This window comes from Archocentrus centrarchus, chromosome 16 (genome assembly GCF_007364275.1).
Source record: "Archocentrus centrarchus isolate MPI-CPG fArcCen1 chromosome 16, fArcCen1, whole genome shotgun sequence".
NCBI lineage: Eukaryota > Metazoa > Chordata > Actinopteri > Cichliformes > Cichlidae > Archocentrus > Archocentrus centrarchus.
This window is the reverse complement of record NC_044361.1, coordinates 24,469,688-24,539,262: the sequence shown is the minus strand read 5'-3', so window position 1 is coordinate 24,539,262 and position 69,575 is coordinate 24,469,688. Positions and strand designations below refer to the sequence as shown.

At 40.3% G+C, this 69,575-nt stretch overlaps 7 protein-coding genes across 9 annotated transcripts; 2 read left to right on the top strand and 5 right to left on the bottom strand.

The window, feature by feature from the left end:
• The first annotated feature begins 4,438 nt into the window (after positions 1-4,438).
• LOC115793913 (CHRNA7-FAM7A fusion protein-like) lies at positions 4,439-9,724 on the top strand. The gene is made up of 8 exons (XM_030749100.1): positions 4,439-4,493; positions 5,037-5,146; positions 5,227-5,306; positions 5,524-5,691; positions 7,497-7,691; positions 8,181-8,267; positions 8,386-8,495; positions 8,620-9,724. The coding sequence occupies exons 1-8, from the start codon at positions 4,491-4,493 to the stop codon at positions 9,481-9,483; spliced, it is 1,617 nt and encodes a 538-aa protein (XP_030604960.1). The 5' UTR covers positions 4,439-4,490; the 3' UTR covers positions 9,484-9,724.
• A 6,340-nt stretch (positions 9,725-16,064) lies between these two features.
• Positions 16,065-27,771, bottom strand: snx27b (sorting nexin 27b). Of its 2 annotated transcripts, none has more exons than XM_030749098.1 (13): positions 27,329-27,771; positions 22,683-22,914; positions 22,305-22,497; positions 21,784-21,848; positions 21,563-21,667; positions 21,394-21,472; positions 20,954-21,117; positions 20,771-20,860; positions 20,127-20,276; positions 19,886-20,014; positions 18,916-18,975; positions 18,757-18,819; positions 16,065-18,617 (listed from the first exon to the last, which is right to left on the bottom strand). In XM_030749098.1, exons 1-13 carry the CDS (start codon positions 27,658-27,660, stop codon positions 18,573-18,575), a joined length of 1,707 nt encoding a protein of 568 aa, XP_030604958.1. In that variant the 5' UTR covers positions 27,661-27,771; the 3' UTR covers positions 16,065-18,572. The 2 variants fall into 2 exon arrangements, with proteins under 2 accessions (XP_030604958.1, XP_030604957.1); XM_030749097.1 differs by having other exon boundaries at positions 18,771-18,819.
• Positions 27,772-33,396: 5,625 nt separating this feature from the next.
• s100w (S100 calcium binding protein W) lies at positions 33,397-34,758 on the bottom strand. The gene is made up of 3 exons (XM_030749160.1): positions 34,597-34,758; positions 34,065-34,216; positions 33,397-33,946 (listed from the first exon to the last, which is right to left on the bottom strand). The coding sequence occupies exons 2-3, from the start codon at positions 34,206-34,208 to the stop codon at positions 33,752-33,754; spliced, it is 339 nt and encodes a 112-aa protein (XP_030605020.1). The 5' UTR covers positions 34,209-34,216; positions 34,597-34,758; the 3' UTR covers positions 33,397-33,751.
• Positions 34,759-41,280: 6,522 nt separating this feature from the next.
• On the bottom strand, positions 41,281-42,607 carry s100a10b (S100 calcium binding protein A10b). The gene is made up of 3 exons (XM_030749161.1): positions 42,465-42,607; positions 41,671-41,825; positions 41,281-41,553 (listed from the first exon to the last, which is right to left on the bottom strand). The coding sequence occupies exons 2-3, from the start codon at positions 41,806-41,808 to the stop codon at positions 41,401-41,403; spliced, it is 291 nt and encodes a 96-aa protein (XP_030605021.1). The 5' UTR covers positions 41,809-41,825; positions 42,465-42,607; the 3' UTR covers positions 41,281-41,400.
• A 1,284-nt stretch (positions 42,608-43,891) lies between these two features.
• Positions 43,892-46,254, bottom strand: krtcap2 (keratinocyte associated protein 2). The gene is made up of 5 exons (XM_030749154.1): positions 46,126-46,254; positions 45,486-45,640; positions 45,140-45,203; positions 44,204-44,270; positions 43,892-44,088 (listed from the first exon to the last, which is right to left on the bottom strand). The coding sequence occupies exons 1-5, from the start codon at positions 46,127-46,129 to the stop codon at positions 43,944-43,946; spliced, it is 435 nt and encodes a 144-aa protein (XP_030605014.1). The 5' UTR covers positions 46,130-46,254; the 3' UTR covers positions 43,892-43,943.
• Positions 46,255-46,767: 513 nt separating this feature from the next.
• Positions 46,768-50,340, bottom strand: tmem107l (transmembrane protein 107 like). Of its 2 annotated transcripts, none has more exons than XM_030749156.1 (5): positions 49,956-50,340; positions 48,128-48,195; positions 47,947-48,047; positions 47,520-47,616; positions 46,768-47,255 (listed from the first exon to the last, which is right to left on the bottom strand). In XM_030749156.1, the coding sequence occupies exons 1-5, from the start codon at positions 50,040-50,042 to the stop codon at positions 47,186-47,188; spliced, it is 423 nt and encodes a 140-aa protein (XP_030605016.1). In that variant the 5' UTR covers positions 50,043-50,340; the 3' UTR covers positions 46,768-47,185. The 2 variants fall into 2 exon arrangements, with proteins under 2 accessions (XP_030605016.1, XP_030605017.1); XM_030749157.1 differs by lacking the exon at positions 47,520-47,616 and adding an exon at positions 47,363-47,459.
• Positions 50,341-50,792: 452 nt separating this feature from the next.
• On the top strand, positions 50,793-60,504 carry trim46a (tripartite motif containing 46a). Its single transcript, XM_030749084.1, has 12 exons — positions 50,793-51,162; positions 51,996-52,254; positions 52,813-52,960; positions 53,773-53,971; positions 54,050-54,196; positions 54,289-54,384; positions 54,877-55,130; positions 55,248-55,369; positions 55,465-55,794; positions 56,308-56,537; positions 56,679-56,746; positions 58,794-60,504. Exons 1-12 carry the CDS (start codon positions 51,103-51,105, stop codon positions 59,239-59,241), a joined length of 2,361 nt encoding a protein of 786 aa, XP_030604944.1. The 5' UTR covers positions 50,793-51,102; the 3' UTR covers positions 59,242-60,504.
• The last annotated feature ends 9,071 nt before the right edge of the window (positions 60,505-69,575 follow it).

The window sequence follows — 69,575 nt, the reverse complement described above, 5'->3', positions numbered from 1 at the left end:
TATAGAGCAACAAACTCTTTTTCCAGGCTAAATGAGCATCTTCTAATTTAGTGAGACGCCATTCCCTCTCCAGCTTTCAGGTTATCTGCTTTAAGCTGTGCGTTTGTGAATTATACCACGGAGTCAGGCACTTCTGATTTGAAGCTTTCCTTTTCAGAGGAGCCACAGTATCCAAAGTTATACGCAGTGAGGATGTAAAACTATTGACGAGATAATCAACCTCACTGGGAGCAGAGTTTAGGTAGCTGCTCTGCACTGTGTTGGCACATGGCACTGAAGAGCATAACAGAGCAGACGAACACAGTGATATTTGAGAAGTGAAATGAGGTTTATAGGATTTACAGAAAGTGTGCAATAATTATTTAAACAAAATTAGGCAGGTGCATAAGTTTGGGCACCCTTGTCATTTTATTGATTTGAATACCTTTAGCACTAGTTATTGGAACACAAAATTTGTTTTGTAAGCTCACTGACCCTTGACCTACATACACAGGTGAATCCAATTATGAGAAAGGGTTAAGGTGGCCACTTGCAAGTGTTTCTCCTCTTTGCATCTTCTCTGAAGAGTGGCAACATGGGAACCTCAAAACAACTCTCAAATGACCCGAAAACATCCAAAAAGCTATCTCAGAGATTTCAGCCGTCAGTTTCCACTGTGAGGAACATAGTGAGGAAATGGAAGACCACAGGCACAGTTCTAGTTAAGGCCCGAAGTGGCAGGGCAAGAAAAATCTCATATAGGCAGAGGCGAAGGATGGTGAGAACAGTCATTAAACTAAAATTGAGTTATTTGGACATAACAAGGGGCGGTATGCATGGCGGAAAGAAAACAGCATTCCAAGACAAACACTTGGTACCCACAGTAATTTGTTGGCGGTTCCATCATGCTGTGGGGCTGTGTGGCCAGTGCAGGTACTGGGAATCTTGTTAAAGTTGAGGGTCACATGGATTCCAGTCAATATCAGCAGATTCTTGAGAACAATGTTCAAGAATCAGTGACAAAGGGCTGGATACTTCAACAAGACAACAACCCTAAACACTGCTCAAAATCTACTAAGGCATTCATGCAGAGGAACAAGTACAACGTTCAGAATGGCCATCTCAGTCCCCAGACCTGAATATTATTGAAAATCTGTGGTGTGATTTAAAGCGGGCTGTCCATGCTTGGAAACCATCAAACCCGACTGAACTGGAGATGTTTTGTAAAGAAGAATGGTCCAAAATACCTTCAACCAGAATCCAGACTCTCATTGGAAGCTATAGGAAGCGTTGAGCCACCAGACTGTTATTTCTGCAAAAGGAGGATCTACTAAATATTGATGTCTTTTTTCTGCTGGAGTGCCCAAACTTATGCACCTGCCTAATTTTGTTAAAAGAATTATTGCACACTTTCTGTAAATCCTATAAACTCCATTTCACTTCTCAAATATCACTGTGTTCATCTGCTATATGATAGATTTAACTGAAATTGCTGATCCAAACAACCAATGATTTATAAAGGAAAATCATGAAATTTATCGGGGGTGCCCAAACTTTTGCATACCACTGTATATTGAACATTTGTAAAACTTTGTGAAGTTGGTTATAAAATCTACATCCCTCTGAATTTCTTGATTGAATTTTGATAAATAAATGTTATATTGTATGAGGTCTATTTAATTTTGTTTGCCTAGGGCATGCAGTTACTCAGATCATCACATCTCAAATTATGTCAAATTTTTTACTTCGTTTACAATGTCCTTAACAAAGAGTCCAAGAGCCATAGAAATGGGTTCGTTACCCTTTTCCAGGGGGTGACAAATATCCCAAAACCTAGAAAGTCAGGAAAGGGGAAAATACTTTTTCACAGCACTGTTCATGAAAAGAAACCTGCATTTTACTGACACAGCCATTGGGTGTCAGTATTACTCTAGTGTCAAATCTGACTAGTTCAAAAGCAAGATAGCTTTTAAATATTTCCTGGTGTAAATTACAAAGTGCAAAAATATATTTAACAAATGTTTCATGCGATTTCAGCTGATTTAGTAACTGTTAAAGTCAACTGGATTATAGCTACTAAAACCCCCATTACTCAGATGGCTGTCCATATTATAGCCCTTCAACATATAAAACTGTTCTCGGTGTACACCAACCCAGAAAAACTGTGAATGAGTCCATCATAAAGTGATTGAGGATGACTGACATGTAGTCACAGATAACTGCGTATCACAAAGTCTGCAGGAAATATTGAGCAGGGAGGTGTGGATGATGAGTTTGGGCACAGGCCAGGGTATACCCATCTCTCCGAACCTGACTGACTCTAACAAACAGCTTTCTCCCTCTTTAGAGGACTAGTCATTTCACTGCATTTCTCACCCACTCTGTCTCTCAGTCTCTCTCGTCCTCCCCCTTTCTCCTCGTTTCCCTGTTCTGCCGCTGCTGATATTAAGCTCTCTCCACTTCTTTTCTACAGCATCTCTTTCTCTTCAGATCCCCATTTTTCCTCACTTTACTTATTTCATCTTCTTTCTCTATTTCTCCTTCTGCCACTCTTTCTCTGCCGATACTGAGGAATGCAGAATGAGGCAAGCTGTGGCTCTGTGGCTGGTGATACTTGCGACTCTGCTCCAGGGTGAGTGACTTTCACTGCGCTTTGAGCGAGACTGTGCTCGAACAAGTGTGTGTTTGCTATTCTGTATGTGCTGTTGCATGTAAGGACATCAGTGCCGATCGTAATAACTGGGGACAAAGCAGCTGACTTAGACAAAGAGCGTGCCCACTTCTGTACAGCCATACAGAAAAATAGATTTATTTTTATGATGAGCCAGCAACACCACGATGTGTGATCATCTCCACTGCAGATCCAGGAGCTGAGGTTTACATTTTGTAGATGCTGACTGATAGATAATATGTATAAATGTGCAATGGACTCTAATGGACTATTAATCTGACTGATGGCATACGTTTGTGGAGTCACACTGATATTAATTATGGTCTAGTTAGTGAATATTAGTCACCGTGCAGTGAGTGCATTAATCTACACCATTTACTGAAGCACTTTTAATGTATGTGCTTTGAAAAGTTGGCCAGCAGACAAGGCAGTGTGAGACCATTGTAAGCATAAAGTAGCTGTTTATAACTTACTCGATGGACCTCCTGCAACCACCAATGATCCAAATCAAAGGCACTGGCCTGTGGAGAAGGAATCGAAGCCTTTGGCGGAGTTATAGGGTGAACAGACAAAGTTGCCTTCTCTCATCGCTGTGAGTGCTGTGTGTGTGTGTGTCTGTCCTGGGTGTCTCAGTGTTTAATGGCCTCAGTATTTTCCGCATGAAATAAAACTGACATTTTTACAACAGCAGAAAGACTCTGACAGTATGCTGGTGATCAATCAGCAACGTAAGTGATTAGGAAGAGAAGGGTTTTTCTCTCTGCTCTCCCACCCTTTTCTCTTTGTCTCCTATGTTATCTTCTTACATCCTCTCATATAGCTTTGTGCTCCATTTCACCTGCACTGGTGCTTGTCATCTGCCCCGCTGTTAGTGTGCCTCTTCTTCTTCACTTCTATCCGCCTATATAATTTCTATGGCACTCTTTGCCAAACTCTATCATTGTAATCGCACCGTTTTTCTAAAGTGCTTGCTCCCCGTCTTCTTTGACACAGCTTTAGTTTTTGTCTGTCACTTTTACCTCGTGCTCTTCTGTCTGAATTGGTTTTGCCCAGTTTTCTCTCTGCCCTTCTCCCCTCATTTAAACCTTCCTCCCCTCCCGTGTTCAGTATCAGTGCAGGGTCCTTACCAACGCTTTCTGCTCAAAGAGCTGCTGCGGGACTACAACCCCATGGAGAGACCGGTGGCCAACGACTCCCACACTCTCACTGTTCAGTTCTCTTTTACTCTAATGCAGGTCATGGATGTGGTATGTGTGGCACAAACGCGCCATAATCCCAATTATACATTACAATCAAACAAGAAATGCAGTCAGATTCAGGTTCAGATTTTCTTCAAGACTGTCTTTTAATGTGATTTTTTTTTTTTTTTTCATTTTCTCATCAAAAGTTCCATTTCTTTTGAGATTGGGGCACAAATCCTCAGCCTTTCATTTATGCAAATTTTATTTCACACATTTTTATTCTGTTTCTCCTTACAGCATGTTCTTGATTAACAGTAGTGTAGGGACAGTCACAGAAAGAGGAAACTTACAAATTACTTGGATAATATAAAATTTTCTACTTTGGTAGCTATCCACATGATTTCCTGTCCTGTATTAAATATCTTAAAAGTATATTTTTACCCTTAAAGGAGAGTGTGGATTTTTAGAACTGCATAAGAAACAGGGCACAATTGCAACAACTGGCAATTATTTAAATATAAAGTCAGTGTATTGTTTTCAGACATTTTTGAAACATGTGAACTTGTCCTTTAAATCACAAAATCATTTATTCTCTCGTTTGCTTTCTGCCATGCAAGGATGAAAAGAACCAGCTGCTCACCACAAACGCCTGGCTGCAGATGGTGAGTATAATGGACAACACTGATGTAGTATTGATCTGTGTCTGCCCAAGCCCATTGCAGATGCACAGTATCATCCCAGATGGGTTGGGTTTCAGTACATATGCACCTCAGCAGGGGAACAGGTTCTTCCTTCAGCCCCAAGCCCCAAGCATGACCTTATTATGAGTAGCTTGAGAATTGGGCGAATCTGGGCCAAACGACTAAGCTGTTTATCTCACGTCAGCTTTATTTTTTATAACCCAAATCACAATTTTGCCTCAGAGGACTTTACCATCTTCTGCTTAGATAAGGAATACCCCCCCCCCCCCCACACACACACACACACAAATCTTTTCCACAGGGATGAAATTTTCAGAAGTGTAACTGTAAAAGACGAGAGACATACAGTAAAGGATAAGTTGCTTGTTTATAGGAAAAACAAACCTCAGTAAAATTACAATATGGAAATCATAATGCCAATGTGTGTCTTCCTTATGTCTTTATGTATTTGTTTACAGTGTTTTTAGCATTCTCCGTTCATACATTTGTGATTGTGTCTCCCAGCAGTGGTATGACTACTACCTTCAGTGGAACCAATCAGAGTATCCTGGAGTTAAGAACCTTCGTTTTACCCCCGACCAGGTCTGGACACCTGACATACTGCTGTACAACAGGTGTGTGACATACAAATGCATGTGTGTGCAACCAGTGCTGCTGCTCATCTCTGACCTGCCACTGTTTTATTGCTCTTCAGCGCTCATGATAAGTTTGATGCGACCTTTAAGACCAATGTGAAGGTCAACTCCAGTGGCTTCTGTGAGTATTTGCCTCCAGGTACGTTTTATCACAGATTTTTCCTTTAAGCCAAACAGTTGTTAATCATTATGCATAAATGCACTATTACTCATGCTGCAGCGTTTTAATTCAGAAAATGTTTACTGCAATCAAATATTTTCATCTTCCCTTATTTCCACATGGCTACCCCACCAAGCAACATCCATTTTATTATCCAGCATTTACTTGCTTTTCCCTGTTATTTATGCATTTCAAGGAATATTTATCAGCACATGCAATGTCGATGTGAGATGGTTTCCATTTGACATCCAGCGCTGCGAGCTGAAGTTTGGCTCATGGACATTTGATGGCTGGCTGCTGGACATCCAGATGAAGGAGGCAGATGTATCAGGATACATGCCCAATGGAGAGTGGGACCTACTGGGTAGGATCAGCTGTCAAAAGCCTGGATGACAGACCGTGTTGCTTAGTAACTGTGCTTACATTAACACCATGCAGTACTGCAACTGTAAAGACTTAAATTACTAATGTATATCATATATATTGCTCTAAAAATCAAAGGCACACTTTATAATCAGAGTATAGGATCAAGTTAATTAAACTTCTAGGATATTGATCTGGCCAGTTAAGTAGTAGAGGGGGTTGTTTGGGATTCTTTGTTGTTGATGAAATTAACAACAGGTGCACTAGAGGGGCAACAATGTGGCAACAACCAAAACAGGAATGGTTTTACAGATGGAGGCCACTGACATTTTTCCCTCCTCATCCTATCTGACTGTTTTTTCACTAGTTTTGCATTTGGCTAGGATCAGTGTCACTGCTGGTGGCATGAAACAATACTTGGACCCTACAGAGGTTGCACAGGTGGTCCAACATCTCCAGGATGGACACATCAATACGAAGGTTTGCTGTGTCTCCCAGCAGTCTTAAGAGCATGGTGGAGATTCCAGGAGACAGGCAGTTACTCTAGGAGAGCTAGACAAGGTCGTAGAAGGTCCTCAACCCATAAGCAAGACCAGGATCTGCTGCTTTGTGTAAGGAGGAACAAGACGAGCACTGCCAGAGCTACAAAAAGCAGGCCACTGGTGTGAATGTCTCTGACTAAAAAAAATCAGAAACAGACTTCTTGAGGGTGACCTAAAGCCCTTTAATGGCCCTGTGCTCACTGCCTGGCACCGTAGAGCCTGACTGGCATTTGCCATAGACTCCCAGAATTGGCAGGTCCACCACTGGTGCGCTGTGCTCAGGTTCACCCTGAGCACACGTGACAGATGGGAAAGGGTCTGGGGCCATACATGCGCCATTTTGAGTTGCTCCAATTAAATTTCAGCAAAACGGACTAGCCTGCTGCATGATTATTTCATTTTGATTTTCGGGCTGTCTTTGAATTCAGCCCTCTGTTGGTTGATCATTTTCATCAATGTGGAATCCTTTTGTTCCTAACACATTATCCAGTCCATATCAGTATACTGTAGATATCCAGCATGACTCTTTCCCACATTTAGATTAGATGTGTTTTCAAAGTGTTCCTTTTTTTTTTTAGTACTATATATTTACATCTGGTTTGTTGCCATGGAATTGTAGCCATAGAATCTGAAGAGCACTAATGCTTTTTTGCTATGATGCTTTTCTGTTTTTATACATATACTGCATCGTATATATATTTTCCTAGAAAAAAAAATTTCTAGGAAAATGGAAAAAGGTTTTAGTGATTTATTGAAATTTGTGCAAACATATATAGGAATACAGTATACAAGGCAAAAACTGAACTGATGACTGATAGTGTTTCACTGTGCGTTTTTCTATCGAGGTATGCTTTTACTGCATTGGCAGTGTGTTTGGGATCATTGTCAAGCTGAAAAATTAAGTTGTTATCAGTCAGACGCTTTCCAGATGGTATTACATGGTGGATCAAAATCTGATGGTACTTTGTTAATGATAGACACAGCACTGGTTCATCCCTTGAGTTAGGTGCCTTTTTATGCTTGAATGATTCATTGGTCAGTATTGTGTGACTTAAACACGCAAAAAAGGCATTCCTCTGAAAATGGTCAGGTATAAGGACTGGACTGAAAATGCTTTTCCCACACACAGTCAAAAATATTCAGCGGATGCAACAAAATATATTTCATTAGCTGTATTGATTTTATGATATTCCTTATTTTTTGCTTCCCTGCTTTCTCACCACTCACATATTTTGTGTATCTCTCTGTTTCATCATTTTGTCAGAGGTCCCAGGAGATCGCAATGAGGTTTTCTATGACTGCTGTGCAGAGCCGTACCCCGACGTTACTTTTGTGGTGACTTTACGAAGAAGAACCCTGTTCTACGCTCTCAACCTCCTCATCCCCTGTGTGCTCCTCTCCTCCATGACCCTGCTGGTCTTCCTGCTGCCTGCCAACTCTGGGGAGAAAATCAGCCTGGGTGAGGAATAATCCAAGAGCATGGGAGCAGGGACAAGGCCTGGTGTGACAATATGCAAGAGAGATAATGAAAACAAATGGTGCATCTGCTTCAAAGATAAAATATATTCTCTAGCTGCATATTATTCCTCACCCTTCCTGAGAAAACAATGGCTTATTTCACACCAGTCTTTCTCCAACAATCTTTCTCTGTTAACATTATTGGAAAACTTTCAGTCAGACCCTTTGCACAGTGTCAGGAGGGATGACATAGAAGGAAGGAGAGACAAAGAAAGAAAAGGCGGGAGGGAAGATGAAAAAAGCTAAAATCGAATAAGTTTTCCTGGGAGTGTCAGTAAGACAGATGATTATGGCGAGAAGTCAAGTGCAGCATACCAAATATACTGTTCTACTACGTGTACTCATGTACTTTCTTCTCTTAAGGGTTCACTGTCTTTTTTGTTTTTTCTTTGCAACCCACGACTCCCTGGTGTCTTGTGTGTGCCTCCAGGCATCACAGTTCTGCTTTCTCTGACTGTCTTCATGCTGATGGTTGCAGAGATTATGCCTGCCACTTCAGACTCGGTACCACTGATAGGTCAGCTTTTTTTCTTTCGATTGCATGTGCATCTGTGTGTCAGTGTTGGTGGTTTTGGGGCTACTCCCACTGTTCATATAGCAAACAGATTGTTGGCACAGCCTCATGTGTGTTTCAGGTCAGTATTTTGCCAGCACCATGGTGATAGTTGGGATGTCAGTGGTAGCCACAGTCATTGTCCTCCAGTTCCATCACCATAACCCTGACAGTGGTCACATGCCACGCTGGGTAAGTTACAGCAGTGAGTGAGATATAATCATTTTACAATACATATCTGAAGTATGTTTATGTGTTAAAATGTGACTCCATGTCCTTTCATTCTCTGATTTGTATTTGTGTACTTGACTTTCAGGTGAATCTAGTTTTGCTGCAGTGGGTTCCCTGGTTTCTGCGGATGAAGCGACCAGGGGAGGGAGTGGAGCCTACTCTTTCCAACAGTCAGGCGGACTCTCAAAGCAAGACCCTGTCCTCTCCAACCACAACCACTACCACCACCACCATCCCCACTCCAGTGCCCTCCATCCTCCCACAAAGCCTGAACTCCCTGCAAGCCAGCCTGGCACAGCTCAACCTCCCTTTGCCACACCCACTGCCTCACCGGCCAAATTCTCAGGCTGTTATCCTCCCTAATCCCATAAACAGAGATCCCAACCCACAGCCCCAGCCTAATGGTCATTTGCCTTACATGGGCTTCCAGACCTTCCAGACCACAGCAGAGCTGGAACCAGTCCAGAGAAGCAGAACCACCAGTCATGGTAGGGGTAACAGTGGACTAGGAGAAGGAGAGGGAGCAGCAACAGTAGGGGGACCAGTTGGAAATGCCCCAATTCATCACAACCACCAATCTTCTAAGTTTGTGAACTCCCCACAAGAACTTCCAGCATGCCTGGACCCTGACCAATCAACAGCTTCCGGGGCCTGCGGTTTAGAGACCGGGTCTGGGAGATCAACTGTGATGCATGCCCACAGTGGGATGATTCGATCTGTGGCAGTGGACAACCAGCTGCAGGCTCTTCTGGCAGAGGTGCAGTTCTTAGTTGAACGTGTTCGTGAGCAGGACCGTCAGCTGAGCTTGGCAGAGCAGTGGCAGTTTGCTGCAGCTGTCATCGATCGGCTGTGCCTGGTTGGATTCAGTGTTTTCAACATCATCTGTACCATTGCTATCCTTATGGCTGCACCCAACTTTGGAATAGCACTGTCAAAAGACTTCCTCTGAGAGCCAAAAAAAAAAGGGATTTGAGAGAGTAAGGAGGTCTTGAGCGATGATACAGATACAGATGTGCTGGACGAACAATTGCTGTCGAAGACCGTTGGAAATAAACAGCAAGTATTTCATGTTTTGCAATCCAGAGTGGACTATGACATGTCATTTTTGTCCTTTGTCCTGTATACTGTAGACCTGATCATGCTCACAGCATTGTTACACTGCTTTGTTCCATTATTTTAACAATAGTTTGTGGACTAATTAATTAATACCTAGTCTAGAAATAAATGTTTTTTGTGGAAAAAGGCGCCTTAAAGAAAGTTGTCCTGCAGCCTGACTTTGCTAAATTAGTAAAATATGAATATTGTTGTCATGAAAAACAACCAGAATGTGCCCAGTCAAGAGAAACTTGACACAGAGGTTTTGGATATAAAGCAGAATTTATGTAAGCGTTTAAAAGTTCAGGGTTACATTAAGCCTTGCTTTATGTAATGAGTGTCAGTGAAAACTCTCTCTTAAAGTCTTTCTTAAAGCTGCAGCACACATATTTTGTTACCATTTTCTCTGTGGTGTATGGGCTTCAATTTAATTTATTTTCTTTCAAGGTTTTCTTTTAGTAGGATGTCTATAGCTGCAAAAAAAAAATAAATTGATGGATATGAGGCACTAAGGATGAACTTCTGCATTTCCTTAAAAATTGCACTTGCTTCAGATGTTACTGAAGTGCTAAAAAAATATCTAGCATACTGCCAAGGGAACATTTTCTGTCTGTTGTTTATTATTATTGTTAAACTACACACTGCATTGATGTGATGTTTGAAACATGCCCTCGATTTGGGGTTAAGGAGGATGCTTTTTGATTATCCATAGAAATCTACCACATTAAAATAAATATTAAAAAAAAAAAATCACATTTTGTTCATAATTTATAATACTGTAGGTTATCTGCTCTGGTGTTGATAAGGTTTAAATTGTAGCTTGTGAAAGCCGGGACAAGTCATTGGTCTTGTAACTTTCCCCAGGCTTTTATTTAATCACACACACACACACACACTCTCACTCATCTATTGTCACGCTCACACTGTTGTGTATGCAGATAATAGTGCATTTAAAAGCACGAGTAAAGCTCGGAATCCTTAAATTGTTTTTATTTCCAGGCACTGGGAACGCTGCACACTCTATTCTAAATCAAAACATGAAGAAAAATGTATACATTTTCCAATTACTTAACAGGAAATGAAGAAAAATGAATGTTGGGCTGTTCAAAAAAATAGCAATGTCTGCATTTTTCTTTATAAACTCAAATATTCACTTTATGAACTGAAAAATATTTAGGAATTAGCATTCCTGTGAATCACTAAACGAATATTTAGTTGTATAACCACTGTTTCTGAGAACTGCTTAACAACTGTGTTGCATGGAGTCAACCAACTTCTGGCGCCTGTGAACAGGTATTCCAGCCCAGGATGATGTGACAACTTTCCACAATTCCTCTGCATTTCTTGGTTTGCCTCAATAACAGCATTTTTGATGTCACCCCACAAGTTTCTATTGGATTAAGGTCTGGGGATTGGGCTGACCACTCCATAACTTTAATTTTGTTGGTCTGGAACCAAGATGATGCTCGCTTACTGGTGTGTTTGGGGTCGTTGTCTTGTTGAAACACCCATTTCAAGGGCATTTCCTCTTCAGCATAAGGCAACATGACCTCTTCAAGGATTTTTATATATGCAAACTGATCCATGATCCCTGGTATGCGATAAATAGGCCCGACACCATAGTAAGAGAAACATTTGAATATCATGATCCTTGCACCACCATGCTTCACTGTCTTCAGAGCATACTGTGGCTTGAATTCAGTGTTTGGGGGTCATCTGACAAACTGTCTGGGGCCCTTGGACCAGAAAAGAACAATCTTAATTTCATCAGTCCACAAACTGTTTCTACATTTCTCTACAGGCCAGTCGATGTGTTCTTTGGCACATTGTAACCTCTTCAGCACATGCCTTTTTTTTAACAGTGGGACTTCATGGGGGCTTCTTGCCAGCAGATTAGCTTCACACAGGCTTCTTCTAATTGTCTCAGTACTCACAGGTAACATCAGACTGTCTCTGATCACCCTGGAGTTGATCATTGGCTGAGTCTTCGCCATCCTGGGTATTATTCGATCCATTTGAATGGTAGTCTTCCATTTTTGTCCACGTCTCTCTGGCTTTGCTTTCCATTTTAGAGCATTGGAGATCATTTTAGCCGAAAAGCCTATCGTTTTCTGCACTTCTTTATACAATTTCCCCTCTCCAATCAACATTTTAATCAAAGAACGCTGTTCTTTTGAACAATGTCTGGAACGGCCTATTTTTCTCAGGTTTTCAGTGAGAAATACATGTACAACATGTGTTGGCTTCATCCAAATAAGGGCCACCTGATTGACACCTGTTTTTTCACAGAACGAATGACCTCACTGATTGGACTCTATACTGCTATTATTTTGAACACACCCCTTTCAATTAATTATTTAATTACACAGACTCAGGAGCATGCATATCATGAATGTTGGGTCTGTTGGTTTTCTATGACTCTACTACACCTACTGGTAAATTGTTTGCCATACAGTAATATGATTTCTACCAAAAAGATTGATTAATTAATCTGGTTAGTCAGGTTGGACTGCTATTATTTTGAACACAACTGTATATTTTCCTCAAGTGTTTTGGACGCTTGAACACCAAGGCTGTTACAGTCTGAGCTGTAAATAGTCAGCAAAAAAATAAACAATCTTGTCTTTTGTATTCGCTACACATGCATCACAGTTTCAGTCTTTTCTCGGGTTCATCTCCTCCCAGTCAAAGTTTTAAAAGCGACACAGGAACAGAGGACGGGGGAAGTGAAGGAGAAGGCGAACAGGCAAAGAAGAAAGGAAAGATGGAGGTAATGAAGCACAGCAATAAAAAGGGCAAAAGGAAGAAAGAGAGGGCTTTGCAGGGGAGGGGGTGGGGGGCTTTGCAGAGAGATGCCGACAGAAAGGATGCAGAGTGAAAGAGACCATGAATAGAACAAGGTGGTCTCATGACTTGGTTGAGAGAAACAGAGGAGGGTGCAAAAAATGTGCTGAGAAAGCAGACAGAGAGCAATAAAGTTTTTCACTGATTGCTCGTTAATGAGAGAGGGGAAGGAAGAATGGGGGGGGGGGGGGGGGGGCAAATTGCCCCTCCTCCTTTTCCTCCTTTAGTATGCTGCTGCTGAACTGTACTATGTTGAGCATTTAGGGGTGACCTGAAGTTTATTCAGAACTGGAAGAGGATGTCCTTATGATGATTTATGTGATGATCTTGGCAAAAATTCCCCTTTAAAATGATTGACTGTGAAATAATGCAAAGACATTACGATGATTGAATTTGGCCAATTGGTGTCTTGGCATAGCTGGACTCATACCTTTCGCCCCGAGGCTATTAATTTAAGCTCTTTCATTGTAAGTCCTCTATGTGCTGTAGGATAGTTCACTACTGGAGAAATCACTATGCATTTCAATGGCCTACTGAACTCCTTTTGTCTGTATGACCGGTGGGGCTGCTGAGAGATGCGATATAGTGCAGGTAATAAATCTGAGATACTCTCCTCCTCCACTGGCTCTTTCCTCCACCTGCTTTGTGTCGACAGCTCCTGCAGAGCTATTTATTGGGAGTAGATGCACACTGAGTCATACAAACAGAGGAACACGATGCAGCGGGATGCAGAAGACACGTCATGTCTATCAAGGGGCCACTGCAATCTGTGGCTGCAGCTGTTGCGCGTACCTGCACACACATCCACAAATACGAAGAGCAGTGCAAACAAACCCACGCACACATCGAGTGGTAAAGTAAGGACTCTGCTGCAGACCTAATGCAGTAACCACGCACAGTCCTGAAGCTGTCTCTTTTTTGTTGCTTTAGATCTCATCCACACAATCTGTTCATTTACTGATGCTTGTGCAGTGCTGTCAGTTCAGAATTTTTTGCTTATTTGGGAAAAATAAGGCAGGGGGTGAGTCTGAAAGGAGGGGTAATTGCTAAAACTTTTTTAATTTTAATAAAGTTTACTTGATTAAAATGTGAAAAATCCAATAAAATGAAATAAGCAAAAACTTTTTTTTAATAGTTCACTCACTTGCCAATCAGCTTTTTCCTCAGTCAGCATGATAAGCAGGAAAGGGAACATCCCTGTCAGGTTGCCAGCCCATAATAGGTTTTCCACAGAAGATCACTCCTTCTTACTTGGATGTATTTCCAATGTGGGAGGAAACTGAAGAATATGTAAATGATACACACACACACACACACACACACACACACACACACACACACACACACACACACACACACAACACACACACACACACACACACACACACACACACATTGAGCCAGCTGAGACAATAAGGGTTATCACTTAGCCGCTGTAACACCACTCATCTATTAATATTTCACATCCAACGTGTTAAATTTTATATATCAAAATCTAAGATTTATCTGCAATTCAGAATGTACACTCACTGGCCACTTCATTACCTACTCCTTGCTGATATTGGGTTGGACCTCGTTTACCTTCAAAACTATCCATTGCATAGATTCAACAAGGTGCTGGAAACATTCTTCATAGATTTTGGTCCATTTTAACGTGATAGCATCTCACAGTTACTTTGATTAAGACTTTTGTTGCTACACCACATCTCAAAGGTGCTCCATTGGACTGAGATCTGCTGACTGTGGAGGCCAGTTGTGTACAGTGTCATTGACATATTCAAGAAAGCAGTTGGAGATGATTTGAGGTTTGTGAAATGGTGCATTATCCTGCTAGAAGCAGCCATCAGAAGATGGGTACACTGTGGTCATAAAGGGATGAACATAGTCAGCAACAATAGTCAGGTGGTGTTTGAACAATAATCAGCTGGTACTAAGGGGCCCAAAGTATGCAAAGAGAACATCCCTCACATCATCACGCCACCACAACCAGCCTGAACTGTTCATGCTCTTACTCCAAATTTTGACCCTACCATCCAAATATTGGAGCAGAAACTGAGACTCATCAGATCAGGTGATGGTTTTTTCCAATCTTCTGTTGTCCAATTTTGGTGAGCTCACACAAACTGTATCCACAGATTTTGGTTGACTGGAGTGGCACCTGGTGTGGTCTTCTGCTGGTGTAGCCCACCTGCTTCGTGTTGTGCATTCAGAGATGCTCTTCTGCATACCTTGGTTGTAACAAGTAGTTATTTGAGTTACTGTTGCCTTCCTATCACCTCAAAGTTATCTGACCATTCTCATCTGACCTCAGGCAACAACCACTGAATATTTTCTCTTTTCTGGATCATTCTCTGGAAACCCTAGAGATGGTTGTGCAGCTCATCTTGACCATGTCTACATGCCTAAATACACTGAACTGAGTTAGTTTCTGCCATGTATTTGTCTGATATTTACATTAATGAGCAGTTGAACAAGTGTACCTAATGAAGTGGCCAGTGAGTGAGTCTGTGTGTGTGTGTGTGTGTGTGTGTATACATATATATTTCAGGATGAAATTTAGTTCACTGAATTTATTGTTGACTATTATTAAAATTATCATTGAAATTAACCAAAATAATTAACTACCTCACACGTATAACTGACTGCTTGTGTATGTATATGTCACCAGTCATCAGAGGCCATATTATGTGCACGAGTTATCTCAGAGTTGTGAGCGTGGTCTTCCACTCGTAGAATGCTTTCCCTTTAAAAGTACGTTTTTCAGACCTGCTGGTGAATAATCTAGAAAAGGTGATCAACCCTTCAGGAACAGCTTGCCTTTTCATTTTAGGACAGCCTGTAATATTTCATGCTGGAGGGTGCTAAAAATCTCTCTCTATAACAGAGGATAGCACTTGGCTCTGCTCCAACTGTGCAAGAAGCACTTTCAAGCAATCAGAAGTAGCTTCTCAACAAGTTTGTGGTGTTTTGCAGGCAGGGAGATGCAATTGCTTGGAGGAAAGATTGAGAGGGAAACACTTGGGTCTTTAAAATTTTTTTTTTTATATATATCAGATAGGCGGCTAATTTCACTTGCAATAAATGCACAGAATCTGGAAATTAGTTTACACTCTCACCAGCAGTGGAACTACTATTAGAATGGCACTTAATTATTTTTTCAAGGGTCTTCCTCAGAAACTAATCAGCTATCAGTCCTGAATACTTCCGTGGGGACAGATTTTCAGCCCCCAAGATGTTATCTTTCAAAATTCACCCATTCCAAGATAATATCCCTCACCACCAACAGTCAATAGCTATTAATTACTGGGTGCAGACACTCGTTGCAGGTCGATATGTAACGGCTACTTCACAGCCTATTGGGTAATTGTCTCCCCGATTTCATTAAAAGATGCTGGAATTGGGGAAAGAAGAGGAAGGCAATGAGGAGAGAAGAAAGGAAGAGGGAATAAAGACGGGTATGAGTGTAAAATCAACTTTAAAGGATAAATCTCGCCCTGCTCACTGAGGGGATTGTTTGTAACGTTGTGATTTTCACACTCCTTGACTCGGCTCCAAGCACGCAACACTAGCTGCAAATAAACAAGAACTAACTCTGCATCAATAAATCGGTTTATTTAAAAGAATATGTTACAATTTATTACAGTAAGCGATGTAACCAAACACTTAAATTTTACATTTCAACATGTCAAAGGCTCTGCAGGTTGTCATTCTCCGCCCTCTTATTAGTGTGACACTTATCAGTTGAATTTAAAAGCATATCTAACTGAAATAAATAATAATGTACGTGACATTTAACTTCAGTCAAAATGAGAACGTGTGCGCACGTGTGTGTAGGAGGTGGGGTGGGTAAGCCCACACTTGAAGGTGGGCAGATCAGGCAAAGTCAGACAATCGACTGTGTCAGACATGGTTCAGTAAGCAGACACGAATCCTGGGGAAATGTGTTCAGCCTTTAGGACTGCGCCTTCAGTCTCTCAATTCAAGGCTCAACACATTCAATTAAACCTCCTCTTTACCTCCAGAAAAGGTCTGCTGAAGCCTATTAATCACCCAAAAATGCTTCTGTGAACAGCACTATCATATTAACAAGGACTCTTAGTTAGAGTCATTTTAAAATTAAAGCTCCTTACTGGCTTGCAGATACCTTTAATACTAATGATATCCAGTGACATCATATTCTGTTTCTATAACTCTATAATGTGGCTGTTTTATAAATTTGCTACTGATTCAGAAGAAGCTTTAATTTAAACCTAAGGAAATGTCTCAGCTTTCAGTATATTGATTTTTCATAATATTCCTATTGCTATAATGATAACCGAACACGCCACTCTTTTTATCTTGCAAAAGCAACTGACCGTGCAATATTTGTCAAACTGATTGGTAACTTTCAAAATAAGAAGAAAATAAAAAGTGCAATAAAGTCATTTAGATCTGATTAATAAGACTGCAACATCGTAATATTGCAGTAAGCAACAACAAATGTTTAATTTCAGCTGTCACAGCACCAGGTTTTAATGACACAATGAACTGTAATTTTTGTTAGGGTTAGGGTTAGGGTTTGTTGGCCTCAGTATTGCATCATCAAATAATTAGGTTCGAGCTCATTACGTAATTTTTATTACATTTTCTTAATGAGAACTTTAACTGGGCCCGTTTAGAGATGGCATTAAACTGTTGATCTTTACCATTTTTAATCACTGGCGGCGCAGTGCAATCTTTATTTTATCAAATCGTTAAAGGATAAAGCCACTGCTTTTGATCTGAGTTCATCCTATTTAACCTGAATTTGCAGTGAATAAGTGATTTAACAGCAAAGCACCAGATTCAGAGATAAATAGTGCTGCACAGAAAGGCCATCTGAATTGCAGGCCCATTATAAATCCTGTGGGAGCTCTCAGGAAAAAAAAAAGTAATAACTGCAAGCTCAAGAGCAGGCAGGAGGACAAGGACCTCTGCTGCCTCTTCTAGGTAAAGCACAATGTCACATGTCTGAATGGAGCTCCACAACACTGCTGCACCACGATGGCCTTAAACATTTTGCATTGAGTGTTCATGTAAGACTGCAAATACCTAAGAATTTAATGCATGGCTCTGCACACTCATACAGTATATAACCCCACTGTAGAGAGTGATAAATGAATACATGTATGCGAGTCTGAGCTTATTCCAGTATAATGCCGACTGTCGTCTTTTTAGATTATACTTTGCACATTAGGAGGCCGTTAACACTGCTGATAAAGTGCAACATATTTCTAAAGATTGACATGTCTCTGCTCTGTTTGAAATATGCACCCCAAAAGCAAAAAACAAAAAAACCCTTTCCTTTCTCCATTGCTTCTTTCATTTGTCACATTAATATGTTAATAGTTTTACTTTATGAGTGCAAATGCAGCTTCCAGGAAACGGAAATGAATGTTAAGTGATGTGTTCAGCTGTAACTTACTTTATCAGGGTCTGACTCTGGTTTGCCCTTTCTTTCTTAGCTGATGGGGCTTCCTGCATGTATTAATGACATGCATGGACTGCAGCTCTAATCCATAAACTGAGAACCTAAGCATCTATCTGTGAACAGCCCTCTGTCTCATTGATTAATGCTTGATTGTGGTTCTCTTTCTGAGCACTAACAACTTTCACTGTCCCTTCTTTGTCCACCAATCTTTTCAGCTTTCTTTTTCAAGTAGGACTTCTTCAAAGGAGGTTCAAAACCTCCTCATTTGCACATCATATTCCACTTCATGTCCCTGCCAATAAGCAGAAGAAGGCTTGCATGAATTCATCACTTTGAGTCTACAGATGCCTCGTTTTTGGCAGAGCTCTGTGTAATGCATGGTGGTGATGTGTTGGATTAAAGAGTTCTGGTTTGCGAGTCTTTAGTGTTTTGGGTTTTTTTTGTTTTTTTTTATGCGTCTGTTCATTCAACATGTTCATCAGCAGATGCTTGTTGATTTGCATGTAAGGAGTAGCTTCTCATGTTGAAGTTGATGGAATTTAAATGATGTCCGAGTAGTTAATAGCTGATCATTGGTGGGTATGGGGGGAAGGTCGGAGCCAAAACTGAGCTGAGGCGGTGGCGTAGTTAAGAGGTAACAATCTCCCTTCCTAGGTGGCCCCATCCCTTCTGTGCCTCAGCAGCTGGAAAATATTCTGGAACAGAAACACAAACGCGGGGCAAGAAATGCAAGCTTAGACAGAGAAGGAAAAGAAACAGAGAAAAACACCAAAACAGAAAAAAAGAAAACCCTAACACTGGTATTAGACTGGACAGAGGCAGGCAAAGCCTTACCTTGCCACACATACCATCTTTACTGCAGTTCTTATTGTCCTTGTCTGTAGCCTCCTCTTCCACCTGAAGGCACAGATGCATTATAGCTACGAGTAAAGGACAGAAGTAAATGGCTTGTATTAGAGTAGATTAGTCTGTAAGGAAGCAGATGGGCCTTACCTCCTTCCTCCATTTCAGCTCACAGAAGACTCTCTCAAAGCACTCATGCATGTAGTTAAACTAAACATTGACAAAGAGAAACACAGATTTAGGCTGACACTATAGCTTCCTTTAAAAGAACAGTAGAAATGGGAGCGTGCTTATTCTCTGTCTTTTTTCTTTTCTGTTTGAGGAGTTTGATAAGAACTTTGACACCATCTTCCTGTACTTGGCTGTAAACACAGATTCAATTATAGCCATCAGCTGGTTCACCTATCTCGGCATAAATACTGGAAATGTTAGCCACTAATGGTAAAACACTTTACATTCAAAGCAACAGTAACTGGTTTCCAAAGGCTTAAAGAGTTGGTAAAAAAAAAAGATGTAATGCAACCCAGCGGCAAACAAGCACCTGTTCCAGCTTTTTTTTTTAAAGGGCTTGTATTTAAAATGAGCATTTTTCAAGAATCAGTAAAATTTCTCAGTTTCAACATTGGGTATATTTTTGTACTATTTCCAAATAAATATAAATGCCTTTTCCAACATCTTTTTTGCTGTATAGCAGGTATATCTGTTTGGTTTCATGCACACAAAAAAATGAAGTTCGCTAAGATGTAATATGTTCTGTGAACTACGCTGATTTTTTATTTTTTTTGGACTACTTTGATGTAATAACCTTATTGGCTGCTTGCGTCAGCTTCTTATTTATGAGTGGTGGCAATCTTCTCACTGAACTATCTGCAGAGAGCGCATTTAGCAATGTGCTGACCTATTCTTTCTGAATACAGAAGTATTATTTTAAAGTTCTTGAACATTAGTAATATTTGTCAGTAAACAGGAGTACAGCAAACAGTCAAGACAGAAATTTGTCTTGTTCTCCCAATCAGCAGTGTCTGCTGGCTATGATTTTTAAAATGTGGAGTTTATCGTTTTATAGCAGCATTGACATATAAACATAATATATGTGTGGTGAGCTGCGTGTGATCCATACATAAGGAGTGAATATCTTGACCCAGCGTGGCTTCTTCTCTCCTCGTGCATATTCAAAGCAGAAGGCCATGCCCTCTTCATCCGTGTCCCACCTCTGCATCTCCCCCCAGTCAAACGCAATCACCTGATTCTGGAACAACATGAAGGCTTTAGTACACCCACCCCGTTATACAAGGGCTACAAAAAAAAAGGCAGACACACACACACACACACACACACACACAATAAAGAGCAGGCCTTGCCTCGAGCGTCCCCTCCTCTGTGCAGGCATGCAGCTTGAAGTGGTGAATGCTGATGGCTGTGATCACATGGCCTTTACGTCGGGAGTCGCAGGAACAGTGGGGGAATGTGATCTCGTTGTAGCCCTCACAAGTTCGCAACAAACTCAAGTACTGAGAAAAAATAAATAAAAGAGAAGGAAAGAGACAATGTGAGATAAATATTTACCGTAAACTGAATTACAAGAGGAAGCTGAATGAAATTTAGACGCAGGGTGCATTTTTGTCAGTGTGAAAAACACTTACAGCTATAAAGCAGAGTGCAGTTATTCTCTGCAGGCCGACTGATTTAAAAACAGGATGTGATTATTTACCTGCTGGAGCAGCTCTAATCTCCTCAAATTGGCAGTAATTCACTGATGCTCACTCATTTACTCACTTTCACTGAGCACATTTTCCTGGCAAGAATTTGTGTCTGTGACACTCCAGTTAAAGCTCACACTCACTGTTAGACTACTTCCTTTTCACGCTGCGATATATCACGCAGTGAAATAAGACTGAAGCGGTGTGAAAAACTGGCTGACATACAGTAAGACACACTCAGATACGGTGAGAATATGGTGTACGCGCGAGTGACTCTGAAACAGCAGTGTGCTGTAAAGACTGACCATGGACATCTTCTTCTGCTCGGCCAGCTTTTGTAGCTGATAAGACTTCTGTTCAGCTTTGACGAAGCCTTTCTTCACATCATCCACAGCCTGAAAAGAGGTCAGACAAGGGATGCAATTAAAAACAAAATCCACTAAGCACACCAAACAGAGAAGATAAATACACAGTGTGCGTGTGCACACCTGGTGAAAGAAATAGTTGACAGCGAGCTGGTTGTCACTGAGTAAAATCTCCTCTTCTGTGGTGAAAAGCCACTTGCGTAGGGTGAGGCAGGTTCCTGGGATGGCTGAGGTATAGTTCTGTACATACAGTTTGTGGGGGAACTCATTGGGGGCAAGCTTACGCACTGAAGAAGAAAAGAAGAAGACCTGAAGACCTGACACTGACACACAAATGGATTTCATAGTCTTTTTGTGTGTTTCAAAAGACAAAATTATGCATATGGTTATTCATGTACAAAGTATTAGTTTCTAGATGATTACTGAAAATTAAGCTCTCCAAACGACATGCAAATATTCTCTTTTCTGTTACTTATTGACCACTGACTGCAACCACAGTCAACATTTCTGTTGTGCTTCAACAAAAAACACAACTCATGGTTCAGTTTCCTGTTTTTACTCACCAAAGGTGTGGTTGATGACCTCGAACAGAGCAAAGTAGCTGGCTGTTACACTGTCGATCTCTAGTTTCATAACTACAGCCTGAAAGCAAGAGATTGAGACAGAGAGAGAGACTGAAATAATGTCGTGATTATAATGTTTAAGTATACGGGACTAAGTTTGTGTTTTTACCTGATAGACCTGGTCTGTAGTTGAGTTTTTGCGAACTCTGACAGTGAGTGTGGTTTTATCTGGCATGGCTATTCTCAACTCCACATCCGACACTCCGTTATAATTCTAGGTTACAGCAAAGACAGGCAGAAAGACATGCACAGTGAGTGCGGTGAGTTAAAGGTGAGGGGACGGGCAAAAAGACACGTATGATTTTATTTTTATCTTGGTTTTTTTTTTACCTCATCTGATTCAGACAGGAATTCCTGCATGATGTCACTTTCTCCAATGACCCGGACCGAGCACACTGCCGACGAAACACAAATCACACCAGATACACATTTTTTGTGCGTGTAAAATAAAAGTGGTTATACAATGACATGCATGTGTGACCTGGCCACCTGGGCCACACCTGGCCATGAAATTGCTTATCCATTGTCCCATTAACTTTGTGTCTCTGAAAATGGGGGACGATGTTTAAAAATGACTGTAATTCTTAAACAGTTCATGTAATACTTTTGTAAAACCCCTTGAATTAAGGCTGAAAGTCTGCACTTCAATCACATGTTGAAGGTTTGATTTATAATCCAATGTAGTGGTGTACAGAGGCACTGCAAAAATTATGTCTTCGCCCCAAACGTTATGCAAAACACTGTGAACAGTATTTCCAAGAAACCTTCCTGACTTTATGAGCAATAACCACAAATAAGGATACTAAGCTATATCTTTCTAGAGAGCCTGCTTCTCCTTCTCTTTTCCTCACCTTTCTCCAGGTATTCCTCCAAGCCTCTGCGTCGTGCGTCCAGCTGTTGCTCCGAAAGGGAAAAAGGCCATTTTCCAGGTAGCTTGGGAAAAGTAAAGTTAGCAAACTCCCTCTTCAGGTTTTGGTGTAGAATCACAAACTCCCGGTAACGCTTGGAGCACAGCTGTCTGCCTGCCATGTACACATTATACACCTGGAAGAATTAAAGTGGAATAATTAAAATGAAAAAGCAGGGAGCTTAAGTCAATAGGATTTATTTATAATAACTGGAACATTATGTTACTCACAGGCCTAAATACAAATTTCTCATGAATGTAACAATGTAGTCAGCCCTGAGTTGTCATTGGCTGTATCCAACTACAAAAATTGTGTACCCACCACAAACTTTTCATGGTTGAGCTCAGTGTGCTTGTAGCTGGGAACTGAGATAGGCACTGCCTGCTTGTCGGAGTAGTCGTAGCAGGACTGGGCTGATCCATCGTCTCCGGGATCCAGGCAGTCGGCCTCCTGGGGAGGAACGGACAACACGGCCAGCACCAGCTCTCGCTCACCGGCCCGGATCAGATCCACCACCTGCTTGTGTGTTGCGCCTTCCACATTAACCCCATTGCTGTTGAATAGAGAGCTTCATATAGTAGAGTGGCAAGCATTTTCTTTCTTTCTCAATATTCCTAATCTAAGTTTCTGTTTTTCACAAGAGCACAACTTGCATTTATGGTACACAGACAACAGCCTTTAATTACCAGAGGCTTGAATCAACACACAGATAGCATGCTATTAACACCAACAAAAATGCCTGTTTCACAATGTTTCATGACTGCAGGCCTGTTATATTCACACACAGTATACCAGTGCCTTGCACTTTGTGTCTGTTCTCTCAGGGTGCAAGTGCAACACATCAAATTATAAGATTCCCAAATCATTAGAAGAATTATTTGAACAGGATATAAATACTGAATGAAATGACAAACAGTAATAAATGGGCTTCAACTGAGTAACATCAGTGTGCGCACTGTAGAACTTTTGCATCTTCTTATTCAGGAATAAGACCTTTGGTTATGCCATGAGCACAGGTGAAACTGAGGCATGCTAGGTGTATGCACTTTGGCAGTCGTGTCAAACGGTGCGAATGACGGAGCTGCAGCGATCTAACCCATAGTTAACTTCACTCAAAACAGCCATGTGGCCTCTTCTAAAAGCCCATGTTGCCTCAGCGACACCACTAGATATTTCTCACACGTTTAAAACAAGCTCCAGCGTAGGCTGGCAGATAAATGCGGTATCTCAACAAGGCCTGAATGAGATTCAATAAATAATTCTGTGCTTCTGTGCATTTTGTGCTAATGTAATCTAATGTTTAAAGAAGAGCTTGGAAATATTACCATAAATGGAGAAGTGGGCCAAACTTTGTTTGAACATTTTCCAAATACTACAGAAGCCAGTCAGTGGTTTAGGGGGATATCTTCACATTAAGTAGTAATAGATGAACTCTTATCCTCTAATGTGAAAAAATATATTGTGATAAATACCGCATAAGTTATATAGTGATTTAATATGTTGTTAACATATACTTTGAACTTTGAGTTTTTGGGTTTATTTAACTTTAAAAAAAAAAAATACACAGTGCTCATTGCATATTGTGCTCATAGGCTGCCATCTTTTAAGTAGTTTAATGGTATGCAAAAGGTTTGAGTGCCCTAATTCACATTTTGTAAACAAGCGTGTGGCAGCGAATTCATGCAAGAGACCCACAAGTGTTTTACTAACTTACACTAAAAACAATCATTGAGACGCTAACAAGCCTGGACAGGAAATGCTTCGGCTGACTGACGGCATATCTGTTATGTTAGTCATGCTGGCAATTTGATGCAGGGTTACAGCCCAGTGGACACGAGCTCTATTATACTTGCGGTGGCACGAGATAGCTACATATGTCTAATTAACATAAAGAAGGCCCTCTGAGCCAGTGCACACACAGCAAAGTTGTAACTAGCAGTGTTGGGGAAAGATGATTATGCAGGTAAAAGTAAGCAAAGACTAATATGGGAAACACAAATATAACAATCTTGCAGGTGTAGTGGGAGAAAGAGCAAACATGCCCTAAAAGAAAAGAAATGCAGACTAAGCATTTTGGCAGCTCTTTCCTTCCTGCAGCTTTATGATGACATAATAAGCACCTGACATAAAGGCCTTTGCACCGGCACTGTCAGCACTTTAGAGGAGACACTTTCCCATGTGTCAGATTTCCAGCTCTCCTGCTTTTATAATTGAAATGAGTAGTTAATGCATTTGTTTATTTTGTTTGTGTTACAGCTGAAAGATTTATTAAGAGATATTATGTATCATACACTGTTTTGCATTCTATGCATGAACCCCACCCCCACAGGCTAAATTAAAATGCTCTTGACACCTTGAAAAGTGTTAAACAATATGCATAACCTTTATAATAAAACAGGATGCTGAAATAACATTTAACAAAAACAAAAACAAAGAAACAACACACATACTGAATTTAGGTCTGAAAGGAGGAGATGTTTAAAAATGTGCAAAATAAATATTGTCTAGAGAATAGAGGGGGTGATGTACTGCTGCAGCCGGTATGCAGCCATTCCAGTCCTGTTAAACTAGCAAATGTTTAACCAGCCAGTCACATTTTTTTATTAAGCGTGATGAAGAGGGCCTGCTGAAAATCAAGTCAGTAATGCTGCAAGGCTGCTGGTGCCAGACAGGCTGTTTTCAGAAACTGGTGATTTTTTTTTTTTGTCGTGATTTCAGACAGAACCATTTCAAAAGAGACTGATCCCAACAAGAAAAAGAAAAAAAAATCTGCTGAGAGGCAGTTCTGCGACTGAAATGCCTTGTTGACAGCAGAGGTCAGAGGAGAAAAAAAAAAAGTCAACAGTAATTTGAAAATTTGAGCCCTTAAGTATGTACTGAACATCATTTAAATGCCACAGAGTACCTGAGGATTTTTGATGACCAGATGGTGATCACAGTTTCAAAAACTTCTTTTTCTTGTATTATGTGCACGTCGGGCTTTATGCTTTCCATTTTGTTTTCATTATTATGCAAATATCTTCTTGAGCATTAGTTCTTGTTGTATTTGAGTTCTGGTTACAGTTTAGTGTTTATGGAGGTTGAATGTCAGTGTCATGGTCTCTGGATCTTGGAGCCAGGGCTTTTGTGTCCCTTTGTCTCATTAAATTCTGTTCACCTGTGCCTTGTTTTCCCAGCTGAACTGTCTTCCCAATTGCCTTATGTATATGTTTAAGTCCTCTGTTTTCCCCAGTTCTTTGTTACCTCTTCCCTCACGTTGTGTGCTCCCTTGTTCAGTGTTTTCCTAGAGTCTTAGTTTTCTTTTTGTGTTGCTCCTGGCCTGAGTAGTTGAAGAGTTAGCCTTCCCTGTGAACTGCCAGCAATAAAAACTGAGTTTCCAGTTAATCCCTTGTCTTTTGAGTCCTGCATTTGGGTCCTACTTTGCCCTCCACACGGCTGGACCATAACAGTCAGTTAACTATTTACTGTATTAGTACTGGTTTTGAATCATGTTCTGTTCTGATAGCTAGTTTCTGCTTGTGTCTTGATTTGGGTTTTACTTCCCATCTGTTGATTGTCCTGATTGTGTTCACCCATACCTCATTCCACTTCCTCATTGTCAGATTAGCTGTTTTACTACGTGCTTCCCTTGTGTCAGTTTCACTTGTACCTTGTTACTTTTTTGCTTTGTTGTGTTTTTTGTACCTCTTGTTGCCACTTTGTGGACTTACTAGTTTTAATAAAACTTTTTTTTTTAAATATTCTGCTGTTTGGTCATTTTTAATGCTAAACATTTCCAGCTTTTTACTGAATCAGTGCCACAAAGAATTAAGACAGTTCTGAAAGCAAAAGCCTGTCAACTCAGCAGCAGCAAGTTGTGGATAATAAAGTGGCTGGTGAATTTAGCTGGTCTATTGTGCCTTTACAGGAGGGGATAAATATTCCATGATCCAAGGTCACATTTTCAGCCAAATATCACAATGAATGTGTATAGCCTGAGCCACATTTGGCTTCTCCACTGTATGGGAGAGATGTCAGATGTTTCCTTAAACAGGCTAGTGTGAACACTGATATGATGGTTAGGCATGAACATTACAAACAATAAATGCATCAAAAAGAATACAGCCAATAATAAAATTTGATGTAAAAAAAAGACATAGGAATAAAAGAACACAACTATAGCAGCAATATATCACTATATACTATGCTAATAATACTAGCAGGGGGTGTCTTGTATACAACAACTAAATGAACATGCATACATCCACATGCATGCACATAGAAATAATGGGGTCAACAAACTGCCAGGTTACTGCAGGCCATCCATTGACACAGCAGTGTGCAAAAGCCAACCAATCAGAAAGTGACTTTTAGAGGGCAAACCCAATCAGAATTGAACTGAAGGCATCCCTCCCTCTCTGCATCATGTTATTCCATGCACACAGACACACTGAAGCGTGAGTACTGATGCTGATACTGTGTGTTTGTCTTCACAACAGTTCAGCATACACTTGATGCTAAACCAACCGGGCACAATAATCCTCAGTGCTCGTAACATCTAATTCAGTGATGGTGATATCAGTGAGCTGGTTTAACATTCATGATTCATGTAAACAAAGTGTTTCATTGATAAATAATCCACACTGCATCTGTTTAGGATGATATAAACGTGCACAGCGGGCGAGTTGGGAATATCTGGCATGCTGTGGATGAGAGGAATAGATTTCAGTGTGACGTGAATTTCTAATGATCCCTGGATCGCTTGTCTCTGGCACACACAGACACTCCTTTCATTGGGATGAACGGCTCTTCTGCAGGACCGGTGTCACAGTGCATGCACACACTGACATCTTGATGTTCCCAGTTTTAGTGAATGACGCTATAAAGTCATGGTTGCCTTGAGCTCACTGCATCCACAAAGTGAAACAGGTTATTATACATTGCTTACGTTATAACCAGCTAGGAGTGAAGCTAAAAACAGTACTTACACCTCAAGAATCCGGTCCCCTTTCGAAATGCCGGCTCTGTCGGCGGCACCTCCCGGAAGGACCGCACTAACATGCTGCAGTGGGGCGTAGAGTTCCCCGTTGATGCTCCGTAGTTGCCCTCCTTCACTAACTTGCCCCCTAACGTTGAACCCATAGCCGGAGTCAGACTTTACTATCCGAACCAGCCGCGGGCCTGAAGTAACGGTGGTTGCCGTCTGGCAGCTGCCGCCGGTGCCCGGTGTAACGTTACCGCTGCCGGAGCCGTTACGGGAGGAAGGGTGAGGTAACGGAGGGACCGGGGAACAAATTTCTTCCCCCGCTACGTCCGCCATTTTTCTGCACTCACTATATCATCCAATCAGATTCAGCTACAACATTAAACAGCATACAAACATTAGCTTGTAGTAGCAGGCTAATCAGCTTGGCTAGCTAACTGATTGAGGTACGCCGGAAAAAGCCGAAGTCGTCCGATGATTCGCGAGACCATCCTAGGGTGCGCGGGAGGCGTTCCATGTCGATCACTAGAGACGCTTCTTTTAGACGGACCGGCACATAAATTGAGAAATCGAAAGCCTGCAATTTTTGGTGTAAATAAGTGAAGAAACAGATCAGAGTGTGACCCGGTGGTTCCCAACATATGGTTCCCAGACTTAACAGGGATCCCAGGAGAAATCTCAGGGACGGTAACCTTTTTGTAATATTTGATTGAAAAATCACAGATTGAGTTGCTGACAACACGTACCACGGATAAACTAATCATCCTTGTATTTACAGTTTTTTCTTGGTGTAGAGAAGAGAGCGCATTTCTCCCTTTTTGTAAACATTTGTAAATTTTCTGGCACATTTAGGCAAGGCAAGTTTATTTGTATAGCACATTTCAAACACTACAGTCATTCAAGGTGATTTACAAGGTAAAATAAAACCAAAAATTAAAGGGGGAAACAGAGCGAAATAATAATAATAATAATTATTATTATTATTATTATTTTGATGATGATGATGATGATGATGATGATGATAATAAGAAGAGGAAAAGACAGGGTGAGGAGTTCAGTCATTCAGGAGGGACTCAGAGTAGAGCTGCTACTCCTCCACATCAAAAGGAGCCAGTTGATGTGGTTCAGGCATCTGACTAGGATAACTCCTGGGTGAGGTGTTCTGGACATGGGCAACTCTGTCAGGTACACAGGTGTAAGATTTAACTATTTTAGTCATATTTATAGTGCTTGAACCGTACAGCGTTTCAACAGTTTGTGAACATGAGGGCTTACAGGGACAACAGTCTGCCCAAATATAAGAGAACAGGGTTACTGAGGCTTGCAAGCACTATGAAATGACCCCAATATGTTGTAAGAAAGATACCAAATGTGCACAGATTTTTCCTCAGCATGGGACACCATGATGCTCTGAGTATCTCTTTTTCATTTTGTCCTGTCTCACTTCCATCACCCCCAACCAGTCACAGCAGATGACTGCCCCTTCCTGCTCATTTACATTTACCTGGGATTCAGGTATCCCAGAATAAATTAATTAGGTATATCTTAAATGCATCAGCCAGAAGGCATATTGGTGCTACTGAATTTATTCAGCTAGGTATGTTACTGGTTAGTATGCGGGTTGCTCAGTTGAAGCTTAATCTTGTTGTTAAAATTTGGCCTTAATTTTATTAATAAGCTTCATTCTATAAATACCAGATCTAGTGCATCATCCTTGCACATACTGAGGTTTAAGTCTTTTGGAAAATAAATTTTTTTTTTATACTGGCATTCTGGCATGGAATACTCTTCCTTCAGGGTTGCATTTTATAAGTGTTATGACTCTTTTTAAGATACTTTTTGAATAAGTTTCTGTATCAAGAGCGAGATATTTTTATTTAATTTTAGTTTTTGTAACTCTGTATGTTTTATGTGTTTCTTCATTGTTGTTGTCCGTTGCTTTCTGGGACTAAAATGGAAATAAGTGTTTACACTTTATTGTGCAAACCTGGTTTCTTATGCCGAGTTCTTTTTTTCTGTTTTTTTTTTTTTTTTTCTTTTTAAGTGTTCTGGCATGATGAACCGAATAAATTAAACTAAACTAACTAAATTTTAACTGTCGGGTTTTCTGTGTAATTATTGTATGGTCTTTACAATTTAAAGTGTTTTTAAAGCATTTCCCTAAACAGCTCATATATCCAGCAAAATATTAGATAACCAGCAAAGGGATATGACTCACCCAAACATTTAATTTTGTCAAATGAAGTTTTTGTGTCAAGGAATAAGTCAGCACAATCAAAATGAAAAGTTCATTTGATGTTGTCTAACCCTGACTGGCCAAAAAATATTTGCATACACACGGTGAATTACTACAGTATCAGAATAACATTTTTTTGAGGATAATGGAATACTATTATCTACCAAACTCAATGCTCTTTAAGTGCTGTTTTGTGAGCTGAAGGTTTTTATATTTTTCTTTAAAAAAGAAAAAGAGTGCTAATTTTTTTTATGTATTGTGAAGGGAAAAATATTTTCCTCCAAAGGTCACACATTGCAATAAACCACAGTTAAAATAATGGGAGAAAGAAAACTGTGAGTATACACGGCACTGCAGAGATCAAACATGAAGACTTTCAGTACAAAAGAACATGTAGTGCAACATCATTTTGTGCAGTAGTGTATTACTGTATCAAAACAGCATAGGGAATCAGTGGGCATGTCCTTTTGCACCTGTTCCTTTGACCTTACAGGTTACGCTCATCTTTGCAGTGCAGTGCAACATGGGATGAACCAGTTTGTATGCTGCATCCTTCACGTGCACTCGTCTGCATACGCTGTTCTCCTTAAGCCACTGTACAGCCTTACTCCTCTTCCTCTTGCACAGGCAGGCTGCTGCCATCTAAGATGTTTATTTGTTCACAATGTGTTGCAATTCTCTTGCACAGGGAAAGGGAAAATAAGTAATACACTGTAAACAGCTGAATGTAATACAGTGAAGTGACTTCATGCATTAAAATAGCTCAAAAAACTCAATAAAGCAAACCACACCAAAATAGAAATGGCTGACTCTAAATTTAGTAAAAAAAAAAAAGACGAGCACAGTAAATGCCAGAAGACATTAAAGTGGCTCAGTATGACAGCGTGTAAAGTGTAGTGACAGAACATGACAGAACAGATCATTCTCTGCTAGACAGACGTGCTACGTTTTTAAAGAGGTTATGCATTCATGGAGTTTGTGACTCATGTGGCAACCTCTTATATGCTCTGTGCTCTGTGATAAATACTTCAGCCATACATATTTAATCTGTTCAATGAGAAACAACAACTAAGTCAGGTCCGTCAGATCTTTCATGTTTTTAAATGGAACATTTGGTCTTTTTTTAAATAAATTTACCCTTAATTTAAGAAGGAAAAGTATGACTCTTGACACTCTTTTACGAGAGTGTCCTGGTCAAGAACGATAGCAGTGCAATAAATAGCAGTTGAATAAACTTGCATACACACATAAATGGGTTAATATGCAGGATGAAAGTGCCGACTGATGTTCACTGTCTAAAATGACTATTAACCAATCAAAATAAATGTTGTTACATTTTAGACTCTTATCTCTGCAAAAAGAACAAAAATGAAAGGGAGGCATCGTGCGGTTATATTTTAAATATTATGTTACTGTTTGGATGCCTTTAAATAGAACAGCAAATAACAGTGAGACATAAAGAAGCTTATAACTGCATCCTTAACTTCTTAACATCCACCAAGCTGCCAGTGACCTATTTAGGGTCAGGGTTAGGATTAGAGTTAGGCTTGATTTATATGGAATTTTACTGTTTGGCAAATTCAAATAGAAATCTTATATGAGAAGAAATGTGAGGCCAAAAATATATGTAAGAAAGTGATCTGAAAGGTAATAGTTCTGTTTGTTTTTCAACTACTTTAGTGATTTTACTCTGAACTGTGTTGTTGTGACTGGAATCAAACAGAGAGGAGCGGCATACTGTAGAAAGTATCCCTGCAGATATGATTGTTTGACTGCATTCTCCTTACTGCCTTCCAGATGGAGCAAGTGTGCTGTGTATATCTGATTGATACATAAACGTCTGCCAGGAGCCTTCTAGGAAACTGGGAGCAACTCATGAAAAGTTTATTTATTTATTTCATCTGTATATCTTTCCATATATAGCAGTTATTTAATGCTTAAAGTGAAATTCCTGTTTCTACCCAGTCTGTAGTCCCGGAAAACAGTCTCATCAGTACAGCTTGTGCAGGTTTACCATGTCCAAAAGCATCAGGGGGTACAGATTACAATAACATTAGGATGTGTTCTGAACCTGAGTAAGTCTCTGAGTTTAAAACATTAAAAAGTAATGCCAAGTATTTCAGTTGCAGAAATAAAGTTTGATTAATGGCGTGATAGATAAATTAAAGTGTTTTTTCTATATTACTGGCCTTAGAATCAAGTTGGTACCTGATGTATATATTGCTGTGAAAGTATCTGTCCCCTTCATGTTTTCTTCTTCTTCTTTTTTTTTGCATATTGTCAAACTTATGTTTCAGATAATTAAACAAATTTTAATATTAGACAAAGATAACCCCAGTAAAGACAAATGCAGTTTTTAAATGATAATTTAATTTATTAAAGAAAAACAGCGTTCCAAACCCTCTTGACTCAATGTGAAAAGTAATTGCCTCCTAAACCTAAGAACTGGTTGTGATGCCCTTGGTCACAAGGAATTTTGTCTCACTCTTCTGCACGGAATTGTTTTAATTCAGCCACAGTGAAGGCTTAAGAAAATGAACGGCCTGTCTAAGCAATGCCAAAGCATCTCAGTCGAATTATTGGGTTATTGATGTTCAGAGGTGGACTTGTTAGTGTGATTCAGATCTTTGTCCTGCTTTATAACCCAAGTCTGCTTGAGCTTTTCTCCTTCTGGATTATCTGGTAAAGAGCAGAATTCACGGTTACATTCAATTACAGCACTGTTAGTTTTGCACCAGGTCATGCCTTTGGACTAAAGTATGATATCTATGCCTGGATGTGTAAGAGCTGTTTTAACGGCACAACTTTCACAATATTATTCAAAGTTTAGCTTTCAAACAAATATATGCAAACAGACATGCACCGTTTTCCCACCAACAGAGTGAAAGAAATACGAGTAATAACTGATCACCCAAATGCTCTAAGGTCCAAATAAACACTGAGCATGCAACCTTCTCTGCTTAAACACCTGTGATCTTGTACCACCGAGATAACCACACTGGCTTTTTACTACACTTCTTAAAATATTTTGTAAACTACTGTTCTGAAACATTGATTCACCAAGTTTGTGCAGACTTTCAGAGCTCATATGTCTCTGCATGTCTATTTTTTTTATAAATGTATCTCTCAGGAAAAACTCTAGAAAAACAGGGATTAGGAATGATATTCCTTACATAACTTATACAGCAGGCACAGCCAGGAGTCTGGGATCCCTGACACAGTAATCAGTATAACCCAGATAGATTTTCATATGTATATTCAGCTCCAGAAATTACCGTATGTTTAATTTTGGTGTTGCATGACCAAATGTGATGGTGGATGCTTGAATCTATTAAACACACACAGTACACTTGTGCCACCTGGCAGCGAATAGGGAGAATGCGTAGATTCATTAAATTTTTATTTCTGCTTCCCTTTGATGTTTGAAATCCTACTCCAGTTGTCAGCTAAACTGCTTGAGGACTTTGAACACAGCAGCCATGCTCAACCTGTTCTGACTATACAGCTTTCTTATGCAAACTTGTGACTGTGTGTATGGCGGAGTAAAAAGACTTTAATGATTAATACATGGAGAAACCCTGTATAAACATTTTTTTCTCCAAATGCCACTTGTTCTTTTTATAATAAATACTAAGCTATAGTTTTAAGAAAGTTTTTAACTTTTTCAGAAAGATGGAGATGCAAGTTTGGGTTGTTTAAATTTGGATCATGGACACATTCAATGTTTAAAACAGTTGTTTTGATATTAATACATAAAAAATGAGAGTAAGACAGACATAAACTATAAGTTCCTTTATTTGTGGCATAGAAATTATATATTAGATGAAGCTTTAGTTTTCAGTTAGTAAGACTTCCTCTGTAGAAGGACTGACTATCTGTGTCTGATGAGCCCATGCTTTCCTGCAATGACACCGTACACCCAGCCTCTACACATGCAGTAACTGCCATGAATAGATGAGTAAACCCAGTCCAGACTTAATAGGTTTTATTTATTTTCAGTATGGAATGGAAACATTTTTGAAATCAAGTTTATTCAGAGAAGAAGACAACAAATCTGAAATTTAAAACACAGAGGAAGTGCAAATGGCCAAATCCCAGTAATCTACAGATATGCACGTGCTGCATGTGTAATACGTACCAGGCATTTTTAAACATAGTGCTACAGAATAAATATTAATATTTGTAGCTGCTTCAGTCTTCTTGGTCGCAGTCATCTTTGTCATCTTTCCCCTTGCCTCTCTTGCCACCCTTGCCTCTCTTCTTCTGGTAGTAGCATTTGGCAAGGACACAAATACACCGACAAAATTCACGAAAGTTGACCTCACCGTCATGGTTTTTGTCCAGCAGCTGCATGGCTTCCTCAATATCAGCGGCATTAATTTTATCCTGTATATAATACATTCATACAGTTAACAGTATGAAGCTCATTGTGAATAAGGAGCTTCGTAATGTATTTATTCATAAATAGATGTCTCGTGCAAAATAAGTTTGCAGAGTTGTTTACCTTCAACTCGGGGCTTTGAATTTGCTCCTCCAGCATTTTCTGGAGCTCTTCTTTGTTTAGCTGGCATTTCTTGCCTTCACCATCATCAGCATACTGTATAAATATATCCACAATGTTTGGAATGACCTGATCGAGACGAGCCATGGTTGAAGCTGGATTAAAAAAAAAGAAAATTGCATTCATTGTGAGATTTTTTTTTTTTTCTACAGACGCTACATGGTTAAAGTAGCAGTTTGAAACACGCAGCATGAGTGTAATGTTTGCACACACAAGAGGAGGAAAAGTCAGGTATTCAAAGTAAATGGTGCCATAACTGAAGAATCCTCAGAGCTATTTATTAAAGTTGTAGTAAATACTTTTCCCATGTTAGATCAACAATAATAGTGCCAGTTTCATTCTCTTTTTTTATTCTATCATTCAAGATGTCCCTCGCTTTTAATACTCTGCATCTGGACTGAATGCTACAATTTCCTTTTATTTCCATCCTCAAAACTCACTCCCCTCACACTCAGCTTTCCATTTCACTACTCACCTTAGAGTTTGAGGTGTAGAGAGATCGCGTCTGTGTCACCAGCCTGGTCCCAGGAGAGACTGTTGTCAAACGGAGGAGAAAGCCACCTCTTAAAGGCTAGACCCACACTGTCTGACTCACACATGCACACAAACACACGCTGGCATGTAGGCAACCACACAAACACACACCAGCAGTGATTCATACTTCTGAAATGTGCCTGACTCCACCCATAATAGCTGTACCCGACCTGTATCTGATGTGCAGTGCTGTAAAACTAAGGACAATATTTATGTTTTTGTGCAGAGAAGAAATTTTGATATTTCTTACACGAGTGCCATGTGCAGCGCTGGTGCAGGAAGTATTCTGGTACAGATGGAATACGGGAAAGCAGGAAAGTTTTCCATGAATAGCAGCTCAGTGTATAAAAAAAAAAAAAGAGTAAATGGAAAGTTACAGTCAGTTGCTGCAGTGTCTACACTGCCTCTGTGTGTATGTGGCTGCTAATGGTCCACACTTAAAGGGCTGTATTCAGTTTCTTTTCGATGCAGTGATGTGACCGTCAAGCCAATGCTTCACTCTACTCAAATTCACTTGGTGTACACACTCATTAAGTGAATCTGTGAATGTCTTACTTTGATTCAGCTAGACTACATAAAAGCAGCAGCAGGTAAAAGTCAAATAAGGCAAAAAAAAAAAAAATGCCGGAGTGAGCAGCTTCCCTGTGTGGCTGAACATGTTTGATGCTGACGAAAGTCACTTCAGTTCATCCGTTATGTAACTCATTCTGCATTTTCCACTCCTCTGTTCCAAGGCATCAGAAAGGCACAGTTTTCTTCTTTTTCTCTCTTGCCCCCCTGCCAAGTCCTCTTTATAGGTCAGTTCACTCTCCTCACTTAGGTCGTATTACTTTCAATTAATGACTATCAGTTTCCCGTCGCAGGGGAGGAAAAGAAAATGGAGATGAAGTATCGTGTGGCGTTAATTACAAAAAAACTTTCTTTCCACACTCTGCTGGCAGGGATATGCATTACAGTTTCACTGCTGGAGAGGCTATGAACCTTTTCAGTGGTGAATCAGTACCATGAACATGAAGTCTCTCTTTTTAAAGGTTTCTTATTAAATATAAATAACTTTAAATTCATTTCTTTAACTACACTGTGATATAATTTAATGTTTTACTAGTGGTTTTATAAAATACTCTTCAAACAATATTCAGACTGCTTTTTTTTTTTTTTTTTTTGCAAACTGTTTTATAGATCAGCTTTAAAAATCTGCATTTTTACATCAGTCTACACCCAAAATGATATAAAATATGCCAGCAAGTAAAAGAAAAATAGTATGCAGACATTTTTTCAATAATCAAGTCAGAAGGTACTGGGTACTCTTTATAGACCCCTGCAGTTAAATTGACCAGAGCAAGGACATTAAATCATTTCTAATGCAAGAACACACTGGCCTGAGTGATTCTGACCTGCAGAACTCTTACAGTATTGTGCAAAACTCTTGAGCCATTTCCAACATTTCTTCCTCATTTCTATTTGTATGTGTTTTGCTAGGAAAATGGGAAAGAGGTGCAGCAATTTTTGAAACATGTGCAAGCATAAATGCAAATACAGTGTATAAGGCAAAAACAGAGTTTGTACAATTCTAACAAGTTTGAAAGTCAATATTTGGTATGACCACCTTTATTCTTCAACACAGCCTGAACGCTCAGTGAACTCTTTCAGTGTTCTCTCACTCTCTCTGAGGCAGCTTTCTTTGCGCAGTTTTCAGGAATAGTTCTCGAGGCTTCTTGAAGGACATCCAAAGCTCTTCTTTGGATGTTGGCTGACTTTTGTTCTGTTCTCTGTCAAGATGATCCCACAGTGCTTCAATAATGTTGAGGTCCGGGCTCTGGGGAGGGCAAGCCATGACTGATAGTGTTGCATTGTGTGTTTTTCCATCCAGGTATGCTTTTTACTGCATTGACAGTGTGATTGGGATCATAGTCATGCTAAATAATGAAGCCATTGCCAATCAGATGCTTTTCAGATGTATTGCACGGTGGATCAAAATCTGATGATACTTTTTTTTTGCTTTCATAAATCCATTAATTTTGACAAGATCTCCAACAGCACTGCCTAACATGCAGCCCCACACCATGATGGAACCTTACCCGTGTTTTACAGAATGCTGTAGACACTCACTGTTGTACCTCTCTCCTGACCTCTTCAGGACATATTGACAACAATTTGAACCACAAATTTTAAATTTGGATTCATCACTCCATCAGACCTGTTGACACTGATTTTCAGTCCAGTTCTTGTGTAATCTGGCATACTTCAGTCTTTTCTTCCTGTTTTTTCCTTAAAAATGGCTTCTTGGCAGCCACCCTTCCACTGAGACTATTTCTAATGAGGTTTCAGTGAACATGGATCAACTGAATAGCCAGATGTATCTCTTAGGTCCTGCGTCAGGTCTTTGCTGGATTTTTTTCCAGTTTATTAAGGACATGACTTTAAGATAGTGTTCATCTGCTGTAGATTTTGTCCTCTTATGTCTGTCAAACTGTGTTATCTTTGGCATTATTTGTAAATTCAGCCAAGCAAATGAGAACAAATTGGGTGTTTTTGCAACAGGCTGCTAAAGTGCCTAAAGATATAATTTAAAATTGGTTCATCGCTAAGTTGTCTGTTATGACAAGACACAACACTGGTTCATCCCTCGAGTTGGGTGTCCTTTTTTTTATGCTTTAATAATTCATACATCAGTGTTAAGTGGCTTAAGAACTAACACCACTTTAAAATTACAAGAAAGTTTGGTTCCTTGGGACTCAAGAGTTTTGCACAGTACTGAAGTTTGCTCTCTGGCCTTAGTGAATTAATTAGTTAGAGAGGCCTCTGTCACTGAGGTGACCAGGAATACAACAATCTCTTTAGCTGAGCTTCAGAAGTCCTCTGCAGCGATGAGATGCCTGATCACATCAGCACTCCATTAATTAATCATTTGTAAGAGAAGGGCTTGAAGTGTGCCAGTCTAGAATAAAAGGCATCTGACAGCCGGTCAGAAACATTTTAAGGAAAATGAAACCAAACAGGGTGCATATGAACGGCCACAGCAAATCAAAGATGTTAGTTTTTAAATTGCATGCATTTTAAAGTAAATGAATGACATTTTAGGTTTATACTAGACTGATGGATGGAGTATACTTTCTATTAATGTAATATGTATTGTCCAGGAAAGCAGCATGCCAAAACCAAAGCCAAAGAAATGCCAAAGCATTGGAATAAATTTCTTTGACACAACAGTTAAAGTGTTTCCTCAAAATAATGCGTGCGAAGGACAAGTTCCTCTGCATTTGCACAAAAAAACACACTGGGTAAAGCTGATAACAATGCTATACGTCTGTCTATACAAGCAAATAATGTATACGCGCATCTAAGTATCGCTGCTCATCAACAAACCTTCTAACTGTCACATTCTTCTGCAATAAATAAGTGAACACTGTAGCTCTGAAGTTTTTCTATTTTATAAAGTCTTACTGTAGTACTTTTGAACGACTGCGTAACGTGTAAATTTACCTCACACATTCCTAATGGACCATCCTGTATTTGTTACATGCAACTTCCTCAGTTTTACAGTTTAGAGCTTTTTGTCAAATATTCATACTTCCCACTTACAGCATCTACAACCAGAGGTGAAACGGTTGTTAAGGAATGGGGCAAAGTCTTCTTCTTCACCTGGTTTGTTGCCCGTGGGAGCTCCTTTTCAACTCAGCGTATCTCTGATCATCTTGCTTCCCCAAATGCAACTCAATCCGCCCGAATACTCCGACTCAAAACTCAAACCAGAGCTTCTACTTAATCAGGGTTGGAAAGAAAGGAAGAAAAACCAAGAGAAGAAGCACTGGATGAACTGGCAGGCTCTCTAAATGGATTTCGGCAATGATAAGACAGGTAGAGGCAAAACTGAATTTGAAATCTTTCCAATTTTAAGTACTATCTCTGTCTGCAGTGCAGGCCAACATGATGACCAAGCAATAACAAAACTGATGTGACATTTATTATTTAGTCCTTGCACCAATGAAATGCATTCAACACTGTTAACCTTTTTTTCACATTTCAGCCAAGCACACTAATTAAATCAAATATTTTCCTTGAGGTTTGCATCTTTCTTCATTGTTCTGCCCTCCGGAAGCACAGGCTACATGGTGCTTCAGGGTTTCACAAGTAGACATGCATTTATTCATTCAGTTGGTTTAAACACTGTTGTTTAAATGGAGGTGTACACAGCTTAAAATCACACAGTCACCTGCATTGCTGCCTGACTTTATACCAAACATTGTAGCACCATCTTCTGGTCAAATCATAACATCCATCCATCCATCAATTGTGTCGCTACAAAAAAATGTTTTGATATCTTACAAGCTACATCTTGTCTTTTATAATGATTTTTTTTTTTAATCTTCTTCACATAACAAACATGTAAATAGTCCCACTAGTGAGACAAATAGTATGCCTCTTAGATTAAAACTCTGTCCTGAACAGGGACGCCTGAAAATGTCAAGTGCGGTTCTTGTTGCTGCAGTGAGTGAACAAAGAGCATTAATAGCAATGAGAAATAAGGCTTTGGAACCAACTTTCAAATCTGAAAAAAAAAAAAAGACTCAAATATCTTTTAGATTTTTGTCTCACTTTTATGTAAAACACACATTTCCAAAGTTTTCATTAGAATTCAAAATATACCAGTGTTTTTAAACTTTCCTTGAGTTGGACTTCTTTTTAACTTCCTTTATGGCTTCATTTAAGATCCTCTAAATCATGATCTGTTCTTGTGTTAAGGTCAAAAATGGAAAAATAACCCCTAGGAAAAACAAACAAAAAGCAAGATGTGCAATGTTACAAGTTATACATTGGAGTAAATGATTCTGTTAACATGTTATTGTGCACTTTAGTGAGTGAACTCTGTGACCGTGTGCCTAAGAACTGAACTCTGTGTGGCCTCAAGGAGGCTGTACCTCTATGTTGCATGCCCTACATGCTGGCTTCAGCACAGTAGACTGGCCTTGACGGGAAGTTGTCATACAGTCAATGTCAAGTCAAATCAAGTCAAATTTATTTGTAAAGCGCTTGAAGAACAGCAACCACTGACAAAAGTGCTGAACACAGAAATTTAAAAAATACATTATGTTAAAACAAAATCAGCCTCCACTGTGTCCTCGGTACATCCAGGAGCAGTTGGTTAGCGGTGGAAGCTCAATAAACCAGATTGCAATGAATTTTGCTTTTCTCCAGATGATCTTTTTTTGAGTGTTTTTTTAAATTTTTTTTTTTTAACAATGTCCAGTTTTTGGGGCAGCGCGGTGGTTAGCACTGCTGCCTCACAGTTAGAATAACATCTGAAAGGTCTGGGTTCGATTCCACCTTATCCCAGGCCTCTCCCTCTCTCTGTGTGGAGTTTGCATGTTCTCCCCGTGCTTGTGTGGGTTTCCTCCCACATTGCAAAGACATGCACTTACTGGGGTTAGGTTAATTGGCTACTCTAAATTGCCCATAGGTGTGAATGTGAGTGTGAAAGGTTGTTTGTCTCCCTGTGTTGGCCCTGCGACAGGCTGGTGACCTGTTCAGGGTGTACCCTGCCTCTCACCCTATGACAGCTGGGATAGGCTCCAGCCCCCCCACGACCCTGAACAGGGTGAATGGATGGATGTCTGATTTTTTTGACCTGACACTGACTTATAGGAAAAGCTTCTTTGAGTTGGATGAAAGCTGCTGACATTCAGCAAGTGTTCCTGCAGTAAATTCAGCACCAGTCAAATGTTTGGACACATGGGTAAGCATGCCCAAACTTTTGACTGGCACTGTGTTTTAATCAATGCTCATCTTTTTACACTTTTGCTTGTGGTGGATTGTATATAAGCGACCAGGGCTTTTATGAAAATGTCTTCAGTAACAAATATCAAACACATTTTAGGTAACTGCTGAGTTTTCACACACTTTGCAGGATTATTATCATTCCCCAGCAGAATGTTAGTGACAAAGTACGAATTATAAAAGTCACTTTCTCTCTTTTAACAAATTTATAATGCTCATATAGATATATGAAGGCCTTCCAAAAATGTTACTGTTGTTTATCTCCACCTTATTGTCTTTAATATTTGCAGCTACTTCATATATAACACTTTCCACACTCGTAATTGGCTCATGGAGTTCAGTCAGTTCAAAGATGGAATTCCAAACTTCTAGTGAGGCTAGTACTTAACATTTTCCATGAATCTGTACCAAGTTCAAATCACACAGTTTGTTTCTTATCTGGAGGAGTTTTGTAAGAGAAGCTCCACCATCTCCAAAAAATTCTACTTATTTGACCCACCCTCAATAAATAACGAGCTCATGCCGTAGAGGGATGTGTGCTGCACCAAACTTCAGCACAAACATCTGACACATTCCTGTATTGAACCATTTAGCCCTCATGCTGTGTAGCAACTGCTGCCTCAGTCCAACTTCCAGAAAAGAAGCACGAGTGAAATGATGCATATTAGATGTGAACACGTCAATACTCTCTGCACTTTCAGAGGCATTTTCTGGCATAACTTGAACTCTTCTAGTCTAAAATGGTTCAATGTGCAGCAGAAGTCAATTCTTAGAAAGCAGATAAAACTCTAGCACACTCCATGTCTTTGAACAAAATTTTACTATAAAGGTAGACAAAGAGTAGGGGAAATTTTTTCAAAAGCAGTTTTTACTTGTAAATCTGACACAAAATTGCAACACAATCAACTTTATCTGTTAAAAAAATACCCAAGCATTATTTTCCCTTAAAGTGTTTTGCACATCACTTCTTTCACTTCTTTTTGGCACTCATGGAGCAGTACTTCTCACAGGCCATTGTGAGGCCGGCGATGAATGGCATAAATTCTTCAAAGTCCAACTCATCATCTTTGTTTTGGTCCAGATCTTTCATAATATGGTCCACGGTGTTGGGATTTTTCTGGCTCTAAAACAAACGTAACAAGAGACAAGTTCACGGTGCAAAGTTACAGCAGCAATAATACTTAAATATGGACAATAACTGAGGACAGAGATCACATATGATGGAAGAAAAGATCCTTACTTTCAGGAAGTTGGGTAACTCGGTCTCAATTAGTTTTCTCAGTTCTTTCTTGGTTAAGGCTTTTCCATTTTTGCCATCATGGGCATACTTATTGAACACGGTTATCATGGACTCCATGGACTTCTCCAAGTCAGTCATGGTTGTAGAAATGAGTGCTGAAAGGAGAAAAAGGAAAGGAAATAAATGGACTTTTCTTTTCCTTTGTTTGCAATATTAAATTTACAAGACAACTGTCACAAGTTACCCCTGAAAATCATTTTATAAGACAAATAATCATAAAGAGTGACCCCGTGCTGAGGTTTCAATAAGAAGCTTAACATTTTAAACAGCCCAAGTATAAATAAATTCATTTTCTTTTCCTTTTTTCTGTCTTTATTTTTACTGTGACATTACTACATTCACAGTGTTGAAAAAACGTGTGAAACATTCAGCCGAGCAGGAGGTTACAGCACTTCAGTCCAAAACTAACACAGGGGGATGTGGGTGTTGGTTTTCCTGGCACTCAAAACAAATTCTTCTGATACACATCACTTTCTGGCCCCAAACTCAAAATCCTTATATGGCTTCTGCTTCTTACACTTTGTGGTCGAGCACACGCACACACGCACACATTAAAGACGAACTACAGAGAGTATCAAAGGAGGAAAATCCTGCGTGCTGAACCAACAGCGCCACAGCGGACCCAACATAACATTAGTGGGCAAAAACTTTAAAAAAACAATCAATGAAAACACAAAAAAAAACAAAAAAAAAAACCATGATTAAAATGTGTTAAAGCAGTCTGATAGCATTACCAGGTCACGAAGAGGCAGAAACTGTGCAGTACTTCAGTGGAGCGAGACGGAGGCTGACTGAAAGTTTATTCAACACTTTATAGTCATCGCGTAACGCCCAAATGATGGAGGGAGGAAAGGGAGGGACACGGAGAGCAAATAATGGAACATCGTCACTGTTTTCCCACAGTCACTGCAAGACGTGTTGGCGCAAAGATACTGCCTCACAAAAACCTACACTCGGTTTGTGTATATTTCATCATCTAAATGACGTTAAGCAGAATAGTGCGTGCATGATGGGACCTGCTGGGAATGCAAGTCTGGACCTTCTTTAGCCAAAACAGTCGGCATACCTGGATACAAGAGAGCAGGACGGCGAACCGAGAGAGGGAGTGTGAGGCTCCGGGCAATGGTCCGCTGGGTGGTGCGTTCATGTGGATTGCACTTTGATATGTAGCACTTATCTAAATATCGCAGCTGACCATATACACACCTGCACGGGAGCTGTATTCGCAGATGCGTCTTTCAGCGCCACTGGAAGAGCACCCTGTTTAAACAGATTCAGACACACCTGGATGGTGTCCAGTACAGTGCGACTTTTCAGTCACTGGGCAAACTTTTAAGACTTGCTCAAAGGCTCCTCAGTGATTTCACTCTGTCCTGTTCTCCAAGGGGTTGTAGAGTGACCCAAGATTATTACAGCCAACTAAAACTAAAATTAGTGGTGACAAAATGGTTAACTGAATTAAAACTTCAGATTAAGCTCTAGAAAAATGAGATCTGAAATAATATTGTTCACTTACAAATCTGGAGAAAAAAAAATACCAATATTTATTTTGTTAAAGTTATAATTTTGGTGCTAACCACTAGAGCCACAACTCCTTTTCTCTAAGCTTTAAGCCACTGCTGTCCTCTTTAAATGTACATTTCAATATATAACAGAAAAATTGAAAAGCCACAAAATATTTTGGTATGAAAAACCATGACATAAATGTGCCGTGCCTCTAAATTATCTTTCCCAAATCAGAGAGCATTACATTGATAAGTATCGTGGACTTGCTATGCACTGGACACATTTATACTTCACTTAGACCATCATTTCCAATCTGAGCGGGTGTGAAGGAAGCACAACACGTTTGAAGTCTTTCACAAAGTTTAATTACAAAATGGATTCCAAAAAAAAACAAAAAAAAAAAAAACAACTGATGTACTGATGAATATACAGGTGCCATGACTGGGGTGGGGGGGGGGGGTGAGAATCTCTTTGCAACCTTTTTAAAAAGAGCACTGATAAGAAAGCATGAATGGAATGTACAGAGACTGTATAGGCTTGTAAATGAAACGACTTACAGTAACAACCCCAAACCAAATTGTATAAAAAAAAAAAAAATGGCCTAACATAATAAGATCATGGATCATTGTGACAAAACTGTGCATGGGTGGTAGCGATGAGATCAGCACATGGGGAATAATGACGGTTAAACAGGATCCAAATGTGATTCAGGTGTGATCCAGTAGATTCTTCAGTTCTTCCTTTTGCTCTTGCTCTGCTGACTTTGGTGGTGTTACTACAGGAGCAGCTGCTTGGTAGAGGGCAGCAGATACTTTGTTGATGTAGTACAGAGCAAAGAGGGAAAATATCAGGCTGGACAGGGAGAAAGCACAGAAGTACATTAATAATCCAATATTTTTAGAGGTGATTTCTCACTGTGAGGTATGACACTGATTTAGGTAAGCGTGTTCTGCACTGTATCACTTACCATGTAGTGACACAGACACGGTGTACCAGGCCAGAGGCAAACAGTGAAAGGCACAGACACAAGAGAACTGGAAGGAGACAATAAATAATATACACGAGGAGCATTAATATCAGCCTACAGCGCTTAAAATATACATACAGATAATAAGATGGTGTGTTAAATCACTTAACAATATTGGCTGTCATGGTGTATTCAAACCTGGGCCGGCTCTAGTTATTGGCAGGGGTAGGCTCACAACCACTTGCCCACCCAATCAAAAAATTCTTTTTGTGTGTGGAGCAGCTTACACCACACCTCCAAAGTCACTTCCACCATACACTCTTTCAATGTGATCAATGGTAGCACAGAAGCTTTATTTACCTCAGGTAAGTAAAGAACACACAGAGACCAAGGAGAGCTATTAATTACAGAGAGCTGTAATTAGATTTTAACAGGCACAAAAAAAGCTGGACAGGTTTCACTGCGGAGAGCTGAAGTATGCGTCTGTGGCGCATATTACCTGTGTTATTCTTAGAAATAATAACTGCAGTGACTGCTGCTCTTCAGCCTGTAGAAACCATCATATAGCTGCTACATATGTGTGAGAACAATTAAGTGTTTATTATTATTATAGTTTAGTCAGGATTTTGTTTCTTAGGATTATTTTTCTCAGGACTTGTGTACAAAATCAGAAATCTCAGAGAGGAGATGCCAGATCTGAACAGGGACTCAAATCAGCATCCTCTGGGTTAGCAAGATATTCTAACCTCTAGTCTTCAGCTCGCCCAAGTTTCCCACCTATTATTTCTAGGCTAGAGCTAGCCCTGGTTTTATTAAAAACCTTATTTATCAACAATTATGATGTTTCAGTTGTTCAGTTAAAACTGACTCATCCGAAATATATTAAACGCCACATGAACAAAGAAAAACAGCCTTGTATGAGCCGTCATCACTTACTCTCCGGGAATATCTTGGCCTGGAATCCCTTCCCGAAAACTAGGTTTTCCAGATTATTAAATGCCTGGAAAGAAAGTTAAGGGGCAAGTCTCCTCAGTAGCATCTGTATATTTTTATATTTAAACCTATATATTTTTATGCACATATTAAAACCATGTTGTATTATGAAACCTATTTCAAGAAACAAAAAGCAAAAAAAAAGGTTCAAATGCTGCGAGAATGTAAAAATTCAAATGCAGGAGAATGTTAAGAGACAACAGCAGTACCGAAGGCTGTTCATTAACTGTTTCCAAAACAACTCTGTAGTTTAATGAAAGTTCAACTCTTGATGTCACCTAAAGGATACAGTCAGGGAGCAGATGAAGAGGACTGAGCCCAGAAAACCTCCCAGGATGGTGAGCCACTCAGTGGAGGCCAGCTGCTTGCTGAACATCTGCATCCCAGCAAACACCAGCACTGAGAGCAGACTGGACAGCACCAGAGAGGTTCCTGTGTTCACCGCTAAAAAGGACAGAAACATGCCGTCATCTAGGGGAAAAAAAACTGAGGCTACCCGAGTCTAACTGGTGATCTAGTATAGGACTGAGAATATACTGTAATACTGACCAAAATAAACGCCGGTGAAAAGCAGTTTAAAATGCCGGCTCTCGTTTGAATTAGAAAGTCACATACTTCAGAGCTTAACGCCACGTCAGTGTTCACGCATAACGTTTCCCACATATAGCGGTTAGCTCCATGCTCATACACTCACATTAGCACCAAAAAGACCCTCCAATGTAACTTCCTGCATTCACAGTCCATCAAAACATTTCAGGTACTGATTTCTGGAACTGCTAAACTGGCATAAAAAATCTAAATTAGCGTGGTTTACATTTAACGTTAACTAGCTACAGGACTGCAGGGCAGGACTACACACTGAGATTGACAATATCGACACATCTATGTCTGTGCCTGCGTGTGAGTATTAATTATTATGTAATACATACCCATAACTTAATACTTAATTGCAGTTTTCGCAACGAAGCGCCGATAAATTAAATTGAACTTCGACGAGCCAGCTAGCTGCCCGGGCTCTAGGAACGAAAAACCAGATTAGCCGGCCCTAAAGTCAGGTGGCACCAGTGGGAGGAGTTAGAGAAGGTAGAGAGAAGCTCGACTAGCGTATTGACATAGAAATAAGTCATAGAAATAATTATACTGTAACCTTACGTAGTGTGTAATTTCCAGGCCTTTTAGCAGGAAAACAAAAGTTCACCATCTTACACTGTAAATATGCTGTACTTTCAGGGGCGTGGGCTGTACTTTTTTATTATGCATTATATTGGTGTGGATCATTGTCCTTTTATATTACGTATAAAAATAGAAGGATTGTTCTCTCTTATCTACATAGAGGAAAATATAAACACCAGCAAAGATTACAGACCATGGGCCCATGTGATCTTATAATTATGGACCCTATGCCCTGGATTTTTGCTGGTGTTTATTTTTTCTTCTAAGTAGGATGAAGAAAAATCAAATTGATTATATAAATATATGTATATATATTCCTGAGTGCTACAATTCACAAGAGAACTTGAAAAGTTACATTCAAACATTATTTATTCAGACTTTATATGCTAAATGTGAGGATAGTATTTTCACATCCACTCAGGAAAAAAAAGTTGTAACTGTTGTAAAAATAATTTGTAAAGAACGCATTTTAGATTAAAGGAGATCGATTTTCCATCAAGCTGACAGAAGAAAAAACAAAACAAAATTACAATATTTATTGACAAAGTTACAACTGACACTACACTTACACACTTTATAAACTAAACACTCCAACTCAAACATACTAAAAATAGAGATAAAAACCTTTGCTGCATCTACTTTATTCAAAATACAGATGAAAAAAACAGATTAAAAAACATTATGAAAAGCCATTTTTTTTAACATCCCTTACAGTTGGTGCTTTGTACCCACATATGTCTGGTATCTATTGTTCTTCTGTACATAATGAATACCAGAAACTGTAGCTACAGCAGTACTTTACATCAGGACTGTCATTCATAAAGGCTTCTTCTTCAGTCCAAAAACTGCGATGAACAGAAGAATCTCCACTAATGCAGGTAGAACACTAAAGGAAGAAACAGAGACACAAATGAAGGTCATACTTCACTGCTTAAAGAGGCTCTATCATTTTGCCCTATACAAATATTCGCATCAACGCACATACACACCAACCTGCAGGTGGCAAAAATAACCCAGTAAGTCCAGCATTCCCACTTTTCAAACACAAAAAAAGACAAAGATACTGATGCGCTGCAGTGGACAGCCAGTGCTGGTTAAAACATCTGTCAGGGAAAATACACAGACAAGCTGAGCAAGTTTCTACACCAACCTGCAGATGGCAAGGATCCACCAGTAGATGTCACACTCCCACTGCTCAAATAGAAAGAAAAGCAGAGCCACTGAGGCACTGGCATGGACTCCTGTTGCTATAATAGGCAAAAGGTAGTCATGGAAGTGTAACTGATCAGAAGCACTTTTTTAACTATTGCTTTACGTATTTTGATACTAACATCATTGTAGTCGTTACTCTAATACTACCACACATCGTTCTATCTGCCTTGGAGTCCCAGATCATCATCTCATTTGCAACTGCAAACTTTATATTTCTTTGGAGTAGTTGCATTTTTTTGGACAGTCAGTCATAAAGAGCGTCCTTAGGGAGGAAACTATGTGGATCAGGGGTATAATAAGCAATAAATGTCTGTATTTGAACCACAGACAAGAAATGGAGTGTAAAGTGTGAGCGTAAAGGATACAAAGGAGGCCTTGGCTACAGTTGAACATGGACACTCCTGAAAAGAATCCAGCCAGCTCTATAGCAAACAGACCGAGAGTGACTGACAATGCCACCACCAGCCTGAAAAAGAGGATACACGTATTGTATTGAGGGTGGGTATATAAGTGTGTGTCAAATGTGTTTATTAAACATTTACATACTTTCTGTCCTCTGTGTCATACTGCTCTTGTGTGAAATCCAAAGGCAAACAAGCCTTAACATTATTTTCCTGTAAAATAAAAGTTACAAATGAGTGAGATCATTTCACACATATATTCGGTCTTGCTTCTACCGACTTTCATTCCTCTTCTTTCCATTGCATGCTTCACCTGCTCATTACTCTCAATACAGATCACAATGTCATCTGCAAACAATACAGTCCACAGAGACTCCTGCCTGACCTTACCATCTGTCCATCACCACAATAAGGGGCTCAGAGCCAATGTAATTCAACCACCCCACCATAAACCCATCCTACCACACACCTCACCACTGTCTTGCTGTCCTCATACATTTCCTGCACCACCCTCACATACATCTCTGCCACTTCTGACTTCCCCGTGCAGTACTACAGATCATCTCTTGGAATCCTATCATATGCAACTCCTTTTGACATTCTCTATACTTCATCAAAACTCTCAAAGCAAAACGACTAATTATTCCCAATACAGAGGCTGATTAGTCAGTAGATCACAATCTATGGCTTCCATTTACTTTTATTATTTTAATGACTTTATCCCCTGATAAAGTTGATTTTTCTTGTTCATTTGTATTTACAAATTAGCAAAAAAAAAAAATGTTTTTTTAGGTCAAATTACACTCTTGACAATATTCACCAGCTGATTGTGCTGACAGTTCTACTGCTCAGAGTGAGGTCTGTAATCCTGGAGCAGCTACAGATAAAATGACAGTCTCATTTTAAGCTCCTTATTGTACAATATTTAGTTTCTGCTTTAAGGAATCACTTTTTTGTTGCAGCTTTTTAAAAAAACACTTTCCTGTATAACTTCAAAGCCAGCATCTGCAGTCATGTCTTTGCTTATATTGCTAAATAGACTGTAAGTAACAGAATTTATGAAGGGGTTATATATAAAATGAAGAAATGACCTGTTTTGCAAGTATCTTTATGGCTCTGCATTATTGTATCTACATTATAATCAGTCCAATTGATTTTGGCCACTTAATATAGCTTTACAGAACTGTGATGTTATATTTGTTGCAATTTCTGCTGCCGTCTGGGACAGATCTCTCTTAAAAAGCCATTTTTAATATCCATGGCACTTTTTCCCAGATAAATAAAGGCTATATAAAAGTCACTGCCAAAAACTGATTGCATCTACTACCTTATGACAAGAATGTTCTTTCTGTTCTTTCTCAAAGTGTCTTGATTTCGTTCACGAGAAATATATTTGACATATGTTTCACAGATTATAGCCTAGCAAGGCTTTTTTTTGGCAATTACTGTGCAAAAAAAGTGATTTCCGGTATTTGCCAGAAAATAATTGCCTGTATTTAAGCTGTTGTAAATAACTTGCTGATCTATAATCTGTGGAAAATATATCAAACATATCTCTTGTGAATGATATCAAGTCATTTTGAGCGAGAAACAACGTTTCTGTCACAAGGTAGAAGCTGCAATCAGTTTTTGGCAGTGCCTTTTATATATTCTTTATTTATCAGGGTAAAAACTGTAAATGGTCTTAAAAATCTCTTTTAAAGAGAAATCTGGCCAAGAGGGCAGCAGAAATCACAACAAATACAACATTACACTCTATAAAGATATTTTAAGTGACCAAAGAGGATTTATGTATAATAATGAGTCATAAACATATTTGAAAAACAGGTAATTTCTTCATTTTATATATAAGCCCTTCATAAATCATATTGACTACACCCTATTCACCAATATAAGCAAAGACATTATACATAAAATGCACATAGAAACATCGAAAATCACTTTTTGGCACAACACCGTGCTTATTTACTTACCCTCGACCAAAAGATCGTGATCACGATGACGACGTGAGCTATGATGGTGAGAAACCGTGCAGGGACCAGGCTATTGACAGCCGACATGCTTAGACAAAGTGTAGCTGTAAAACAACTGAGTACAACCAAGCTATCAGCGCTGGACGGGAAAAAGTGCCGTTTTTCAGCGATTTAAATGCGCCTAGCGGCTACGGCAAATTCGCGATAAACATTACTGCAGCGTAAACATGAGTTCGCTAAATAAACACGAACTGCTGCCTCCTTACATATTACTGCTTTAACTCGTATTCCACATAAAATACAGATAAAGTCATCCACTTTCCCCTTGCTGCGATTATAACGCGAAAGGCGGATGCTGTGGTTGCTACAACAACCAGCGATCGGGTACATCCAGTATTACTGACCCACCGCACGAACAAGCAACATTCAAAGGTTCCGGGCACGAATAATTTAAGAGGGAGCGTTTGTGTGTGTGTGTGTGTGTGTGTGTGTGTGTGTGTGTGTGTGTGTGTGTGTGTGTGTGTGTGTGTGTGTGTGTGTGTGTGTGTGTGTTTTGAAAAAAACAAAACGCTGCCACCTCATGGCAAAACGAAACACTGCAACAAGCAAATACTACGGAGGAGCTACGCGTTTACGGAGCTGGAGGTTTATTTCGAAAAACTGGGCTGCAAATTGTTTAAGCTGTTGGCAAGACACGCCGAGAAAGCCATGCTTTAAAAAAAAAATACCGTTTGTCAACCTTCGTTGCACAAATATTATTGGGAGATTGGACATTTTTATTGGCAGGTTTGGCATACATTAAGGTAAAATAAATCTAGCTGGAATATAATAGTGCCAAGTTCTATTTTAAGTGTGTTAATCGGTCTTTGAGCAATGCGACTGTGGCAGCTGTAGCCTTAACCAGTCCAAATCCCCCCACTCTACTCCACTCCACCTCACCTCCTCCCATCTGATTGCTACGTGGAGTGGACTGGTTGTTTGAGACAGACGGCACAGAATCGGCGTGTGTGCAACAGCACGCCTCCAACACGACCACATCAGTCCAGGCCCGGGCTTGCTCTACCTCGGCACGGTAATCCTGCTCAGGGTTTCTCCAGACAGAAAGGGATCCGTTACTGTATCGTAGAGACGTTTGCATCGAGGGAGCATGGCAGAAGCGGACTTACAAACCTTTACCTCTATCATGGACGCGCTGTTTCGCATTAGTGTAAGCGTGACGCTCATTTTATTAGCCATTTTTAACCATGTGTGTTCATTTTAAACGAGATCGTAGATGTCTTTTGTTTTCCGCTTGTATATTTAACTGTAGACAGTTTCTATATTACCTATATGTGCACTGATGATGAAGGAATGTGTGCCATTTCTTCCTTTGGAAGGTATTTTTGACATCTCGAGAAATGGTAATGCTCTAGCAGTGTGGCTGGAAAGGTAAAACAGGGCCACTGTGACCACAAAATAATAATAATAATAATAAAGTTTTAGTAGATCAAGTGTTTGAGGATTAAAATCAAATAAATGTTTTGGCTAGTAGTAGGTTAAAATGCTCATGATGCACATGATGAGAAGATGCACGTTGTCATAGAAACGGGATGCTGCGTTTAAGTAGCTGCAGCAATAAAAAGGGGCCTCCATAGGCAGTAAAACTGAGGCCGGTGGGCAGAATGAGCAGAAAAACCTGTTTTCATTTTACAAATTTCGAATTTTCACTGCTTCCTAATTCACATAGCTGACTAACCTGTGCCTAGATTCTGTAAAGGTAAAGCTAGATGAGCGTTCCTCTTCAGAGAGAGGCTGGATGACACCAACCACAACTCAGGAAAAGCTATCTATTCATCCACTTTGCCCTTTCTGCTTTCTATATATCCAGCACCAGCCTACGTAACCAGTTTTCATCTCCCCTTTTCACTCTTGACTCCTACACATTGCCTATAGAATGTTTCAGCAGGTACAGGATATATAGAGCAGGTGATTCTTTATTTATTCTAGTGATTCAGCTGTTTTTTTATTCTTGAACCTCTTTTGTCCTCCTCTCCTCTCCAGTCCAACATGAAGAGCATGGAACAGGAGCTGCATTGCCCAGTGTGTGATGAGATGGTGAAGCAGCCCATCCTCTTGCCCTGCCAGCACAGTGTGTGTCTGCTTTGTGCAGCTGAGGTGTTGGTACAAAGAGGCTATCCTCCTCCAGACCTCCCTCCAGAGCCTTACTCACCATCCTCCACGCCCAGCACTCGCTCCCCACGACAGACACGCAGACCCGCACCCAGGACGCCTGATCGCCTAGAGCGGGTCCTTAGAACAGGTAAAGGAAATAGTGTGTGTGTGTGTGTGTGTGTGTGTGTGTGTGTGTGTGTGTGTGTGTGTGTGTGTGCGCGCGCGCGTTTGGCATCTAAATGACCAAAGACGATGATGGTGTCAAAGATGATGATGCCACTGTCCTCTTAGCATCAGAGTGTCATAGATGATTTAGCAGACACGTCAGCATCCTGCTACACATTTAGAGATTTATACATTCATCTCATGACTTATTTAAGTGCATGTAGAGCAAGAAGATAGAGTTAGGGAATCTGTATCTCAAGGAGACCAGAAAGGGAGTAGGCATCTGCCGAGCAGGTGTGCTGCCAAGTTGTATGTGTAAGCAAATAGTTTTTCCTCCACAGTGAACCTTTATTTTTCACGATGATCTGTGCAAATGTGGAGACAAATTAGAGCTTCTCTTTTTTTTTATCTTTTCTCTCCAGTCCTCCTTTGTTAATGTCCTGACAAACTATCTCCACAGCCCCATACAAACCTTGCATTTTTATTCCCCTGTGTCTGTGTCTCTTTCCCCTTTATCCCCACACCTGCATCACTCTCCCAGTGTGTGGGACATACCCGGGGCGACGGCGGAAGGAGACCCATCCCCCCATGCTGTTTCCCTGTCCTTCCTGTCAGCAGGATGTGGAGCTCGGAGAAAAAGGCCTGACAGACTGCCTTCGCAACCTCACTCTGGAGCGCATTGTGGAGAGGTATGCGTAGACAGAAACATAGTGAATATCATGTAAATACTGTCACATCAGAACCTCAGGTCACCTGGCTTTACTTTATTCAGTGGGAATGTCTCATCGTAAGAGCTATAATAGTCTCGGAAAAACCCTCTAACCGATCATGCAGGCAATGTGAAAAGGCAGCGAATGAAGAGTTAAGCCAATAGTGCTTTAATAGTGAGACAGGAAATCATTTGCTGGAATGAGTTGCAGTAATGAATCTTTCCTTTACTCTTGATCCAAGGCTGAGACGAAGAGCAGACTGCAGGGACAGCGCTGAAACTGCGGCGTGCCGTGGGATGGCAGTGGTTAAACTGTTCATGTTTTTTCCACCAAGTTATGCGAGCAAGTTTGGACTGAAACACTTCTCGGGCTTCTTTAATGTTATTATCTGCTCCTCTCATCAGTTCAGACAAAGGAGATCAAAGTGAGAGGAGCTGCTTCTGAAACAGTGAGACAGGGCGAGAGAGAGTTATAGGGAGAGGCACTTCCACACGCAGCAGTTTGATGAGTGCCGCTGCTCTCTCCCCTAGCATCATTGCTGTTGGTCAGGAAAGTGTGACGGTGCATGTTTTACTGCGTAGGATGCACTAACAAGGCAGCAGCTGGTGATGTATCCAGGTCAGCCAGTTGAAGAGTTGCCTTCCTAACTACTGAAATAAGCAAGCCACAGTTAGATGAGCCCATTATTCTCATTCCTAAGTTGATTAATTTTTTTTTTGCTTTCTTTCTTTGCCGCTGCAGAATTATCACAGCCTTGCTCTTATCTCCGTGTACACATGTCTGTCCTTTAGGTACAGGCACACAGTAAGTCTGGGCAGCGTAGCCATCATGTGCAGTTTCTGTAAGCCTCCTCAGTCTCTGGAGGCCACCAAGGGCTGTGCTGACTGCAAGTCCAACTTTTGCAATGAGTGTTTCAAACTCTACCACCCTTGGGGAACCCCTCGAGCTCAGCACGAACACATTCTACCTACCAACAACTTCAGGCCAAAGGTTGGTCTGTTTTTGTGTTTTGCACGTGGTACACAGTAGCTTCCCTTCTTGTGCCTTAACCCTTTTTTTGTGTTCTAGGTTTTAACCTGCACAGAGCATGAGCAGGAGAGACTGCAGTGGTACTGCCGTACCTGCCAGAGGTTGCTGTGCCCACTTTGTAAGCTACGTCGTGTCCACCATGGGCACAAAGTTTTGCCTATAGCACAGGCCTACCAGGCACTCAAGGTTAGTTTGAGGGTAGCGGTAGCATGTTTTAACTGTGATACAGCCCTGATGTTTGCAGCATGGCAGTGGAAGCTTTCTATTTGGTTTTACAGGACAAGATTACCAAGGAAGTCAACTTCATTTTGGCAAACCAGGAGACAATACAGAGTCAGATCACTCAACTGGAAGCTGCCATCAAACACATGGAGGTGTGCTTTATCTCTGCTTTGTTAAAGTAGGCATTCGATCTACGTAGAGGTGCAACAGTATTTGCTTGAGTATCAAATGCAATATTTTGGGGGTTCACTGGATGCAATCATCTCACATAGTTAGCAGAAAATATGTCATTTAGTTATCAATACTGTGTAAGTTTGACTCAGAGCTTTCTCCTGAATGCTTCCTGCAAAACAATACATTTTTAAATGAATTTAGAGCAACTGTGATGCTTCAGGACTATATGAGTCCAACTTGAGTTTAACTAAACAATTTGCTGTAACTACAACTGCAGCTCAAGGGACAGGTATTACTACTGGAGCCTCTAGAGGCCTATGGCACACATGTATTGGTTATAGATAAGCCATTGTGTCTGTAAATGTGTAAATATCATGCCAAATCCATCATGATTTTTTAATCAGTAGCAGCAGTCTCTCCAGTAATTCTTCATTCTTTCCCATTGTTTTGCGTCCTCTGTGTTTCTGCAGGCCAACAGTGCAGTGGCTCTACAGCACTTGACTCACTGTATCCAAGAGCTGGGAGCAGCTGTGGCTGAGCGCCAGGGGTCTTTGACCTTGGGCCTGGAGGGATCCCGTAGCAGAAAGGAGGAGGCCCTGTCCACTCAGGTCTTTGAGAAGCAAGGCCTGCTGGAGCAGGCAGGTCTGATGACCTACACTCAGGAGCTGCTCAAAGAGACGGATCCACCCTGCTTTGTGCAGGCTGCAAGAATAACACACAACAGGTAAAAGATTCGGCTGAATCCTGAATTTAAGTGGAATGAAAGTGTTAGGTTTGAATTGTTATCTTTTCTTTTAATTTGTCTTAATTTTTTTTTTTTTATTTAATCTCTCATCTCTAGGCTGGTGAAGGCTATAGAAAATCTCCAGTGTTTCTCTCTTGCTGCTGATCCCTCCTTCAGACACTTTCACCTGGATGCATCCAAAGAGATAAAGATCATAAACAGTTTGGACTTCATACAAGGTGGTTTGTCAGCTTCTTTGGTCCTGTAATACATGACGCGTTAAAGTGTTATTATACTTAAAAAAAAAAAAAATTGCGGCTTTTCTCCTTCACAGCCCCACTGGCTCCAGTCATTGACACTCAGAAGACATTAGCTTACGACCAGCTGTTTTTATGCTGGCGGCTCCCTCAGGACTCGGCTCCAGCGTGGCACTTTTCTGTTGAATACCAGCGACGAGCAGGAGGAGCTGCAGCTATGTGGGGTGGCATCAGATCCCCTAATTCTGCCACAGCATGGCAGCGCCTAGATGAAGTGAAGGGGACTAGTGCTGTGGTTGATCGACTGCAGATGGATAGCGTGTATGTGTTGAGAGTGAGAGGCTGCAACAAGGCTGGCTTTGGAGAGTACAGTGAAGAGGTTTACCTCCACACTCCACCGGCACCTGGTAAGATACGTACACATCATCAGTTGTGTCTAGACTAAAATTCTTAATTTTGCCACTCTTATTGGAAAAGATGTTTTCTCCCAGTATTCATATTGCCAGAATCAATTTTTTTTCAGCTGATCAACTAATCTTGGTGTTTCTTTTCTCTCCATCCCTTGATTTCCTCCATCCCCATTGTTTTAGTTTCTGCAAAAGCCTTCCTTTATTTGCTCTGCATTCCAGTGCCATCCCAGTCATACTATTTCTGCTTCTGTTTTACATGCCACAGGTCTGTTTTTTTCTGCACTTTCCAAAATCGTTTGTGTTTGTACATTTTGTCCATTGTTTCTTTTTGATTCTAAATAATAACCCATTCAAAAACTTTTCTTATGTAATTGTTTGAAAAAGCTGCTTTTTCACTTTCTGTTTAGACTTACTGTAGTCTCACTCTGTCCGAGCTGTGGGATCTAACTCTTCCTCCTTTCGGAATCCTTTCCTTTACCTTCCTTGTCATCTCTCCTTCTTTATCCTTAGTCTTGAGTTTTTCCTTGGACTCTCGCTGGGGCTTGCATGCTGACCGGTTGGCACTGGGTAAAGGCCAAACCTACGCCCGCAGTGTGCCAGGTCTGTCTCTTCTGCAGGCTGCCGACCGCACACTCACATCTTGCCACTTGACTTCTGACCTACTCGTGGCAGACTTGTCTGTCACTCAAGGCAGACATTACTGGGCATGCTCTGTAGAGCCTAGTTCCTACCTGGTAAAGGTAAGATGAAGTCTTGTTGGTCATTTAGTTTGATTTAATCAAACTAAATTAGTGAATTAGCTTTTGTTTTTTTATCCTTACATGCAGACTCACAATGGATGTGACCAAAGTTTTCTTTATTTTTGTTTGTCTCATTTGCAGATAGGAGTTGGGCAGGAAGCTAAGCTACAGGAGTGGTTCCATCTCCCTCAGGACATGGCCAGCCCGCGGTAACTAAACCTCACTTTTTTTAAACTGTTGACTTGAAAATGGATGTCAGTCACAAGTCTGTTTCAAACACACACGCACGCACGCACGTACACACAGACGCACACACACACTTCTCAAAAAAATAAAGGAACACTTTATTAAACTTCTGGGATATTGATCTGGTCAGTTAAGTAGCAGAGGGGGTTGTTCATCAGTTTCAGATTCCTCGGTGTTAATGAAATTAACAATAGCTGCACTAGAGGGGCAACAATGAGACAACCCCCAAAACAGGAATGGTTTTACAGGTGGAGGCCACTAACATTTTTTTTTCCCCCTCCTCATCTTTTCTGACTGTTTTTTTTCACTAGTTTTGCATTTGGTTAGGGTCGGTGTTAATACTGGTAGCATGAGGCCATACCTGGACCCTACAGAGGTTGCACCGGTAGTTGAATTCCTCCAGGATGGCACATCAATACGTGCCATTGCCAGAAGGTTTGCAGCACAGTCTCAAGATCATTGAGGAGATTCCAGGAGACAGGCAGTCACTCTAGGAGAGCTGAAGGATGAAGGAACTGATACCATTGAGTGGCTCCCATGCTTGCCTGACCTAAATCCAATAGAACACCTCTCGGACATTGTTTTGGCCCGACGCCACCAGGCTGCACCTCAGACTGTCCAGGAGCTCAGTGATGACCCAGTCCAGATGTGGGAAGAGATTCCCCAGGACACCATCTGTAGTCTCATTAAGAGCATGCCCTGATGTTTTGAGGCAGGCACACAAGCACGTGGGGGTTGATAACTGTCTTTCCCAGCAAACAATGTTGCATCTTTTCATTCCTAACACATTACTGAACACACGGGCATCTTTCTTGGTCTGCACCCTCTCAACCTATGGCGAACTTGCTTCACTGTGGACAGTGATGCTGTTGTTTCAGCAGTTTCCAGTTGATGGCAGGCTCGAGGTTTGGTTGTCGCTGGGTAGTTCACGAACATCCTAATTTCCTCTCATCTGAGGGTGACTGTTTGGGACTTCCCTATTCAAACTTGTGCAACCAATTCATGTTTTTTTTTTTTGTTTTTTTTTAAGTCATTAAAGATGTATGCAGTACAATCATTCCAAATTGGAAAAAGAACAAAGAAATCATTAAAACATGCCCTGAACATTTAGCTCACAGACACATTTTGTAACAAACTGCACAGAAACTGTGTGTCTGGTTATATTTTGAGCTGAATGAAAAGCTGCGTTAAAGATTACCCGGCACTTAAAAAAGCTTTCGTCTGTTTATGCTCTTCTGTGGTGCTAGCTAGATGCTGAAGTACTGTCAGCAACTTTATTCACATCTGCGCTATGGACACATCACAGGGATTAGAAGAAAGAAAGGATGTGTTGAAGCTGTAACTGGGCTGTGGGGCTGTGTCTTATTTTCTTATTACTGAGCAAGCATCTCCACGCCATCACTGGAAGCAACAGCAGGCTGCAGGACATGAAAAATTAATTAATTCGACAGTAATATGCATTAACCTATCCATCAGATTTAAATGCTCATTAATTGAAGATGCCGGAATATATGTACAATATAATGCACTGAAACCACAGATGGGAGCCAGTGGGATGAACCTCTGTCATATGAATTGGTATCTGTGGTTTATTTAAAACACATTCAGTGTTGTGCCTTGTATACAGATGGACAGGAGCCATGCCAGCAGTGTCACTTCGTTCACACATACACCAAAATCGGCATTAAATATTTTTGACCACTTGGGGGAAGCATAACAGCTTGTGAACACTAATGTTACTGCTGTTTGCCACTGCTGAGACCAGCACTGAGAGCATTGGAGAAACTGAATGGGGACAGTAAAGGTGTTTTGTTAAAACTAAACTGAGCCCAAAGCTGCTAAAACATTAAATGAATAGTCCTGAGCAGAGCCAAACAATACAAGCATATTGTAACTAAGAAAGCAGCGAATGTAATACCATATCCAGCCTTTTGGTTTGGAAACTGTTATGCTTTGTTTAGTTTTCCTCTTGTTTAGCCAAACTTTACTGTTACCTCTGCCTCCTCCTAGCTGTGATCCAGACAGCGGCCATGACAGCGGGGCAGAGGATGGCCAGGACTCCCCTACCTTCTGCTTCCTCACTATGGGCATGGGCAAAATCCTGCTTCCTCAAGGACATGGCCAAACTCAGAGCCAGGGCGACAGCCAGAGCCAGGGAGCAATGCACTCCCACAGTAGCAGCCATAGTAGCATGCCTCACCCTCACACTGCTCCTCTGCCACCACGACTAGGAGTGTGTCTGGATTGCGACAAAGGACGAGTCACCTTCTACGATGCCCACTCTTTGCGTATGCTATGGGAGGGACATGTGGATTGCTCTGCTCCGGTGTGTCCGGCATTTTGTTTCATTGGTGGCGGAGCCCTGCAGCTGCAGGACCTTGTGGCCAACCGGAGCATTGAGGAGCCACCACCACGGAGAGTAACCATCCAGACAAGGGCAACGAATCTAAGTAAATGAACAGCTTGTGGAAACAGTTCACTCAGAGATCAAACCTTGTGAAATGATCCTGATCAGACTTTGCTTTCTGACTGAACTGTCACCGGCTGTAGTTTCCCCTTCAGTGTGATGTTTGAGATCTGAATATAAATATCTGATGTTTTTTTGCAGTTGCACTTGGCCTGAAATGATCACAATTCTCTTTTGGCTTTTTATTTTTAATTAACAAAAATTGCTTTGCAATGCTACTAAGAACATTGTGGCCAAAGTGGTTTTAGACTATGCAGAATTCTGTTCACAGGGTCTCTTCAACAATCTGTGTGCAACACAACAACAAAAAAAATCTGCTGTCCCTTTACTTTTGGCTGACTTTCTCCCAGAATGATTGGACAACATAAGTTGCATGCAGGTGTAACTAGGATTCATAACTTGCATATATGCAGATAACCGACTGTCACCTTGTGAAAACTCAGATGTACTGTATGCTTCATTCTTTTTTTAATCTTAAAATTTTATGTAGCTCCAGCAATGTGAATATAAACCAGAATTAGAGAATGTGAATTTTCTTCGGTAGTCGAATAAACCACTTCAGTTTTAGTTTTATATAGTCGCTGTTTTGCATTTCAGAAGAACTGTGTGGCTTTTTGGCTGCGTAAACATGCTCACAGTTGCCTATGCTTTTTTTTTTTTTTGTTTTGTTTTTGCCGATTATAACACAAATCAAAGAAACCTTCTGAACAAATGCTCTTCTCATTATACTGGTTGACATAACCATGTGAATACATTTCAGTGTGTCACATTTTGGAAAGTTAAAAATGTTGATGGCCTGCCTGTCTTGTGTTTATGGTGTTTGAGTGATTTACACATACTTGTTAATGATCTGGTAAAGGAATTGGATTACTGAGAAGGTGACACCCCCCATTCCTTTTATAACCTACAATAGTAGATAAGTTACTTATTTCCTGTTATATATATAATTTCAATGCAAAGAGTTTACATTGTAGTATTTTCAAAATGACAGGCTCAGACTGTATTTTGATATGATTTCCTTGTGGGTACGTGTGGGTGTGTGAGCTCTGGCTGTGACCTTTACCCTTTCTGTGGTATGTATGTGTCTATCCCGTCCTGTCCTGTCTTAGACGTGTCTATACCCCCTACTCGTGTTCCAGCACAGCACTTGAATGACTTTAGACTGTAGCATCTCAGAAATCAGAGTCCTCCTGATTTAGACTTTGCCTTGCTGGCAGAATGTTTCTATCATGTCAAGAGAAAAACAATAAAAGTCTGGCAACTATGACATGGAGTCACTTTGTGCCAAAATGTTCCTGCCACAACCTGTGATTTGTGTCTATGTACAGTACTGTGCCAAAGTCTTAAGCCATCCCTCATTTATTTGTATTTTTCTAGGAAACAGATGCAGCAATTTATTGAAACTTGTGCAAACATACATGTAAATACAGTATATAAAGCAAAAAAAAAAAAAAAAAGTTTGTACAATTCTAATGAGTTTGAAAGTCAACATGGCCATCTTTATTCTTCAGCACAGCCTGAACTCTCTTAGGCAGCTTTCTTCTCATTTCTGTAAGTAGTCTTCAGGAATAGTTCTCCAGGCTTCTTGAAGGACATTCAGAGCTCTTCTTTGTTCTGTTCTCTGTCAAGATGATCCCACACTGCTTCAGTAATGTTGCAGTCCGGGCTCTGGGGAGGCCAGTCCATGACTCGTGCATTTTTCTATCCAGGTATGCTTTTACTGCACTGACAGTGTGTTTGGGATCATTGTCATGCTGAAAAATGAAGCCGTTAATCACATCCTTTTCCGATAGTATTGCATGGTGGATTTCTGTGTTCTTAATTTCACCGCTGGCTGAAATGCAGCCCCCAAATCATGACAGGGCCTCGACTGTGTTTCACAGATGGCTGCAGGTTCTCGTTGTTGTGCTGCTTTTCTGACCTCCGTAGATATTGATGGCAATTTGAACCAAAAAATTTCATATTTGGAATCATTCCTCCATCAGACCTGTTGCTACTGATTTTCAGTTCAGTTCTTGTGTAATCTGGCACACCTCAGCCATTTTTTTCCTGTTTACCTTCCTTAAGAATGGCTTCTTTACAGCCACCCTTACACTGGGATTATTTCTGATGAGGATTCAGTGAACAACAGTGATCAACTGGAGGTCCAGATGTATCTCTCAGGTCCTATTTCAGTTCTTTGCTGGATTTTTTTCTTATTTCTTAGATATAAAACTTTCAGATACTGTTCATCTGCTGTCATTTTTAAGCCTGCCACATTTTCTTTTGTCCTCCGCTCATCCAGTTTCCTCATACACACCACACACTAGTCCAAGTTTTCAGCTAATATCTCTTTGGGAATCACCTTGTTGGTACACTAATAATAATTTATACCTGTCAAACTGTGTCATTTTTGACATTTTTGTAGATTCAACTGGATAGATGGGAACAAATGATGTGTTTTTGCAACAGGCTTCTGGTAGCAAAGTTCCTTAAGATACGATCTTAAAATTGGTTCTTTGCCAAGTTGTCTGTTACGTGTCGACATAACACTGGTTCATCCCTTAAGTTAGGTGCCTTTTTAAACTTGAATGACTCATAGTCCAATGATAAACGGCTTAACAAGCAACAACAACAACAAAAACATTTCTCTGTAAATGGTCAGGCACAAGGGCAGGATGAAAAATGAATGAAAAAGCAGCCAAAGTCCAAAGAAGAACTTTGAAATACCTCAAATAAAGCCTGGAGAACGACATGTATTGCACAAGGCCACTTTAAAAAAAAAAAAAATTGAAAGTCTGACTCCTTGGAAGCAAAATATGAACTAATGATGGATGGCTCCAGAGTTTTGCACAGTACTGTGGCATAATCAGTAAATTATCTCTTTTCCCTTCCCTTGAGCACCAGAACATGTGAACACACAGATTTCTCTGTACTAGAGTAATCTCCTCTTTCTGAATAATGCCGTTCACAAGCAGACTTCCATGATAGGACGTCTCAACATTGTGCCTCTATCATTCCATCTTTAAAATTTGAACCCCCAAAATAAACTCACTTAAATTTAAAACAACTAACATGTTCTTACACCCAAAATGTATACATATGAAACTGGTGGGTAAAAGAAAAGCTGAGACATTTTGATTGACTGTAAACAGCAGAACAGTAGCCTAAGACGGGTTATAAAAACAAACCCTATTTGTTTGCATGTCATGGAAAAACCGCTGTGCGTGATGCCTGACTGCATGTAAGGGCAAGTGTGCCAGAGCTGCTCAAATGGATAAAGTAGATGTTTTGTGCCACAGGGTTTAAATATAATCAACCAGATTTGTACAGAGCCAAGACACACCTTGGGAAATCTGATACCAACAGCAGCAGAAAGATTTCAACACATGCATTAGAGCATGTTAACACCAGGCAGAGCCAGTTCAGTGAGCTGTTTTTAACAGGCTAGTCATCAGACAAAGGTAGATGAATTCAGTGTTTATTATGCAAGATCAGAATTTTTCTGAATTTGCCCTCGTCTTCTGACACCAGAAGGGAGCTGTTGTAATCAAATCAGAGTCGATGCTCTTCTGCTTCGGGAGCTTGCAATGGGAAGAATTCAGCATTAGGGGGCAACATTGCTTCTGCATTGTCCAGTTGTTCTCTCTTTTGTTTGAAAAAGACTAAAAAAAAAAAAAGTCAGCAACAGGTGCACCCTGTGTCAACACTGAGACGTCTGGTCACAAATCTGTGATGGCATGTCCGATGGTGTAAGGTAATGGGAGCTTTCAGCTTCTGTTTGGTTCATCTGAACCAATCTTTCTGCTATTCAGGTTGTTAGACCTGGAAGAATATTAATCTTCCTCTTATCTATCTTGTCTCTCTTCTTCTTTTTCTTCTTTTTTCTTTTTTTGGACTCAACAGAAAGCGAAAGAAAACCACCCAACAGGGCACGGATGAAATCTACATTAACACCACACTGCTTTCCAGTGTACTGTTCTTTCTTTCTTTCTTCATGGTGTTTTCCCCTTGCGTAGGACTCTGCATGCCCTGTGGCTTCACCATTTCTTAGCTACGGCTCACTTTAGCTTAAACATGTTTGCCTGAGGAAACTTAAGGCAGTTTCTATACACAAAACATATTCAACAGAAATTGGTTGTGTCCTCTGACTGAGACACTTCGGTGGAATCATTGCATAATCATGCGATCGTGCTGGTAATAACGTCCTCATCCACTGCATTACTAATAACTGGGAATTTTTAAAAGAGCTCCAAACTTTTGACAATGAAATTTAACCCTCCCAATGATCAGGCTATTTTACATATCAAAATGACCCCATTATATTTTATACAGGAATTACTCTGTTTGTGTTTATCATACCATACTGTTTCATTTATCTAGGACACATATTTTAAAATGTTTTAATGTAATTAATCACAGGTTTCAGTATTTGTAATGTAAAAAGGAGTTTAAAAAACAAAAAAACATATGTATTTAAAGTTTACACTATGGAAAATACTTGAAAAAAATACAATAAAAGTTATGCTTGAGTGAATTATGTATGCAGTGTAGAGTATCATTTTAACACCAAAATATAGATGAACTGGTGACTCCATAATATTTTTGTCAATAACAAATTACAATGAAGCCAAAGAGGGCAGAACATTTCAGCTGTCCACATGAGATGCTTAATTATGGAACAATTATCAACAGATTACAATGAAGTCAAAGCCTACACTGTTGAAAAAAAAGTTTTAGGAGAAGCACATTGACAAATTTATGGTAGGAAACATTTTTTACAATCAAAAATATCTCAGCAGCACATATATCACATATATGGTCTCATCAGTGACCAGACTTGATTACGTAAAGGTTAAAAACCATTTTGTGCCTCTTTGCATGTTTGATTGATCTGAAAATAAACTGTTGGCTGTGATTTCTGCTACAGTATATGAAACATTTATATTTGATTAGCTGATACTTTGTTTCCCGTTTAGAGTTTACTGGACAAACTGATAAAGTTGCTGATGGCCATGCAGAATAAGTTTCACATGCAATCAGATGTAGCAAACTTTCAAATGTGCATACAGTGCAAGAAGCTACTGAAATGTTTGCTAATGCAAGCACAGTCTCTAAATCCCCCCCGAATAGCTGCGTCTCCCGTTCCTCAGCATCTCTGCGCATCACAGTGGACTTCGCCAGCAAAACAGCTCCCCCTGAGCAACACCACAAGTTCCAACTGGTTGAATTAGAAAAACTAAACCAAATATGGTAAACCTACTACTGGCATAGTAAATTTGCCAAAAACATATTGGTGTGTCCCTGCACAGATTTCCACATGCACATAATCAAATGCAATCTTACTTTCCGGTTGCCATTCAGAAACATAACCAAAACCACACACAGACACACAAATCTGTGATATGTCTGCGTTCTGGATGGATGCCAAAATGAGACTGCATGCACAGACGGGCCCAGTGCCTCACAGGATTTATGTCTCGGTGTGACATTTTTAGACGAGAGAAAACATTACCTCTTTAGAAAGTCATTAACTGCACTACATCACCTGCTTGGCTTGTTTTTTAAACACTTTTTTTTTCAGGAATTCTCACCTGCTTTTACGCTGTATTCAGTCTACAGTGTGAGTAATGTTTTACAACAAAAAACCCCACCTATATAAATTTTGAAACCAGGAAAGATAAATACTGTATAACTTACAGTAATGCGACTTAAATTAATTGTGTTTGAGACGTCCAATGAGTCTGTTGTCGGGTCCACTGCTGTCAAGCACAGCTGGTAAGTCTCAGATATGCTCTGCCTGTAAAACAAGAAGATGCCTGACAAATGATTTATATCAAAGGTGAAATGTGTATGTTCATCCATGCTGACAGGGTTTTGGTCCATGGGCTCTCCTCTGACAGCTTAATGACTAGCTGTCACATATCACTTCACTCACAGCTCAAATTTTGAAGGGCGGCAGAAGCAAGAGGAGGAGGAGGAGGAAGAAGGAGGAAGAAAAACAATCTGGGAGACAGAACACACCAAACTACACTCAAACCCTTAAGACACACCGGAGGTTCTGCCTGTAATCTTCAAGGTACAGAGCAAAAATCTTTCAGCAGCTGCTGGAAACAGTGAAAGAGCTCAAGAGTCACATTTTTGCATGTTAGTGTGTGGGTGGGTGGGTAGAGAAAAAGGAAGGTGGTCTCTGTGTTCAACATACGATGCATGCATTAGGTTCTTCAGCTGTGCGGCCTCCAGGCTCTGAGGAGAAAACGCTAATGATAAAGTCAAGGTGGCGAAGCTGGTAAAACTGGGAGTTGAAAACCATTTGCTGCTGCTGCTGCTGCACATGGTTCATCATAAATACCTATACCACCAACTGCAATCACATAAAGAGTAAAACATGCATTTACATGCACACCAATAAAAAAAAATCCTGCAACAGAAAGCTTCAGTATAATTGCTAACTGGGTGAATTTTGTGGTTGTGTTCTGCTAGTCAATGAGATTTTTTTCTTGGTGGGCTTATCCTTTTTTTTTTTCCCCCCCTCTGCTTTTATAATCTATAGAAATCTTTGGCAGATTCATGGAACTGATTTTTCACTGCACGTGATCTAAACATGGGGCCACCAAGACAATTCAGAGGAGCGCAACACAAAGGAGGAGACAAACTGCAAAAGAATGCAACAATGTGAGTACGAACGACAATAAGGTAAAAGACAGAGGAAAATAAACACTGAAGATAAGGACAGGAAAAAAAAGATGCCAATGTGGGAGAAAAGGAGGAACAGTAGCTGACCATGAGAATAATTGGATAAACAAGTAAAGGGAAGAGGACAACAGAGACGGCTGGGAAGGGTGAGGGGCTGACAGGAAAACTGAGAGAAGCACATTCCTCTTTCCCTCTTATTCTCTTCAAAACAGCAGCTGGGACAGGTGTGCTTTTACTGATGGTAGAAAGTGCACAAGCTGCTGACTGCCTCCCAGTGTGCTGTGTGTATGCTTTGTGTTTGTGTGTGTGTGGTTGTTTATATGCTGAGTATGCACACTGTTTGGCTGCCAACTGCATGTTAGCAGAGACTTTGTTGTGTGTAATTACGGGGGAAACAAAACCCACCGATCAGATTTTGCCCATAATGACAAAAATAGACAACCGAATGTACATATGGTGTTTGTGAGGGAGAGGCTGTGGGAGTGTCTGCCTAAGACACAACATGCTGTAGTTACTGTACATACAATGTGTATACGCCTATGTTTAAAAGGACATGGGCAAAAGTACAAGAGTCAGCTTGTGTGTGTTGTTTAAGGAGACAGTCTCTGTGACAGGAAACAGAGGGATCCTGTTTGTGAGTTGTACTCATTGTTCAGCTGCTCACCCACTGCTACTCCGCCACACACACACACTGGTACACAAGATAGATCCCATTTTACTATTTGGCTGTCGACCAAAGACGTGTACTCATCAGCGTGAGGTCTGTGTTTTGATTTCCTGCCTGGCACTTAACACGTTGTCTCTTCACAACACAGGCACAGTTTCTAATTAGGGGTGTGTCTGGCCAGTCTGACTCCAACCATTGTTTCTTCAGTCTTATTGATGTCTATCGCTTTTCACCAGAATAATGAAGAATTTACAATATATCTTCTCCAGGACTCCTCATTTACCAATATTTCTTACAGATACCCGTTCTTCCTTTTCCACCTAAATGACTAATTTAAGTTCACAAGGCTTCCAGTTATTGCTTGACTCTGACTCACTTGTCTGCATTATATCCTGTCAGATTTCCTTTTAAATATGTTTTTACAACTATAATTTATCAGACAAGTAAAAACCACTAACAGCTTGACTTTAGGAATAGCAATGAATGGATTGCTTTAAATAGAAAAAGTATACATGATTATAAATTCAAGACTCCCAGTGGATGAACTTTATGCTCTGATGTCCTTTTTTTAAAGAACAGACACTTGTCTGACAAAATTTGAGTGACTTTGAATTTGTTAAGCCGTAAGTATTCGTTGTTTGGTTGACTACATAAAAGATGGACATAGCCACCATGTTGTAGTTTTGTGCTACTCATTTTGTGGCCTCAGCATTAGCATTTCAGCTGCTGCCACAGATGCTGCCAAGCTTGGTCAGCAAGCTGCATTTGTAAGCTATATGGGTGAAAGGTACAGACTCACATACATGCACATTTATGCTAAAAGTTCACTCACCAAAACTGAAACACAAACCTTTTGGATAGACTCTAAAGAGCAGGAACAGCACAGACATGATGAAGAAATACAGTTAGCAAAGGTGGGGCCTAGCATGCTTGGTTTGGTTACACTTCCCTTATAAAGTGGGAAAATATCTACAGAGACCAAAAGTTTTTGGGGGTTTTTTGCAATGAAATTAAAAAAACAAAACATAAAACCCCAAATTGACCATTCTCTTCTTAGCAGTTATAAAAAAGATTGTGTCTAAGCAGCTTACAGCTGTTCTAGACAAATACAGCATTCTTGATAAATTTCAGTCAGCTTTGGCAGAGCTCATTCTACTAAAACAGCTCTTCTTCAAGTCTCCAATGTCATTCTGAGGAATGCAGCAGAATGATATCGTGATGTTGGCCCCGACCTCTGCCTTTGACACCACTCACCATCACATTAGCTCGACAGGCAGAGATACTCGGTGGGTGTATTGGGGTCTGTTTTGGAGTGGTTCTCTGCATTTCTGTCTGAAAAATACTTTTCTGTGGCTGCTTTAGGTTCAGGTCCTCTTCCACTTATCTTGCCAACGGTGCGCCACAAGGTTCTGTTTTGGTCCATTTATTGTTTCTGTTCTGCTCCCTTTTCAGCTCATTTTGAATACTTTTAAGGACATTTCTTATCATTGCTATGGAAATGACATTCAGTTATCTATTTCTTTTAAGCCCCAAGATGTTTCTATGCTACAGATTTTGCAGAGGAGCTTAGACTCCAGCAAAAGTTGGCTGATAATTTTCTGCAGCTTAATGAAGAGAAAACAGAAGTACTTGTTTGCGCCCCTGAAAGATTTGTACCTAAAGTAATGGAAACTCTACGTTGCCTTGCCACTTTCACTATCTTCTATCAGGAAACTTGGAGTAACTTATGACAGCCTTCACTTTAGATGCTTACATTAAATCTCTGGATCATTCTTGTTTTTATAACTTAAGAAATATTGCTGAGTTACATTGTGTCATGTTCTGAACTGGAAATGGTCATTCACACCTTTATTTCATCGCAATTCATTGTTCACTTTTCTTAACAAAACCTCCTTCGAGCTTCTGCAGTAGGCTTCTGCCTAAGTCTTCTGAGTACTCACATGGCACACTGTTGCTAATTCAGTTCCTAACCCCATGATAGCATTATTGTGGTAAATGCAGTATCCCAACATTTACATTTAAAACTCTGTATTATTGCTTGGGGTGGGAAAGGTTATGTATTGTGTAACACCAGCATTAGTGAGAATTTTGGCCAAACATACAGATGTGAGAAAATAGGGAGGATGCTAACTTCTCCCTCAAGTTGCTTCCTTATTCTCTACAAAACTAATTCTGTCACCTTTTGCATGTACAATCAATAGCAGCACCAGGAGAGACTGTCAGAGAGTGTGCGCTGTTATCCTCAGTTGTGTATTGATTGCATGAAGACAACAAAGACAAGAAAAACAGAATTCCTAGATAGAGATCAAATAGACAATAAAATGCAAAGGCCAAAGTAGAATAAACTTTGCAACTGATTCATAATGATTTAAAAAAAATGGAAATGTAGAGAACTGGTGGAGGGGAAAAGACACTGTGTGCAGATGTCCTAGTTGTGTCTCTTCATGAAATACTGGAAAACAATACTTGAAGAAACGTGCCAAATAATTACAACCTATTAGAACAAGCCAAACTTAAATTTACCCGTGAAACTCCTCTACTCTTTCCCCCGGCTTTACTACCTCCATCTCATTTATACATCCTTTCTCTTTGCTTTTTCACCTGCTGCTTATATTTCCCCCACGTTTCTTTCTTGTACTTTCTTTCAAGTGTAGCTCATTTATCTCCCACCTCCAGTCGTCTCTTTGCCTCTACATAACACTCAGTTTCCAACACAATACTGTCTTGTTGTTGTCTGTGTCTGTTCTCTGTCAGGGGCAAGCTCTTTGAGCTCAGGAAGAGTAGCACGCGCGCGCACACACACACACACACACACACACACACACACACACACACACACACACACACACACACACACGGTATGAGAATCTCTGGCATAGCCTTTCCCACCGCTGCCCTCACAAAATCAACATACTCACACAAACAAGCTCATTCGCACTGCTGCACCATCGAGCAGGCTTTTGTCTCTCTTGCACTACCACTC

Excerpts from the sequence above, each read along its gene's own strand:
- s100w (XM_030749160.1), bottom strand. The coding sequence starts at position 34,208 with ATGGCTCGTCTCGATCAGGTCATTCCAAACATTGTGGATATATTTATA. Across the intron at positions 33,947-34,064 it reads TTCAAAGCCCCGAGTTGAAG|GATAAAATTAATGCCGCTGA; the intron begins GTAAACAACTCT and ends TATTATATACAG.
- tmem107l (XM_030749156.1), bottom strand. The coding sequence starts at position 50,042 with ATGTCGGCTGTCAATAGCCTGGTCCCTGCACGGTTTCTCACCATCATA. Across the intron at positions 48,196-49,955 it reads TCACGATCTTTTGGTCGAGG|GAAAATAATGTTAAGGCTTG; the intron begins GTAAGTAAATAA and ends TTTATTTTACAG. Across the intron at positions 47,617-47,946 it reads CTGTAGCCAAGGCCTCCTTT|CAACAGGAGTCCATGCCAGT; the intron begins GTATCCTTTACG and ends TGCCTATTATAG.
- s100a10b (XM_030749161.1), bottom strand. The coding sequence starts at position 41,808 with ATGACTGACTTGGAGAAGTCCATGGAGTCCATGATAACCGTGTTCAAT. Across the intron at positions 41,554-41,670 it reads AGTTACCCAACTTCCTGAAA|AGCCAGAAAAATCCCAACAC; the intron begins GTAAGGATCTTT and ends CGTTTGTTTTAG.
- krtcap2 (XM_030749154.1), bottom strand. Across the intron at positions 45,204-45,485 it reads TCTTCATCTGCTCCCTGACT|GCATTTAATAATCTGGAAAA; the intron begins GTATCCTTTAGG and ends CTTTCTTTCCAG. Across the intron at positions 44,089-44,203 it reads CGTGTCTGTGTCACTACATG|CCTGATATTTTCCCTCTTTG; the intron begins GTAAGTGATACA and ends CTCCCTGTCCAG.
- snx27b (XM_030749097.1), bottom strand. The coding sequence starts at position 27,660 with ATGGCGGACGTAGCGGGGGAAGAAATTTGTTCCCCGGTCCCTCCGTTA. Across the intron at positions 22,915-27,328 it reads GGGGACCGGATTCTTGAGGT|CAATGGGGTTAATGTGGAAG; the intron begins GTAAGTACTGTT and ends TCTATTCAACAG. Across the intron at positions 18,976-19,885 it reads TCAAGATATTCACTCCTTAT|TTTAACTACATGCATGAGTG; the intron begins GTATGGATCACA and ends GTCAATGTTTAG.
- LOC115793913 (XM_030749100.1), top strand. Across the intron at positions 7,692-8,180 it reads TGGGGAGAAAATCAGCCTGG|GCATCACAGTTCTGCTTTCT; the intron begins GTGAGGAATAAT and ends GTGTGCCTCCAG. Across the intron at positions 8,496-8,619 it reads GTGGTCACATGCCACGCTGG|GTGAATCTAGTTTTGCTGCA; the intron begins GTAAGTTACAGC and ends CTTGACTTTCAG.
- trim46a (XM_030749084.1), top strand. The coding sequence starts at position 51,103 with ATGGCAGAAGCGGACTTACAAACCTTTACCTCTATCATGGACGCGCTG. Across the intron at positions 51,163-51,995 it reads ACGCGCTGTTTCGCATTAGT|TCCAACATGAAGAGCATGGA; the intron begins GTAAGCGTGACG and ends TCTCCTCTCCAG. Across the intron at positions 53,972-54,049 it reads CCAACAACTTCAGGCCAAAG|GTTTTAACCTGCACAGAGCA; the intron begins GTTGGTCTGTTT and ends TTTGTGTTCTAG.